The 72,089-nt window shown below is 36.0% G+C and overlaps 1 protein-coding gene across 1 annotated transcript; it reads left to right on the top strand.

The window, feature by feature from the left end:
• Window positions 1-35,291: 35,291 nt before the first annotated feature.
• Window positions 35,292-61,957, top strand: CANX (calnexin). Its single transcript, XM_051979104.1, has 15 exons — window positions 35,292-35,404; window positions 45,444-45,647; window positions 46,021-46,094; window positions 46,661-46,719; window positions 47,343-47,484; window positions 49,017-49,098; window positions 49,613-49,805; window positions 50,957-51,146; window positions 53,366-53,479; window positions 53,710-53,866; window positions 55,110-55,325; window positions 56,136-56,255; window positions 56,501-56,624; window positions 57,386-57,465; window positions 58,507-61,957. The coding sequence occupies exons 2-15, from the start codon at window positions 45,447-45,449 to the stop codon at window positions 58,558-58,560; spliced, it is 1,806 nt and encodes a 601-aa protein (XP_051835064.1). The 5' UTR covers window positions 35,292-35,404; window positions 45,444-45,446; the 3' UTR covers window positions 58,561-61,957.
• Window positions 61,958-72,089: the final 10,132 nt, after the last annotated feature.

The raw sequence follows: 72,089 nt of genomic DNA, 5'->3' as shown, positions 1-72,089 counted from the left end.
TTTTTTACATATAAAATGATTCCTATTTCAATTTTAGGAAATTTCCTACAATCATTTATTCTCAAGTGAAGTTTTTCTTTTTCCTCTTTTTCTTTATACTCTGGAATCCTGATTAGATGTTGGAACTCTTAATCTCTTATCCAAATCTACTACTTTATTTTTCTAATAGCTTTGATTTTTCAAACTACATGCAAAGATAGTTTTCAACATTCACTTCTTTTCTCCTGAGGCAATTGGGGTTAAGTGACTTGCCCAGGGTCCCCCAGCTAGGAGGTATTAAGAGTCTGAAGCACATTTGAACTCAGATCCTCCTGACTTCAAGGCTGGTACTCTCAACATTCACTCTTACAAAACCTTGTGCTCCATATTTCTCTCTTTTCCTCCTTACCTCTCCCCTCCCCTAAATAGCAAGTAATCCAATATAAGTTAAACATGTGCAATTCTTCTAAACACATTTACACATCTATCATACTGCACAAAAAAATCAGCAGATCTACTACTTTATCTTACATTGTTATTACATTAGTATTTTTTGAAATTTCTGTGACAATTCACACTTGCTATTTGATTTTATTCTCATTGACCATTGTTGATTTTAGCTCAACTATATTTATTCTACTTGTAGTTCTTCCATGGAGAGATCTTTTTAAAAATTCTTTATTGTTCTACATTTTTATAAATGATTTCTTTTTTTCCCTTTGCTTTTTCTGTTAAACTTGAATTTCCTTTTAATTTTTCTAATGTATAACCTGTGTGCCAAAACTGAAGCTCTTGATCTATATAAATTAGGAGCTTCTCACATATTTCTTTGATTCTTTTTCTCTGATTGTATCTGTTCTCTGGGCCTCCTTTTAAAGACCAAGGCCAATTTCTATGTGTAATAGGTATTGTAATCCTTGCCTTCAAAATGGGTTGCAGAAGGAAGGAAAGAATTTGGAACTGAAAATAAAAATGTTTTCCAAAAAAAATTTAATAAATAAATAAAGGCCAAGGCCAGTGGCCAAATAAAGTATATGAATTGGCCACAAACCAATCAGTCACCCTTAAATGGGCCTTTAAAAAATCAACAAGCATTTAGGAAAAGAAGAGATAACATATCTTATAGAAACATCATTAATAAAAGAAAAAAAGACAATGTAAGTTAACCTTGTCAAGGGAATCTCACAAGAGACCTTTGTTACTTTCTATAAATTTTGTTGTTATTTAATTGTATCTTTCTGATTCCAAGCCAAGGGCTCTGTGCCACCTAAACTGCCTGTATCTTTTATAAATATCAATAGCCAGATTATTTGATCTTTTTGTTTCCTTCACTTACTTCTTTTTCAATTTCAGCTGACAATTATGTTTCATTTTGTTGCTTGGCTTTTTTACATACAGAATATGTGGTGTTTTTGTTTTATTTTATTTTGTCATTATCTTTGTGCGAAGATCAGAAATTTCGTTGTTGCCAGGAATGTATAACAAAGGTAGGAATGTAGAATAAAAGAACCATGGTAGAGGTCACCAGTTCCTAGTCCATTCACCTAGCAACCAGGAGCATTAGGGAGACTGAAAAGAAGCTCATCATCGGGACTCCACATAGTTCCTTTGTAGTTTTGCTAAGTGGACTCCCTAGATTGTTTTATAGAGGTATAAATTGATGGGGATATGGCTGGGGTTGAAAGGAATTTTCTAGCCCCCAGTGAGTTCAGAAATTCATGCAATCATAGAGGAGAAGTCTAGACGAATTTAAAAGGCAGATTTAAAAATGCCTAAGAGCTTCTCTAGTAGGTCTGATCAGGGCAGATTACAGAATTTATTGCATCCTTATTTCTGAAAACTATGCATTTCTTGATGTAATCCCAAGATTACATTAGCATTTTGGTTGCTATATCAAGCTGTTGATGAGTGTTTGCTATCCAGTAGAATCCCCATATCACTTTCAGACAAATTGCCAAAAAATACTTCCCCATCTCTATTTTATAAAGACAATTTAATCAACCCAAGTATAACAGAAATTACCCTGGTCTCTACTGCTTGAAGATTAGATAGGTTACATTTCACATCTCCCCCAAGGTTCTCCAGCACTCTTAATAGTGTTTGGAATGTACACCAGGCTCTTTGCCATTGGTCATCACTGATTGCATTCTCCCAATTTTAGGAGTCCCTTGCATTCTAGTTCAACCACTTATATTAAGATCATCTTTACAAATGAATATTTACTTCAGAGTTATAACAATGTTTATTTCCCTCATCTCCCACAGCACCTGAAGTGGGACATAATTTCTCCCTCATACCACCTTGTGGGGTGAAGTGGGGGATTGATTAGTTTCACAATTTAATTCACTTCCTATATAGCATTGTCCCACTAATTTCCAAAAGTTGATCATCCATCACTCAGCAACATTAATTCCACATCCAACGCCCCTTCAGCTTCTGTCCTGGTTCCCTGGCTAAATTTTCAGGGTTTTCCTGATGGGCTGCAGCAACATCCAGTTTGGAATTCTGAATCCAATATTTCTGTGGCTCAAGCTTAAGTCGAGAGACCCTAATACCTGTACCTAGAACTGAAAAAAGGATAAATGAAACAGATCAAACCGCTACGGCCAATTCTCAGGCTCACGGGGCCCCAAAGGAGAAGGCAGCCTTTCTCCCCTTACCACCTCCCACTCCAGTTTATTTCATAGTGCACATGCCCTACTGGACACAGACACAGAGAGAGAGATTGTCCCAGTCTGGTGGTTTTAAAGACACAGCCTATTCCAGTGTAGCAAAAAGGCTGTTTTCACCCAGGGGGTGGGAAAGCAGCAGGATATCTCTTTCCAGCCTTTTTTAGGTTATCTGAGCATGCTCCTCAAGTCCCATTATAAAAGTATAAAACTATACATTTATCCTTATTAAATTTTGTCTTACATGAAATGATGCTGATTGCAGTGAGCAAAAACAAGAGAACAGTGTACACAGTAACTAGACTGTGATGAACAACTGTGATGGACTTCTCAACAGTACAATGATTCAAGAAAATTCCAATTGACTTGGGATGGAAAATGCCAAACATATCCAGAGAGAGAATTGTAGAGACTGAATGAGGATCATTTTCACCTCTTTTTTGTTATTATTTGTTTGCTTAGTTTTTTTCTCATGATTTTTTTCCCCTTTTGATCTAATTTTTCTTGCACAACATAATATGGAAATATGTTTTTTTTAAAAACTTGCACATATTTAACCTATATCAGATTGCTTGCTATTTGGGGGAAAGAGAGATAAGGAAGGAAAGGAGAAAAATTTGGAACACAAAGTTTTACAAAAATGAATTTTGAAAAATATCTTTGCATGTATTTAAGAAAATAATATTGGAAAAAATTTGTCTTATTCCACTTAACCCAATGTTTTAGTTTGTCAAATTCTTTTGGGATCCTGACTCCATTCATTGGTTTGTTAACTATCGCTTTTTTCTATCTTTGTGTCATTTGAACATTTGACAGATTTTCCATTAGTGACTTTATCCAAGTCACTGATTAAAAAGTGTTCTTTCCTTTTTTTGAAGATTGGAAAGTTTGTCCTTTTCTAGTATCTACCCTGTTTTCCACAGTCTTTCAAATATCACCCTGATTTCAGCATTCCCTTAGGTCATTTTTTTGTAACCCAAATTGTAATAATAACAGTTAATATTGAAATGGTATTTAACATTTCCAAAGTGCTTTACAAATATTTTATCATTTTATCTTCAAAACAATCCTGTGAAGTAGGTGTTTTTATTCCTATATTGCAGATGAGGATACCGAGATAGGCAGAGGGTAACTGGCCCTGCACCAAACCTCATCAAAGTGACTTGAATTATCAAGGATAGCTAAATGCTCTCTTACCTCTTCACTGATTTAGGGTGTTAACTCCTTATTAGCTTTTCTTTTTTTTTTTTTTTTCTTTTTCCTATTCCAAAATTCGTTCTCTTGACAGAAGAAAATTTAAAAAGTAAAATTAGAAATGAGCATCTTGGCCAACTCCTTGTGGTCACATATCATTGTCTGTATCCACTCTGGGCAGAAAACTTATCCTTCCTTTGATCCTCCCCTCTGCCCCAAAATAACATTATAAAAACACAGAACCACCTTCTTTTTTTTTTTTTTAACTGTCCTTCGGTTTTCTCACTAGGTTCAGTTCATCCTCCTAAACTATAAAACTAAAATTATTCTTTCAAGATTGGATCATGGTTTGTATTCAGACTCTACTTCCATCTCCTCCCCTCCCCCCCATCTTTTAAAAATCTGTGTGTTTGTGTGTGTGTGTGTGTGTGTGTGTGTGTGTGTGTGAATTCTCTACCTAGAAACATCATTCTCTTCAAAGATTCCCATTTTCCCTCCTTATTAGGATTTTCCCCATTGTGTAGCTGGTTCCCAGCCCTGCCCCCACCATGGCACAAGCCCAGATAGCCTTTCTGGCTTCCAGCTATGTATGTATGACTCATTGTTCTTTGGAGTCCCCATTCTTCCCCTCCTCCCTCGGTGGTCACTGAGCCATAAAAGCCTCCATAAGCAGTAGCAGCTTCTGACTGACAGTTCTCCTGAAGGCGGCATTCAAGAAGCCAAGAGGTCCAAGCATCTGTTCCTTCATTCCAAAGTGGGAGAAGAGTTAGTGGAGGGGTCAGTTTCAGAGCGACTCCCCTATGGTGAAGGCAACCAAGGCTGGAGCAGTAAACCCTGGCCACAAACCCTAAGTGCAAGTGCAGGACAGAATGCCTCACTAGCTTCAGCCTGTGGAATTTCATTCTTGAATTTCCATCTATATCTGACTTTCCTCATAAAATTCTTCTGAATCCCTTGAAATGTCTTCTCCCCAAACCAAGAAGGGATGCAGTAGGGTGCTGGAGTCAGTTCAGACTGGGTCACAAGAACCTACTGTTAAATTTTCAGGAATTTTGCAAGCCAGTTGTTAAACCCTGTTCCTAAATTTGATGCTTTAAAAGAATTGATTTCAGCCACAGCAAGGTATATTTTTAATGCATCACTGTCTACTTAAATGACTGTGGTTTTAATAATGACTATTGGAAGCAGGGGTGTTCTGGAAAGTGCTAGACAACCTGCATTCCAAAGGAGGGAATGTAGAAGGGACACACTTCTAATTTCAATTGTGCATTAAAACCATTTTCTCCTCTACTTTCTTACGCCTCAATAGTCAACAAAATAATAAATTGAGCCCAGATTTGTAGCGTTTGTTGATTTCTGAGGAATAAATGCTCACACTGAAAATTCTGATCTGAGCAAGCTAGCTTACTTTTGTTTAAAAGCTTAATTACTTTCTTTTTGTGGTGCTAAAAAGTGCAGGGAAGAAAATCTGCAATTAGCTATGAAATTATTAGAAAAGTTTCCTAAAAAAAAAAAAAAGTAGACACTGCATCAATTATCAATTGCAAAAATCATTTGATTTAATATTCAAAATAAAGCAAATTAATCATTTTAAAGTATTTCTGGATAAAACGCATTTTATTTATATCAAGGTAACAAAAATTAGATTGAGCTAGTATCAAATCAACCTACAAACCAGTTTGATTTGATACTAGCTTAGTATTTGAATTTGAAACCAAGATTAGTAAAAGATTATTAACAGAATTTGAAATTAAAATGATTAAAATTTATTTTGGTCAAATATGGATGATATGTATTTTATCAGCTGCTACTATTATAGAATGTACATAATGTACATTCTGTGCTATATATTCAGTTTTTTCCTGTTATTCTGATTTGGCAACAAGATTAACTAACATTCATTTCTTGCAAGACCTCATTTTAATGATTGATGTTTTTTCTTTTTTTCTTTTTGCTGAGGCAATTGGGATTAAGTGACTTGCCCAGGATCACACAGAATGATTGACATTCTTGAAGAATTTTCATTCCTTTCAAATGCATCAAACATACCATAAGAGCTTTGGAAAATTTAAAGATTGGTGCTAGAAAGAATGAATTGCTAGTTGAAGAGTTGATTAAATTTAATAAGTTTAAATATATTTCATGGAATAAAAATTATAAATCAACATATGAACTAGTATCTTTAATCAGAAATGATAAAAGCATTTTTAATTATTTTGATAGAACTACTGATTTAGCCTAACAGAAAACTAATCTCATTATAGATAGCTGGTGAAAAAAAAAAGTTTCTTTTAAGTGAAATTTTAAAACATGAAATTAATTTGGACAATTTTCAGGATTGGTAGGTAATAATGCAGGATCAAACAATATTCTAATTCTTCCAACTATATAAGAAATTAAAAAGATAATTAGCATGACTACCATCAGTAGTGCTGAAAATGAAATTTAATGAATAGAATCTATATGAAAGTGAGAAATAGTTTAACAGCCTATCTCACATCAGATTTAGTGAAAAAAAAAATTACATTTAGGGACAGCTAAGAGGCACTGCTCACACTATGGGCCTGAGTCAGAAAGATTTTTGCTCTCAGAGAGAGAGAGAGAGCCAGTAAGAGAAAGAGAAAGAGAGAGCGCGTGAGAGAGAGAGTGAGCAAAAATCAACAAAAGTATTCTTTAAGAATCAATGAGATGTGAGTTTTCATTCTCAAAAAAATAGGATCTTTGAGATACCTCTCTCATGCCCATCAACTTCAATAAATGTTTTTAAAAAAACATGAAAAAAAAAAAAAAAAAGAATCAATGAGATGGGGTGTTTAGGTGGTGCAGTGGATAGAGCACCAGCCCTTAAGTCAGGAGGATCTGAGTTCAAATTTGACCTCAGACACTTAAGACTTCCTAGCTGTGTGACCCTGGACAAATCACTTAACCCCAATTGCCTCGAGAAAAAAAAAAGTTCTTATCATTTATACCCCTAATTCTTCTCCTAAAAATGGAATTCTCCCTTTTTGATTAACCTTTTGAAAGACGAAATTATCATTGTCAAGTCAAGAAGTCATTTGTTCCTTTGTTTTTGTCATAGAGAAATAACTCAATAGATGTTTGGATAATTGAACACTATTGTATCATACCTCTGTTCCAGAATTGTGATCTGTATAATAGGCTCCTTATTATGGCATCTGTCTGTCCAGATCTATAATATATTCAGATGATAAAAGCATTTATTTTCATTGATTTTCATGGAAATACTGTCTACTATATTTCTCCTGACTGGTTCCTGGATTATTTTCACATGATTAGGACTTCTTTTTAAATTTTTCTTTTTTTTCATTATTACAAGTATGATAACAATAGTAGCATTTTCCTATACAAGAGAGCAGAAAAGAGCACTGCATGTCATTTCATGAATTTCTATTATGAACAGCAAGTTTCTTATCACATTTAGATTACAATATTTATATTACAACGATGTCAACCTTGTTTCTACTGTACCGTTTGGATTTCCTTCAACTTTTTTCTAATTTTTTTGGTAATATTTCATTAATTCATCTTTTTCTTCTTTTTCTTTTCTTTTTTTTTTGGGGGGGGGGCTGAGGGATGGGGGGAGGGAGTAGTACTATTACTATCACTACTCTCTCTCTCTCTCTTAATTTCTCCTGCAAAGGATGATTTCAGAAAGGCCTGAAGAGACTTACATGAACTGATGCTAAGTGAAATGAGCAGGATCAGATCATTATACACTTCAACAACAATACTATATGATGATCAATTCTGATGCACATGACTCAGTTCAACAATAAGATGAACCAAATCAGTTCCATTTGTTCAACTAGCAACACTCAGCGAAAGAACTCTGGGAAATGAGTGTGAACTACTATATAACATTTCCAATCCCTCTGTTTTTGTTCACTTGCATTTTTTATTTCCTTCTCAAATTATTTTTACCTTCTTTCTAAATCCAATTTTTCTTGTGCAGCAAAATAACTGTATGGATATGTATACATATATTGTATTTAACATATACTTTAACATATTTTTTAAAAATTTCTCCTGCAAATATCTTCTCCTATAGCAAATAAGTACAATCCGGCAAAATAAATCACAAATTGGCCACATCTGAAAATGCAAGAACGCCTCCAGTCCGTCACTTCTCTTCCAAAAAGTAAGAAATATAATTCATCTCCAGTCCCCTGATATCCAGATTAGTTTCTAGTAGGTCATACTTCTAAATCTTTTACAAGTGTCTCCTTTACAATGCTGTACAAATTGGTCTCCTGGTTTTGATCTTTCATTGTGTATCAGTTCATACAATTCCTCCCAGTTTTCTCTTAATTCATCACATTTTATCTGCATCCAATAGTGACATCATTGGATCAAAAGGTAAGTTGTGGGGAAAGATTTTAATTATTTATTAATGTTATTGATATTATCTGAGTTTAGATTTACATGGTTAATGTTTACATGGTTGTGTAATCCAAAGTTTACAGTAGAGGTCAGGCTGACCTCACAGACCTGTCCAGGGAAATCAGAGGTTTGTAGGGAATACTTAGATTCTTACTTAATCTATCCTTTTCTGGGAACTACCTACCATTCCTGTGCTGGTATTTTAGTCTGACCTCTGAATGATTTAAATGTCACAGAAGTTCAAGGGAGCCTTCTCTGCCAAATGACCAAATAAAATTTTTTCTAAAACTTTTAAGTTTTGAGATTTCTTTAGTGAATTTTGGGAAATAGTTTCAAATTGCTTTCCAGAATGGTTGGATCAATTTATAATTCCATTAGTAGTCCATTAGTGGTCATATTCTCCCATAACCCCTTATTTTGGCTATAGGATGGAAATTCAAGAGTTGTTTTAATTTGCATTTATCTTGTTATTAATTATTTGGGATATTTTTAAATGAATGTTGATAGCTTCCCTTTCTTCTTTTGGGAATTGTTTCTTTGTCGATCTTTGCTCATTTTGTCTATTGGGAATTGGTCATGTTTTTATATATTTAAATAAATTCCATTCATATCTTAGATAGTAGACTTTTATCAGAGAGATTTACTACCAAAAAAAAAAAAAAAACAACTTTCCTCCAGTTAATTATTTTTCTTTTAATTTCCACTGCATTGATCTTGTTTGTAGAAATTTTTCAATGTTACATAATCAAAACTGTCATATTATATCTTGCCAGCCCCTTGATTTCTTGCTTAATCTATAACTTTTCCATTATTCATAATTGTAAAAAGTATTTCTGACTGCTTTCCAAATTTGTTTATAATACATAATCATTTATATCTAGATCAGGGATCAGCTAATTCTGACCTGCCTATTTCTGTACAAGGGCAGCTAGGTGATGTATTGGATCGAGTACCTAGCCTGGACTCAATAAGACTTATCTTTCTGAGTCCAAAACTGGCCTCAGACACTTAACAGCTATGTGATCATGGGTAAATCAGGTAACCTTATTTGCCTGAGTTGCTCATCTCTAAAATGAGCTGGAGAAGGAAATGACAAATTATTCTAGTATCTTTGACAAGAAAACCCCAAATAGAGTCACAAGGAGTTGGAAATGAATAAACAACATTTTTATACAGCTTGCAGTATAAGAATGATTAAATGGTTAAATGGTTTAAAAAAAATCAAAAAGAAGAATAATATTTTATGATAATATCTGAAATTCAAATATCTGTATCCACAAATTAAGCTTTATTGGAATATAGTCATATTTATTTTATTTTTTAAAATAAATTTTCTCTGTCTGCTTTCATGTTACAACTGTCAAGCTGAGCAACTGTGACATAGACCATTCATATGTGGTACATTCCTGTTCTCCTTGCTCTGAATTGCTACTAAGCACACTAGAAACTGCATCAAAATAATAAGTCAAAAAGTATTTCAAGCACCATGATATGCCTCGTAAATATGCTTTTCACTTTAACATGATAATTTTTGGTTACCAATGAATACTCATAATGTCAAAACTTGAAGAAAGAAAATTTTATTACAATTTTTTTGAGCTTAGGGCCAAGATTGACCCTAAGAAGAATCATTTTTCTGAAGAAGAACCATTCAACACTGAATGACTTTGGAAATTAGTTTTGCTAAATTTTTTTTACTGAATTCAGACAAAAAATTGCAAGGCAAAACAGTGCTTCTATGTTAAACTTATATTATACTAATGTCAATTTGACAACAACTAACAGTTTGAATCACAAGTAACATCAAGTTATTTTTTATATTTCCTATGCTGCCAAAAGTTAAAAGAAGTCAAATCTCCATTGCCACACAAATTTGCAGCAAATATGCTTCCTGAGCTCAAATTATACTTTCCAGCAGCATTCTTTGTAACTCAGTGCAAGTGCAAAAGAAATGTGAGCATTTCATAAGCTATTTAACTGTGCAATTAAGGAGATTCCCCTAGTTTCAATTGGAAGTGATTGAACTGTGATGTAACAATGTGCTAAAAGGCAAATAGATAAGTTTAATAGAATTCTACAAATATCTTCCAAGAAATGAATATGCCTAATTAAGATAATATATGCTCCTGGATATTTTTTTAATATTTTATTTTATTTTATTTAATAATAAGTTTATATTGACAGAATCCATGCCAGGGTAATTTTTTTTACAACATTATCCCTTGCACTCATTTCTGTTCCGATTTTTCCCCTCCCTTCCTCCACCCCCTCCCCTAGATGGCAAGCAGTCCTATATATGTCAGATATGTTACAGTATATCCTAGATACAATATATGTTTGCAGAACTGAACAGTTCTCTTGTTGCACAAGGAAAATTGGATTCAGAAGGTAAAAATAACCCGGGAAGAAAAACAAAAATGCAGATAGTTCACATTCGTTTCCCAGTGTTCTTTCTTTGGGAGTAGCTGCTTCTGTCCATCATTTATCAATTGAAACTCAATTAGGTCTCTGTCAAAGAAATCTACTTCCATCAGAATACATCCTCATACAATATCGTTGTCAAAGTGTATAATGATCTCCTGGTTCTGCTCATTTCACTTAGCATCAGTTCATGTAAGTCTCGCCAGTCCTCTCTGTATTTATCCTGCTGGTTATTTCTTACAGAACAATAATATTCCATAACATTCATATACCACAATTTACCCAGCCATTCTCCAATTGATGGGCATCCATTCATTTTCCAGTTTCTAGCCACTACAAACAGGGCTGCCACAAACATTTTGGCACATACAGGTCCCTTTCCCTTCTTTAGTATTTCTTTGGGATATAAGCCCAATAGAAACACTGCTGGATCAAAGGGTATGCACAATTTGATAGCTTTTTGGTATGTTCCTGGATATTGTCAGTCAAGAACAAACCTCAAAATCTGAAAAAATTTTAGAATTTTATTGTCATTTGTCAGAGAGGAAAGCCAAAAAATGGTATTGTTTGCCTTCTCAAGTCTTTGTGAGGTTTAGATTATATAGAGTTCAAATGAGGTTACCAGCACACAAAGTTAGTTTGCTTGAATGCTTATCAGCAGATAAGATAATAATAAAACTAGGGCAAAACCAAAACACAAGCTATTGGATAAACCCAAGATTTGAATGGACCCAAACAAGTTCTCTGCCTTCCCTGAAGGGTCTCTGAGGATAATATGACATACAATTTCCAAACAAAAAAAAGCTAAGTTCAAACAATATTAAAAGACAATAAATAATATAGTATTTTCCCCTGAAACATTAGTATTTGGCAGTATATCTGTATGAAAAGATATTTTAAAGGACTGAATAAAAAAAATCTCATTATATATCAGTATTAACAGTTGAACATCTGCAATAAATTCTGATAAAAGGGAATACTTTGAACCCCAATTAAATAAAATATTGTAAAAAAAAAAAGGATTCAATTCATCTCATTAATAGATTAATATAGAAATCAATTATAGAATAGCTTAGTGGCTTAGAGTAGACAGAGTTCCATGCCTGGAGTCAGGAAGTCTAAACTGGAATATGACCTCAGACTCTAGTTGTTTCATCGTGGGCAAGTCATTTAACTCTGTTTGTCTTAGTTTACTTGCCTGTAAAAAGCACAAGAAAAGGAAATAGCAAACTACTCTAATATCTTTGCTAAGAAAAGTCCAAATGGGGTCACAAAGAGTCAGATATGATTGAAAAATGATTGAACAACAAATCAAAAACTTATATCAATTATTATCATATATTTTTAATTTCATTGATAAAAATTTTGTAGAAATTTGTTCTCTTTTGTAATGTAAGTACCTATATAATATCCTTGCTTTTACCTCTTGGCTTGCAAAGTTGGAAATATTTACTATCTGACCCTTTAGAAAAAAAGTCTGCTGACCTCTAATCTAAATTTTGTCAGATTGTCAATTTTTATCCCAGGAGTTGAAATCCTTAGATTTATTAAAGACTATACTACTGTAAGGGTGAAGGCCAACGAAATCAATCATCTGCCGTATTCCATTGAGTTTAATCAATATGAACAAGGCCTTGAATTAATCAATTAAAAGAATTTCAACAAATTATGCCCATCTAACCATTCTGCCAGGGGAAGCCTTCACATGTTTGGGGTGGATATCCTCCTCACTCACCAATGGGTTTGACAACCCTCAAACCTGGGTTAGCCTGTCTGCCAAGACAGGTGTGGCTGCTGGACGTACTACAATTTCTTGGAGCCACAGATGAGAGTTGGATGAAGGTAGACACCAAAGGTGGTTGAGCAGGAACCTGGAAATCTAGGTTCAGATCCAGCCTCAGATACTTACTAGCTGTGTAGCTCTAGGCAAGTCACTTAACCTCAATTTGCCTCAGTCTACTGGAGAAGGAAATAGCAAAACACTCTAGTATCTTTGCCAAGAAAATCTCATGGACAGTATTGGTTCACAGAGTCATGAAGAGTCAGACACAAACTGAATAATTGAAAAATGCATCTTTATAAAAATATTATATAATGTGAATTTTCCAAAGCCTGAATGAGGAGCTACACCTCCTCTCCAGCTTGCTCTCCTCTATGAAATAAGGATTATTTATTTATTTATTTATTTTTATTTAATGATTACTTTATATTGACAACATTATCCCTTGCACTCGTTTCTTTTCCGATTTTTTTTCCCCCTCCCCTAGATGGCAAGCAGTCCTTTATATGTTGGATATGTTGCAGTATATCTTACATACAATATATGTTTGCAGAACCGAACAGTTCTCTTGTTGCATAGGGAGAATTGGATTCAGAAGGTAAAAATAACCCGGGAAGAAAAACAAAAATGCAGATAGTTCACATTCGTTTCCCAGTGTTCGTTCTTTGGGTGTAGCTGCTTTTGTCCGTCATTTATCAATTGAAACTTAGTTAGGTCTCTTTGTCAAAGAAATCCACTTCCATCAAAATATGTCCTCATACAATATCGTTGTCGAAGTGTATAATGATCTCCTGATTCTGCTCATGAAATAAGGATTTTTTTTTAATTAAAGATTTTTTTAAATTTAAAATTTTTAACTTAATTTAAATTTTAAAAATTTAAGTTATTTTAAATTTTAAATTTTATTTTTAAGGTTATAAATGTACATTCTTTTTTACATATTTCCATATGACTCATATTGGGAGGGAAAAATCAGAACAAAAGGGGAAAACTATAAGAAAAGGGGGAAAAAAACCCAGAATCAAAAAAATGGTGGAAACAGTATGCTTTGATCTGCATCCAGTCTCTATAGTTCTCTCTGTGGATGGCATTTTCCATCCAAAATTTATTGGAATTTCCTTGGATCACTGAATTGCTGAAAAGAGCTAGATCAGAGTTGATTATCACAAATCTTGCTGTTACTGAGAACAATGTTTTCCTAGTTCTGCTTGCTCCAATCAGTATCAGTTCATGTAAGTCCAGGCTTTTCTGAAATCACCCTGTTTATCATTTCTTATAGAACAATAATATTCCATACTTATTAGCCATTCTCCAATTGATGGGCATCCACTCATTTTCCAATTCCCAAATGACCTTTTCAAAATTATTTCAGATTTGAGGGCTTATGTTCAAGAACAACAGATTATTCTCATCATCTGCTGACTTTGCTCCTACTCACATGCTGCTGAACAAGGCTGGAGAAATCACAAAACCATGCTGATAGGGTTCACTACAAATTGATATTATATAATCTCAGTTGGGCTCTCACTGTAGCAAGGAAATTCTTTTATGCTAAATCTAAATGATTCAGTATTCTACTAACTACAACAGTTTTTCCAAACTTTTTTATTCCTCCTCAAATATCTCCTTAACTCATACCTCATGTAAACTTGCCTCATATTTCACTGAAAAAAAAAAAAAAAAAAAACTTGAGCCAATTAACCACATGCCCCCTCCTCTCACCATCTCCTCATCCCTTTCCATTAATTATCTCTTCCTTCACTCCTGTCCCAAATGAAGAGCTGGCCCTTCTCCTTGCCAAAGCTAATTCCTCTACTTGCAAAGGTGATTCCTCTATCCTGCCTTCTCTAGCATAGTACTTCTATTTCCCCAAACTATCTCACTAATCTTTAATCTATCCCAATTTATTAGTTACTTCCCTACTGTCCCATACAAACACACCCATAACTCCCCCATCATCACAATATCCTCACTTGGTCTATCCTACTATGTACCAGGCACTGCACTAAGCATGGGATTCAAAGAAAAGACAGTCCCTACTTTCAAGGGTTCCAATAGGGGAAATATTCAGATAGCTATTTACAGAAAAGATTATATATAAGATAAATTACACATAAGCAAATTACACATAAAGAAGACAATGATATTAAACAGGATCCAGAAAGCTCTTGTGGAAGATGGGATTTTAAAAATGAAGACTTTAAAGGAAACCAATGATAAGGAAGAAAGTAATTCTAGGCAGACAAGATGGTCAATTAAAATGTTCAGAGTTAGGAGAATAAGGAAGTTGGTGTCATTGCATTATACGCTATATGGGAGAAGTTAGATTGGAGGGGAAAGGCTGAATTATGGAGAGCTTTAAAAAACAAAAGATTTTACATTTGAACCTGGACATAAAAGGCAGCTAATGGAGTTGATTGAATGGGGTGGGGTAAGTGTGTGAATAGGTCAGGACTGTGTTTTAAGAAGACCATTTTGACAATTGAGTAGAAGATGAATTGGAGTGGGCGGAAACTTGAAGCAAAGAAATCGACCAACTAAAAGGCTATTGCAATCGAGCAGGCATTAAATGATGCAGTAGGGTGATAGTAATCTCAGAGGAGGCACACTGGAGACCTTATGAAGGTGGAATCAATTAGATCTAGCAAGAGATTGGCTACGAGGGAGGAAAAAATGGGAAGAGTCCAGGACAACCCTTACACTGTCTATCTGGTGACTGAAAGGATGGCAGGCAATACCTTTGTGAACAGGAAATTTGAAAGAAGAGAGGGCCTGGTAGGAAAGATAATGAAATTAGTTTTTGACATGTTGAGTTTAAGATATATGAGATATCTGGTTCAAAATGTTTAATAAAAGTTTTATAAGAGGCTGATTTTAGAAAGGCCTAGAAAGACTTAGATGAACTGATACTGAACAAGGTGAGCAGAACCAGGAGAACATTGTACCCAGCAACAACAACATTGTGTGGTGACCAACTATGATAGAGTTAGTTAGCTCTTCTCAGCAACACAGTGATCCAGGCCAATTCCAATAGACTTGGGGTGGAAAATGCCGTCTGCATTCAGAGAAAGAAATATGGAGATTGAAAGTATATCAAAGCATACTATTTTCACTTTTTTTTCTAATTTTTTTCCCTTTTGTTCTGATTTTTCATTCACAACATGACTAACATGGAAATGTTTAAAATTTTTGTACATGTATAATCTAGATTTCCTTGCTCTCTGGGGGAGAAAGGAGGTGAGAGAGAAAAAACTCAAAATCTTACAAATTGAATATTGAAAACTGTCTTTATAGTATATTATTTTTTCTAATTATATATAAAGTAAAAAAAAAAGAAAACAATTTTTATAGCTTTTTATTTACAAGTTATACGCATGGGTAATTTTACAGCATTGATAATTGCCAAACCTTTTGTTCCAATTTTTCCCCTCCTTCGCCCCATCTTTTTCTCCCCCCCTTCCTCCCCCTCTCCCTCCCCCCCAACCCAGATGGCAGGTTGACTAATACATGGAAAACAATTTTTAAAATTAGTTTAATAGGCAGTTGGAGATGTGAGACTAGAGCAAGTGAGAACTTATGACTAGATAAGTGATCTGGAATTCATCAGCATAGATGTAATAAATTAATCCACTAGAAAATGACAGTCTAATGGGGAAACATGAAAATAGCTATTTACAGAAAAAAAAAAAAAAACATATACAAGATAAATTAGAGATAAATAACAGGAGGACATTAAACCAAGAAAATGACATAAAGGAAAAGAGAAGAGAATCTGAAACAGAGCTTTAGGGAACACTTACCAATGAAGGGCATGACCTGGATAAAAACTCAGCAAAAGAGGCTGAGGAAAGGTCAGACAGCTAGAAGGAGAACCAGGAGAGAGTAATGTCACAAAAACCTAGAGAGAAGAAAATATCAAAGAAAGTGACCCACAATTTTAAAGACTGCAAAGAGATCAAGAAGGATGAAGACTGTGAAAGGTCATTTTAGATCTGGTGATTAACAACTTTGGAGAGAGTAGTTTCAGTTGAATGATGAGATGATGACAGATTGTAGAGAGTTTTAAAAAGTGAGAGGAAATAATGGAAGCACCTATTGTAGCTGACCACCTCAAGGAGCCTAGCCAAATTGCGGTAAATTGCTGGTAAAGAGGCAGAAAGTAATGATAAATGGTACCTCATGGATTTTTCTCTATCAATCCTATCTGCTGAGGGCCGGTAACTTTGCTTTCTATTTCATGGAGAATATTGAGGCCATTTATTGAGAGCTCCCCTTTTTCCTCTCTTTCTCATCTCACATCAGTCAAAAGTCAGGATTAGCACCATCCAGATGCAACTCCGCTCTGGCAACAAGCATGACCCCCATCTATCTGAGAAATATGAGACAGGAGAGAAAATATCTTTCAGGTTTTTTTATATTAGTTCATAAGGCTGTGATAGGGAGAAAACACCCCTTTCTTGCTATTTCTTTTCCATGAGTGAAGAGATCTCAGGAGAGCAAAGAGGAGGGCCAGGAAATGTTTGGAAGTGACTGTTTCAACACTGGAAAGTGTTTGGTTTAGTGTCTTTTTACCCTATTCCATGTTTTATAAAACTCCCAAAGTTTTAGTTGTGTTCTTTTTGTTATTACTAAATGAGGTTTAGTGACGGCGTGAGTCCCCTGCAAAGGAATTTACAGGCCCAAAAACCTAGAGTGATAAAAGAGGTTTATTATGGGTTTTGGAAGTATAAAGTACAGTTAAGGAAATAGGTGAAGGTAGAGATAAGAAGGGCACCGGAAACAGGATTCCAGCAGACAGAGATCCCTGGCATGCCAGGCATAAGGCTGGCATGTTTGGAACCTCTGCAAAGAGAGGACTCCAGCTTCATTCTTTTATAATGAGAGATTCAGCTAAAGGGGCCTGTGGGTAGAGTTCCAAGTTGGCTCCTCAATGGATTTCGTGGGGGCTTGAGTTTGCTTGGTAGGGGTTGGGAAACCTGAGCAGAATGGGGGCTGGGACCCCCCAAGTTGGCTCAGATCCAGGTGGGGGCTGGGACAATCTTCTATTGAAATTCAAAGGGACCAGGATTTGTGAATCAAAGTCCTAGCTTCCTGGATTGATAATCATCAGCTAGAAGGGGTTGGGAATGAGAAGGAAAGGAATAAATCAATTCTTAAAGGGACCACAACCTGCATCATGTGCATGCAATAAGTTGTGAACTAAGACCTCAAAACCCAGCCAAAGGAGGGGCTGTAAATCAGGTACAGACAACAGATTTCACAATTTAATAGTTTGCATGCTAGATTTTATCCCCTAGTTTAATTTCATACCCAACTAGTGCATACCCGACATTAGTGGGAGCAACTGAGGCATGTGCAGGCTAAGCATCCTCTGACTGCTGAGCTGTGATACTGAATTGGAACACAGACTGCATACTTAGGAAAAGACTATCTAAACCCAGCTTAGAAGGCTGGGCTTTATGGACCAATTAGAACATCTGGTGGGAAAATGAAACATTGCATTCCATCAAAGAAAAAGTGACACTTTAGCTTTCTGTAAGTTTTAGGAAGACAATAGCTGAACCACACAACCAAGAGCCTGAGATTGGGGAATAGGGGTGCCTCTACCCATGACCTGGGAAAAAAGGCCATAGGTTCTACCAATCGCACTCTGTTCCTTTCTCACCTTCTGCCAGACATAGGCAGTAGCCAAAGGACTTATATCCATATCTAGCTTCTTTTCCAGGGCATCCATCAGCATATCCATGAGCAGTTCTTGCTGGAGCTTCAAATAGTTGTATTGTGTTGTACTTCCAAACCCCATAATAAACCTCTTTTATCAATCTAAGTTTTCGGGCCTGTAAATTCCTTTGCAGGGGACTCGCACTGCTTCTAGACCTCATTTAACTCCATAGCTTTGTGCCGAATCCAAAGGGGTTGCAGGGGAGCTCTATTTGACTCCCTGTACCCCAAACCTGCCACTAGACCTCAATTAAACCCTAATTTCATTTAGATACTCCATATCTAGACCTTATCATCTTCTCTGTCTCTCTCCCTCTCTTTCTCTGTCTCTTTCTCTCTCTCACACACATACACAGAAACAAATTAATAGTAAATAAAAATATAAAACAAGAGAGCAGGACTCAATGGCTTCTAAGTTCCTTCCACTCTAAATTTTTATGATCCTATAATCTCAGACTACCTTAAGTCTAGACCTAGAGCACAGTGTAGCCCTTGGGCTACGAAGGAATACCTTACTGACTTCTATCAAGGCTGATCTGGCTCCCTTAGTCCCATCCATATCCCTTTAGCTTCTTCTGCCAGTGGTACCATCATCAGCCTCTTGATCATTCCTTCTCTCACTAGTTCTGCTATAAAACATGATGCTGGGATTTGTAATATGTATAGAATGGTCTCAGGAAGTTATACTTTCAGACTGTCTAAAACTCAGGAATCATGTAGACTTGTCGTTTGGGGGATAGACCACTCCATGGAAAACCTAATGCTATAGTTGCTGCCAGGTCACCATAGAGATATAGATTCTCTCTAAGATATGATGGAAGAATGAGGCTGGGACTGAACTCTCAGTAAATGATGCTGATCTCACTTGATTATTAATACTTCTAGGGATATATTCTACTAAGCTACATTTATTTAAGGGAATCCTTCTTGTACTCAAGTTCACAAGACTATGGTTCTGCTGACATGACATCTTTCTCCAACCAACAGGCAGGATAAGATCAACGACACTCTGAGGTTTGAGCCATCTCCTCAGAAGAGAATGCCGATTTCTGATCCATCTCTACCCCTTGTAGCTCATCTATAATACTCAGCTTCAGCTTCTTTTATGGACCCCACACCCACAGCTCCCAGGTCAGTCAAGTTCTTGACCACCTCATATGAATCATAAGGACTGACCACTTACCTGGTTTTGTGGAGCCCACTACAACTGCAGATTAGTTCAGAGCCAGTTACACTGGGAAGTCCAAGCCTTTCTCCTTTCTCACATCCCAGGTGGTAACATCAGATCTCTTTACTCCTTTTAACTATAACTCTGAACTATTCTTTCCAAAGCATACTTCCATCCTGAAACCTTCTGCTCAACTCCTTCAAGATATGTTGAAAATTAAGTACTGAGATGGGGAAGAGGACCAAAAGAGAAGATGTAGCCTTGAAACTTCAATGGAGTTGGGAAAGGAAGGCTTATATGTAAAAAATAAAATATTTCTTTCAGGAAGCCTTTCCAACAACTTCAACTCACATGTTCTCTCATCTATTTGTAGAATTCAGGATTTCTCTCAGTCTATGTCTAATGGTATTATTATTAGAATCACAGATTTGGAACAGGAAACTTAGAACCTTAGTCATAATTTAGTTCCCAAATTCTTAAACTGTGGGTCACAACCCCATATGGAGTCTCATAACTGAATGTTTGATTTGTATACCTGTTTTACATATCTATATACTCAGTGTGACATAAAAATTTCTGGGGTGAAAAGGGGCAAAAAGTTTAAGAAGGCAACATCACCACACCATTAGAAGCCCAGATATGGGAAGAGACCTGTTCAAGATCACACACCAAGTGACAGAGTGGGGATAAGAAACCAGATATTCTGATTGGTGTCCTGGTCTCTCTATTATACTATGCTACCCATTTTCCAAAGTGTTTATAGGTGAGCAGCAAATATTGGACTAAGAATTTAAATCAGCCTGAAGCCTAAAATCAGTATGGGCTCCCAGAGCCTAACTGTGAGGGAGACCTTCATCCGGGGAATCCTGGTGTCAGCTTGTAAGAACCCATTGTTACATTTTCATTAGGAGCATTTCCATCTCAAAAATTGGCAGTGATTACAAATCAGATCTTGATTTATTATTTTGTTGATTGTCTAGCCTTAAGGAGTTGTTAATAATGCAGATTAACTTTAAAAGAATATGTATGCATATATGTGTATATATATTATATATATATATATAAAATATTTGTGTGTATATATATATATATATATATATACACACACACACACATCCAGTACATCCCAGAACATTCCGTAGTTATAAGCATTTCCCAGCACACCCCTACCTTCATTCCACTCAGTTCATCCTTAGATATAGTACCAGAGAAAATTTTATATTCTCCCCATTCATAAAAAACAGAGCAACCAATATTCTGGGTTTCTTGGAAGTCTGGGAAATGAGCAAAAAAAAGGACAGAAAAACAGGAAGCTAATTTTCTTTTTAACTCATCAGAACAGACTCAAGACACTGAAGGGACAGAATGGAAATTTGGTACAGCTTAGCCACCTTTGGCAGTATTGTAATATTCCTGACTGTTCAAACACTATATTGCCCCATCATAGCCTGAGCAGAACAGCTGGAAAACAGGGCAGCAATAAGAAATGGATCATATATCTAAAGTCAAAATAGCTTGCAATTTTTGTTAAAACATGGTTGGACTTCCCTTGATTCAACTCTGATTCACCCCTTAAAAAGAGATAGCACATCCTTGGTAGTAGAATAAGTGTTGCATGAGGTCTTTGAGAATCTGGTTTCAGATCTCAACCCTGTTATTTATTAGCTGTGTAAACCTAGATAAATCATTTGATCTCTCTGGACATCAGTTTCTTTATCTGTGAAATAAAAAGTTTGGACTGGATCAATGTTCTTCATTTTTTTTGTCATATACTCCTCCAGAAGGCTGGTGAAACCTATAAACCACTTCTTTTTTTTTAAATAACTTTTTATTGACAGAACCCATGCCTAAGTAATTTTTTACAACATTATCCCTTGCACTCACTTCTGTTCCGATTTTTCTCCTCCCTCCCTCCACCCCCTCCCCCAGATGGCAAGCAGTCCTTTACATGTTAAATGGGTTACAGTATATCCTAGATACAATATATGTTTGCAGAACCGAACAGTTCTCTTGTTGCACAGGGAGAATTGGATTCAGAAGGTAGAAATAACCCGGGAAGAAAAACCAAAATGCAAGCAGTTTATATTCATTTCCCAGTTAAACTACTTCTTAAAATATTTTTAAGTGCATAAAATAAAATACAGAAAATCACAAAAATAATTCTGTGGAAATAGTTATCAAAATATTTTTTCAAACCAAATTCAGGACACTCCAGGTTCAGGATTCCTGGATTCATTCTAATGGATGATTTTGAAATTTCTTTCCAAATCTAAAACTCAAGAATGCAGAAGATACAATTTTGGCCTGCAGCCTTCAGGGGTTCCTGAGGAGCTAGTTTAGAGTAGCTTTATAATAAAAGGGAAAGTGAATAATTAATTACATGTATTGACCTGATTTCACCGGGCATACAACATTTCCAGCTTAGCTCCTTGCTTTCTCTCAGGTGGTCATATGAGACAACACTCAGGAACTCCCCTGTCTGACAAGTAGAAATGAGCACAAATACAGTTCTCCTCTTTCTCTGCTTGGGAGCAGGGAGACCTGCAGAGTATTATGGTAGTATTGGACAGCTAGGTGATGCAGTGGATAGAGTGCTGGACCTAAAGTCAGAAAGACCCACTATCTTAAATTCAAATCTGACCTCAGACACCTACTAGTTGTGTGACTCTGGGCAAGTCACAATCCTGTGTACCTCAGTTTTCTCATCTGTAAAATGAGCTGAAGACAGAAATGACAAACCACTCTAGTATCTTTGCCCACAAAACCCCAAGTGGGGTCATAAAGAGTTGGACACTACTAGACAATGGTAGTGTTACTTGTAAAAAATGCTTGCCTGTAAATGTCACTTCATATAGAGTTGCATGTGTGCCCAAAGTTAAGAGATTTTCTTAAAAGTTCATCCTCAAAAACCTTCATTAAATATTTGTTTAGTCAGCCCAGAAGAGTACTATCCACCTGCTTTACGATATCTTGAATTAATAGTTGGAAAGGGGTGGTTAAGTTGTATTCCCAAATCTTTTTCTTTGTGGTCAACAAGGAGGTTGAGCTTTCTAGAAGTCATTTCCAAAATAGAAACAAAATCACAAAACCACTATGAAGTTTTCTCCTCCATATACTGAGCTCCTCAAATGAAAGACCCATTTTCAAAGTTCTGCCCTTCATTTTCTGTTCTTCCTCTCCTTCACTTATTTTCCTTATTAATCCATTAACATAGGGATCTGACTGGTATCCTCAGCCAATGAGGATGAGGGTCAGTGGTGGCAGGGGATATTTGCCCAGAAGGTGCTTCCTCCCTTCAATCGTCTACTCGAAGGGTAGGACGCCCTTCTCCGGAGAATGTATAATAAACTTTGCTTTGCTTCTAGAGATCTCTCCAGCTTTTTTTATTAAATGGTGACCCCTCACCATTTCTGAACCACACAGTGTGAATCACAGAAATCTCTCATCAATGAAGCATACCTTGTCAGATTCCTGGGATAAGAGTCTCAGGACTACCCCAGAGAGATCCCACTGGTTTTACCCTCCCCATTATATTCTCAGCTCCATACTAACCTACGCTGGTCATTTATGGGGCTGATGGAACTGGGGGGAGGCTCCATGGTCACTTGATGAGGAATGTGGTTGCTTCACTTTGTGGAGTCAATGCAGTCAAAATAGGGTTAATGTGACTTGTGGAATGGTCATCTCAGTAGGATATTTAAAGTTAGTGAAGTTGGTGAAATCAATGGGCTGCTACTATTTTAATCACTAAAAACTAATTTAAATCATTAGACGCATAACCTTACCTTACGCTATACCAGGAAACTACCCATTCTGCATTATTCTGATTCTAGATTTCTTATCAAAAGGCTCTATGGTATTCAGCAGGGTTGGAGAGTAAGCCCAGGACAAACTGCCCCTGCCCATTGCTTCCCCAGTTGCAAACTAGTCCAGGAGTAGCATTACAAACAATGTTCTTTTATAGTGAGGGAATAATCTTTTATTTAGTGATGCTCATGAGAAGCAGGTATCCTCATGGATGTGACACCAGGGATACTAAAGCAGGAACAAGCTTTATATTGTTAGTTTGGTTTCTTACCCCTTCCCCTCCTTTCAAGGTTCAGATTGGTTGGATTTACTGTCAGTTACCACTGGTCAGATTTACAATCAGAGTTAGTATCAACTGGTCAATGAATTACAATTGGTTGGATTTACGATCCGAATTACAATTAAATTGGATTTACAATCAGATTTACAGTTGGTCGGGTTTACAATCCTTTTTATTCACCCATTCCTTATGTCAAAAGACATGTACTCTGTCATTGACCCTAGACCCTAGGTTTGGGCCTAAGCTTGGGCCCTTTTGTCTGGAATTTTGTTGTTAAACCAATTCCCTTGATTCACACAGTGAGATATGTTAATATGATATTTCACCTCTCCTTTCATCCTGTTTTTGACAATATCTGTGGAAACCCAACTTCTTATACTCCTCACATCTCAAAGAACAGGAACACAGTCTTCAATATCAATAATATACAAAACCAGAGACAAAATGGATAGTAGGTGTGGTGATCAGATCAATTCTGGCCACTGAGAAAGGAAACAATACACTTAATTGCAAAGTAATCTCCATTCCCATGGACAACAGACTAAGTGGTTCTAATAATTCACTGCTGTTTCATACTCAGGAGGATATGTAGGGAGCTATAATATCTTTTAAATGCACTAATCTTTACTTGGTCAAGCCCAAACCACCAGAATTCTCAGTAATGCTGATAACTATCTCCAATATACACTTTCTCTGATTATACTACCAACTTAGGTAGATAGGTTTCTTTGCTATTTGCTATATGTGTGTTCTTTGGAACTAATATTGGTGAGAAAGAGATCATTGCAGATACAGAGTTTGGTTCCTATTCCTTCTTCATTAATAAATAGTGAACAGAAGTTTAGTTTGAGGCTGAAAATCACCCTAAACTAATAATATTTAAGGGAACAAATAGATACCATTCTAGCCAGTTGCCCTGTCTCCCTGAGTAGAGCAAAGTGGCCAAGCTTTTGGCCCCAACTTCTTCCTTCCCTTGGAGATATTCATTCTGCTTCCCTGTAAACCACACAATGATACCCTATGCTACCTACATGCAGGAGATAATCCTCACTTATGTAAAATTAGGGGGTTTGGATTCGATAATCTCTAAGGTTTTAACTTTCAATTCTAAATCTATGACTTCATCAATCATGAGTAAGCCAGATAAGGATACACACAGGGCTAAGTAAATTTATACTTGTCCATAAAATTAGGGGTTGAACTCTGATTTTGTGGTGGAAAAAGAATTCTTCATCTTTACCTAAAATCTACCTTGCTTCACCATTTATTTTATTATGTTTCTGTATGCTGGTCATAAACGCACAAAAAATGCACATAAATAGTTCTTGTGTTTAAAACAAGGAAAGCATTGTTTGATCTGTTTTATACCAAAGAAAATAAAATCTATGGTTTCCTCAGATAAGCACCATTGGTTATTGGTTATGAGTGCCCATAAATATAATCTTCCAAGAGATGGGACCCTAGCTCCTAGATATGAGTCACTTTATTTCTTAAGCTCACTGATGTCTTTATCTCAATTAGGGAGCTGTATTATATTATAATTTCATCCCAAAGCCCTCTCTTTGCCTTAATTTTCAAGTCTGTGCATCCTGAGAGTACAGTCAAATGTATCTTTGAGATTTCTTTCCTCACTGTTTCTCAAATCAATTTTTGTGCGATTCAGCCCAATTGTCCCCAACCTCACATAGGACAGTCTACAGATTTAGGACCTGGGTTAGTAAAAACTTGAATATTAATTACTAATTTGGAATTTTACTTGAGTTCCCTGGTGGCACAGCTGGGAAAAATAAACTGAACAACCTGCCTACTATCTAAAATGTGGTCTTGTGTGAATTTCATTGCAATTCCCTTCAAACTGGGAATTAGGATCTTATATTGTCAGGAGCTTCCTTTGGACATTCATCAATCATTCTGAGGTTTTCCCTCTGTGTGCTTCCTCCTTCTTCTATAGAACTGATGTAGGCTGGTGAGACCACTTCACACACCCTCTATTAAATCCTATAAAAAGTCTGTTCAGTAATTTTTCTTTGTGACCCTCTTCAGGGTTTTTTGGCAAAGATACTGGAATGATTTGCCATTTCCTTTTTTAGGTGAGGAAATTAAGGCAAAATTAAGTTATTTTCTCAGTCATACACAGTCTGAGGCCAGATTTGAATAAGGGAAGATAAGTCTTCCTGACTATATCCCCACACTCTATCCACTATGCTACCTACTTCCCTCTCTCTAGGGTTGTCTTTCCCTATTTCGGAGTAGGTACTGTCATGTTTCTGTGCAAATATCCAAATTATTTTTTTTTTAGTAGAACTTAGAAATTCATCAGTGTAAGTAACTCCCCATAAGAAAACTCCTGCTTACAGTGCAGATCAGCAATTGTTCTGAAAAGAATAATTTCAGAGAGTTTTCTGGGACACCATGAGATTCATTGACTAAAGTCCAGGATTTCTTGATCCTGAAGTTAACTCTCCATCCAGTATTCTATGATGCCTCTTCCTTGTTGAAATGGATTAAATGCCACATTTCTGTGTTTCTAATCTGACCTGATCCAAGTCAACAAATATATATGTGTAATTATCATATGAAAAATACCTTGCTAACATATCTAACATATAGGACTGCTTGCCATCTTGGGGAGGGGGTGGAGGGAGGGAGAGGAAAAATCTAAACATAAGCGAGTGCAAGGGATAATGTTGTAAAAAATTACCCTGGCATGGATTCTGTCAATATAAAGTTATTATTAAATAAAATAAAATTTAAAAAAAAAAAGAAAAATAACTTGCTAGACACTAAGGCTACAAAGACAAAATAGAATCCTATCTTCAAAAAAACTTACATTCTACTGAGGGAAATACAATATTTAAATCTATCAATATTTATCATTTGAGGAGGAAATAAGCACTTATAGTTAGGAAGATTAGGAAAGGCTTCCTGTAGGAAGGGGCACCTGAACTGAGCCTTGAAAAAAAATAGGGATGCTAAGAGTCAGAAGTGGGGAGGGAGCAAATTTCAGGCACAGAGAACCACTTGGAGATTCTAGGAGTTAAGTTCCATTGTTCCAGAACCTAGCACAATTTCTGGCACATAGGAGACACTTATAAATGCTTACTGGATGATTGATTAACAAGTAAAAGCTCATATTCAAATCAGACAGGTTATCTAGGTGTCCGAGGGAAGAACTCAGAGTGGGAACTAAGTCTCTTGGATCACATTCCAGGAGAGGAAATGCCAAGTTCAGGGAAGAGTCAGTAGGTCTGATGTATGTTTCTTAATATATGCTCCCATAAACTATTATAATCAGCAGTAACAAGTTTCTGGCTGGTGCTATTCTCTGGCAATTCAAGAAATCAAAGATCCCACCAGTGACCAAATTCATTAGAAATAATTTTTATTGGTACCAACAAGTGAACTGCAGAATAATAGAGTATTTCTATTTTGAGATTATGCCAATTGTTGCTCATAAATCTTGCACACAAAAATTAAGTCAATATATAACAAAATTGTTTCTGTGAAGTCTCCAAAGAAATTAAACTCAAAGTTGGGAATCTAGTACTGCCAGATAGATGATTCCAAACAACATATGGTGTCTCCCTCTTGGGCAGTACTGGCCCCCTGCACTGAAAAGAAATCCTTTATATAAACAAATTTGCAGCAGAAAACTCTCCAATTTAGCATTATCATTATTATTTCTTAATGAATCTATAGCTAAGCAGTCCATAAAAAATTTGTTAAGCACTTAATATGTGCCAGATACCATGCTAAGTGTTAAAGATAAAAAAGAGGCAAAGACAGGGTCTGCCCTCAAGGAGGTCACAATCTAATGGGAAGGTTGGAGCTGAGGAGTTAAAGGGAGAGAGGAACAAACCAAGCTAACAAATATGCACAAAGAAGCTCTATAGAGGCTAAACAGAAAATCATTAAGAGAGTTATAGAACTGAGCATATCAACTAGCCAGTGGGACTAAAGAACTTGAATAATTGTTCGTTTGTCCACATGTAGTAAACATTATTTGAAGGGCTTTAAAAAAAAAAATGGATTTATATTTTCTTTGGCATGGGAAGCTCCTATGACTAATGCAGATGCTACTATGGTATAACCAATTAATATAATATAAGCATTATAACCAGAGTTCACTGATAAGTAGTTAAATGATTTGCTCAATGTCACACAGCCAGAATATATCGATGGAGCGACCTGAAATCACATCTCACTGTCTCTGAGGCCTGTTCTCTATTATGCCACATTTCTAGAATGTCAGGGAGTAGGGCAGTCAACAGGTATTTATTAAGCACTTAACATGTGCCAGGAACTATGCCAAAGGGGATCCAAAGAAAAGCAAAAATGTCATCTCCCCCTTAGAGAACTCCTCTTATACAAAAACTTCTTGAGAGTAGGGAGTTTCACTCTTTGCATTTGTAACTCCAAGCTTAGTACGATGCCTGGCACATAATAGATACTTATAAAAGCTCATATTAATATCAGTAATTATTATTAATAATAATAATTATATGTCTAAAGGGTGAAAGAAAAGTAGGAATCAAGTCTCTTGGATCAATAAACCCAAAATTATGTGTCCCCTAAAGGGACACCTTTAGTGAACTTTGATAGATGTGTTCCATGTTCCAAATGTATGATCTTAAAACTCCAGATAAAGTTAGGAATAATAGCAGATTCCTCTGTTGCCTTCTTAGACTTTCTGTGCTTGGCACATTTAGTTTAGTAGAATAAATGACTACCAATACTGGTTATCATTCAAGGTTTCTTTTTTTTTTTTTTTTTTTTTTTTGCTCATGGTGGGAAGAAGGGTAAAATACTGAATGAAGTAGGAAGAAATGGGAAATCAATTTACAATAATATTTCATTATTCATATATCATAATTAATTGAGTTAAGACAACTCTGAGATACCACTACACACCTCTCAGATTGGCTAAGATGACCAAAAAAAGATAATGGTGAATGTTGGAGGGGATGTGGGAAAACTGGGACACTGATACATTGTGAGTAGAGTTGTGAAATGATCCAACCATTCTGGAGAGCAGTTTGGAACTATGCTCAAAAAGTTATCAAACTGTGCACACCCTTTGATCCAGCAGTGTTTCTACTAGATTTGTATCTCAAAGATATCATAAAAAAAGGGGAAAGAACCCACATGTGCAAAAATGTTTACAGCAACCTTTTTTGGAAATTAAATTGGATGCCTATCACTTGAAGAATGGCTGAATAAGTTATGATATGTAAATATAATGGAATATTATTGTTCTATAAGAAACGACTAGCAGAATGATTTCAAAAAGACCTGGAAAAATGATCTGATACATCATGAACTGATACTGAGTTTAGTGAGTAGAACCAAGAAAATCATACATAGCAACCACAAGATTATGTGATGAACAACACTGGAGGACTTGGCTCTTTTCAACAATGAGGTGATTCAGGCCAATTCTAATAGACTTGTGATGGAGAAAGCCATCTTTATCTAGAAAGAGGACCAGGAGTACTGAATATGGATCACAACATAGTATTTTTACCTTTTTTGTTGTTTGCTGTTTTTTTTTTTCTTTCTCATATTTTTCCCTTTTTGATTTGATTTTTCTAGTGCAGCATGATTAGAAAAAGGAGAGAGGAAAATCAAATTATTAGTCTTAAAAATGAAAAGGGAGAACTTTCCACCAATGAAGAGGAAATTAGAGAAATAATAAAGAGTTACTTTGCTCAACTTTATACCAATAAATTTGATAACTTAAGTGAAATGGATGACAACCTCCAAAAACAAAGGCTTCCCAGATTAACAGAGGAAGAAGTAAATTGCTTAAATAGTCCCATTTCAGAAAAAAGAAATAGAACAAGTTATTAATCAACTCCCTAAGAAAAAATCCTCAAGACCAGATGGAGTTACATGTGAATTCTACAAACATTTAAAGAACAATTAGTCCCAATTCTATATAAATTATTTGAAAAAATAGGAAATGAAGGAGTCCTACCAAATTCCTTTTATGACACAGACATGGAACTGATACCTAAACCAGGTAGATTGAAAACAGAGAAAGAAAATTATAGACCAATCTCCCTAATGAATATTAATGCTAAAATCTTAAAATAAGATATTAACAAGAAAAACATAGGACAGTTTACCTCTCCGACCTGTGGAGGAGGAAGGAATTTGTGACCAAAGAAAAACTAGAGATCATTATTGATCACAAAATAGAAAATTTTGATTATATCAAGTTAAAAAGTTTTTGTACAAACAAAACTAATGCAGATAAGATTAGAAGGGAAGCAATAAACTGGGAAAACATTTTTACAGTCAAAGGTTCTGATAAAAGCCTCATTTCCAAAATATATAGAGAATTGATTCAAATTTATAAGAAAACAAGCCATTCTCCATTTGATAAATGGTCAAAGGATATGAACAATTTTCAGATGAAGAAACTGAAACTATTTCTACTCATATGAAAAGGTGTTTCAAATCATTATTGATCAGAGAAAGGCAAATTAAGACAACTCTGAGATACCAACATACACCTCTCAGATTGGCTAAGGTGAGAAAAAAAGATGATGATGAATGTTGAAGGGTAGGAAAATTGGGACACTGATACATTGTTGATATAGTTGTGAACAGATCCAACCATTCTGGAGAGCAATTTGGAATGCTCAAGAAGTTATCAAGCTGTACATACTCTTTGATCCAGCAGCAGATCTTAAAGAAGGGAAAGGGACCCATATATGCAAAAATATTTGTGGCAGATCTTTTTGTAGTGGCTACAAACTGGAAATTGAATGGATGCCCATCAATTGGAGAATGGTTGAATAAATTGTGATATATGAATGTTATGGAATATTATTGTTCTGTAAGAAATGACCAACAGGATGATTTCAGCGAGGTTTGGGGAGACTTACATGAACTGATGCTAAGTGAAATGAGCAGAACCAGATCATTGTACATGGTAACAACAAGACTATACAATAATCAACAACATAGCATTTCCATCTTTCTGTTATTGTTTGCTTGCATTTTTGTTTTCCTTCTCAGGTATTTTTTTTCTTTCTTTCTAAATCCGATTTTTCTTGTGTAGCAAGATAACTATATAAATATGTATATATATATTGGATTTAACATATACTTTAACATATTTAACATGTATGGGACGACCTGCCATCTTGGGAAGGGGGTGGGGGGAGAAAAAGGGGAAAAGTTGGAACAGAAGGTTTTGCAAGGGTCAATGTTAAAAAATTACCCATGCATATGTTTTGTAAATAAAAAGCTATAATAAAAAAAAAGAAAAAAGAAAAAAATTACCTCTTTAATTCCTTTGACCTTTTACCAACTAGGGACTGGCTTTCCTTCTTCTAAATTTGAACTAATTCTTTATTCATTTTGGAAATGAGGCCTTTATCAGAGAAATATGCCACAGACTTTTTTTTTCCTCAGTTAAAGTCAGTGGCAATGGAGTTATTTGGGCAAAAACTTTTCAATTTTATGTGATCAAAATTGTCCATTTTATTTTTATGATCTTTTTTTAATCTCTTTTTAGGTTATGAACTCTTCTATCCATCATTATATTAATTTCTTTCTTGTTCTTCTCATGTTTTATATCTAGATGGTTTATATATTTGGAACTTTTCTTGATATATAGTTATTTTTTTTTAAACTTTAAAATGTCATATTTTTATTTCCTTTTGAAGAGTTAGCTGTTTTTTTTTTTTTTTTTATTTAATAATTACTTTATATTGACAGAATCCATGCCAGGGTAATTTTTTTACAACATTATCCCTTGCACTCATTTCTGTTCCGATTTTTCCCCTTCTTCCCTCCACCCCCTCCCCTAGATGGCAAGCAGTCCTATATATGTTGGATATGTTGCAGTATATCCTAGATACAATATATGTTTGCAGAACCGAACAGTTCTCTTGTTGCACAGGGAGAACTGGATTCAGAAGGTATAAATAACCCGGGAAGAAAAACAAAAATGCAGATAGTTCACATTCTTTTCCCAGTGTTCTTTCTTTGGGTGTAGCTGCTTCTGTCCGTCATTTATCAATTGAAACTCAATTAGGTCTCTTTGTCAAAGAAATCCACTTCCATCAAAATATGTCCTCATACAATATCGTTGTCGAAGTGTATAATGATCTCCTGGTTCTGCTCATTTCACTTAGCATCAGTTCATGTAAGTCTCGCCAGTCCTCTCGTATTCATCCTGTTGGTCATTTCTTACAGAACAATAATATTCCATAACATTCATATACCACAATTTACCCAGCCATTCTCCAATTGATGGGCATCCATTCATTTTCCAGTTTCTAGCAACTACAAACAGGGCTGCCACAAACATTTTGGCACATACAGGTCCCTTTCCCTGCTTTAGTATTTCTTTGGGATATAAGCCCAATAGAAATACTGCTGGATCAAAGGGTATGCACAATTTGATAACTTTTTGGGCATAATTCCAGATTGCTCTCCAGAATGGTTGGATTCGTTCACAACTCCACCAACGATGCATCAGTGTCCCAGTTTTCCCGCATCCCCTCCAACATTCATCATTATTTTTTCCTGTCATCTTAGCCAATCTGACAGGTGTGTAGTGGTATCTCAGAGTTGTCTTAATTTGCATTTCTCTGATCAATAATGATTTGTCTTGATATATAGTTAGAAGGTGAATTAAAACTAATTTTTTCAGACATTTGCAGTTTTTCTCAAATAGTGAGTCCTTTCCCTACTAACTGGAATCTTTGGGTTTACTTTGGGTTTAGGTTATTAAGCAAATTATGATAGTTATTTTATATTCTTCAGAGACTGTTGTATTCTCAGATAGGCAGATTTTTTCTTAATTTGGGCAGGAAGAAATGATATAAGCTATCACAGTCAGTGACCTAAGTGGTCCTAAGATGGTCATCTGCTCCTATTGGACAAGTGCTCCAGAGGTACAAAAATATTTTGGGGGACTTGCCATGGAGTTGTGATCTCTGCCAAGCTAGGCTTGATCACTGTCACAAGGCAAAACAAGGGTGGAGGACCTTTAGCTAACTTCTACAGTTAAGCAATTGAACTTAGAATCTTCAGCTCACAACTCTGGGGCCTTATGTAGAATGCTGATATAATTCTATAAAATTGATTAATACTGATTGGAATCTTATATCAACACAAGTAGAATGATAATATTTAAAAGAGAGGTCTTTGCTTTCGTGATAATCTTAGGTCATTAAAAAAGCTTTGCAATTTTCAGAAGGCAAACCAGTGTTTTCGTCTGCTCAACTGTAGGCTCAAATCACTGTCCATCTGTATTATTTGAGATAGATATACATACTTATCGACAAATATACATATTTAGTTCTATAGGTGTCCATTCAAATTTATATTTTATCTGGGGTAAAAGACATTCTTCATCCACTTGGCTTTTCTGGTATGGATAGTCAAGCAAAACTCCTTTGACTAATCATTGAGTTAGCTATTGGAATTCTGCCTTAACACATTCTGGTTATGTAACCATAGGCAAGTTACTTTACCTCAATGTTTCTGATTACAGAAATTACAGATGAGTTACTTCAGTATAGGCAGTTGTCACAGGAGAGTGACTGATGAAATCATAGGTCAAAAAAAATCTCCCCTAAATTTTCTGTTTTGTAGTCTAAATATACATAATTCCTTCAACTTTCATTTTAAACTTTTTTTACCATCCTACTTTCCAGACTTTATTTCAGTTTGTTAATGGGGTTCCTAAAATATAGCACAGAATTGGACACAATACTTAAGATGTCATCATACCAGTGTAAGTACTGCCAACTCCCTCATTCTATTAATGCAAGCCAATTCTGTACTGTTTTGGCTGCTATGTCATACTGTTGATTTAGCCACATGATCAGGGCTGTGCATTAGGGAAATTGCTTTAGAAGAGTACACAAGTGTGCAGAATGGATTGAAGAGAAATCTGAGGCATGGAGAGCAATTAGAAGGCTCTGAAACAGCCAAGAATATGGTGAGGTAGCAGAAATGGAGACTTAACAGATGTAAAATATTTACCCAAATAGAAGGGAGGGGGAGGATAAAAGAAGGTCAAAGGTAACAACATGGGTTTCAATCCTGGATAGAGTGAAAGGCCATGCCATTGACATAAACTAAGATGTCAAAACAGTCAGTTTTTAGGGGAAAGGTGACAAGTTCCAATTTAAACATATTAAATTTGGAACACAGATCTAAGTAGAGGCATTTTGCAGACATTTAGATATGTACTAATTTTAAAAAGGTGCACCAAGTGAAAGGCAGAATAATTGGGAAACATCTCTCTTTCCTTTCTAACTCCATCAACAATAGACATCAAATAATAAGAGTAGCTCTTTTCCAAAGCAGAGAGGAATCTTGGGTAATCCAGTGTGTTTACTTCAACTAGAGAAAGAAAGCAGGAGAGAACCAAGATGTAGTCTTATTGCTTATTATAACATAATCCAATAAAGGATAGGATTTCAAGGGAAAATATCTCAACCTTAAATGTTTAATTTGCTATATTTTTAAATTTAAATTACTATATAAAACTGAACTGAGAACACTGATTGAAAATTTTTTTTAAAGTTCCATATTCAAGTTTTGCTTCTATAAAGTATTTGTCAAATTGTAAAGTAAAGTTCTACGATTCCATAGAATAGCCTAAAAGCTACCATGAAACTGAAGTGACCTAAAGTTGTGGGGAAGTTTCTCCAAATCCACTCTTAATCCCAAAATATTATGGGAGATCTAGGTACCACAAGAACAAAAGAAATGGGATTAGCCAATGTATCCATGGATCTAACAGTTTTGTCCAGTTATATGTATACAAATAAATCCAATTCATCGTTTGTTAAATACTTCTAATGCCAGAAGGGCTTCCCGCAGAAGGTAGCATGTGCTCTGAAGGAAAATAGGAATCAAAAGGCTGATAGCAAAGAGTGCATTACAAACATGGGATAGAAACCACCTGCCCAAAGGTGGTCGGCCTAATATTGAACTCTGAAAACCTCCTTATTGGACGCAAATCACTTAATCGCTATCAAATCTTTTGCCTCCTTAAACCTGTTTGCTCATTTGTAAAAAGTGTTAACCTATATCACAAGGAGGTGGATTCTGAAACCATAAAAGTGATATCAATACAGGTACCAAGAATGCCATGCTGGGCCAGTGCTCCTCCACGCCAGTTTTCTAATCTACATAATGGGAGAGTAGGGAGAAAGTGCCAGGCCTCAGAGCCCTCAAAGAAAAGAAATGAATGACCTGGGGGAGGCTGAGTAAAGCTGGCGGGAGCTCCGGGAAGAGGTCTAGGGGAGTTTATTTCTTACTCTCTGCCAGACCAGGAAACAGCACTGGATAGCCTTTCTCGACCCCGGGCCAATCATGAACGCGGACGCGCGCGCGCGCGCGGGAAATCAAAAGGGAGGAGTAGAGAAAGAGTGGGGGAAGGGGAAACTAAAATCCTGGGGAATTTGCACTCGCGCCAGGCAGAGGACAGGACAACCGAACACCTACTAATCTCCCAATCCGAGGCCTCCTGAGGCCGACGGGTGGAGTCCAATGTTACATTTCAAAGGCAGTCACCGCCCAGTCTAGTCTATTCCGGGCCAACTGTCAGTCAGGAGGGTCTTCCCTCTTTGCTCTTGTCTCCCCTCCCCCACTAGCGGTCTTCAGGCCAATCATCAGGCACTTCCTGTCCTCACTTCTAACCAATCCGCATCCTCCACGAAGAGTAGCCCTAGGAGGCGTGTGGAAAGGTATCTGGAGCGATGGTCATACCAACCAACGGAGCACTAGCACGAGAAGAAAGAGGCGGGGTTAAGATCAAGCATTGTCCAGTCATCATCTAGGGGTGGATCCCGGGCAGGGCGCCGCGCGCGGTGGGGCTCGCTCGGCGTCCTCCTAGTCCTGAGGCACGTGACGTTCGCTTCGGGCCGATCCGCTGCAGCATCCGCGGTGCTGGGCGTGGGGCGAGGGGGTGGGAAGTGGCGCCGGCGCCGGCCGCGAAGCACGAGGTGAGACAGACGCAGCTGTCCTAGTCCTGGGGACAGGGACAGCCGGGGCCTGTTAGGTCGGCTTCAAGTCAGGGGCGAAGGAAAGATAGCCTAGGCTGACCAGGTTGAGCGGTGGGGGAAGAGGCCTGAGGCCTGGGTACGAGTGGGAGTGATGCGGCCTGGGAGCCGGGGTGCGGGGCTGCCTAACGGAGAGCGGGATAGACTTGGGAGCCGGGTCGGTGCCGACATTCATGGGAGCTAGGCGGCTTGTGGAGGGTGGTGGGAGGTCAGTGGGGCTGAAGCTCGAAGGGGGGCGTGACCTCCGCGACAGGCTCGTCGCTGCGGGCGGTGGCCCAGGCGCCCCGGAGGTCCGCGTGCCTCTTTTCCGCTCGTTCTCTGGCGGGCGGTGCGCGGTCTGGCTCAACCCGAGTAAGAAGGCCTCTGGGGAGAAACATAGGCCTGGGGAGGCTCGGAGGAGAGAGAAGCCATCTTCTTATTCTGGGCAGGAACCCGGGAACGTACAGGACGAAGAAGCCAAATCTTCCCGGGCACGAGGTGGCTGGGGTTTTGGGAAACCAACGATCTCGAAACGGGAGGAGGGTGGGAAAAGAGATCCTCTCATCGTGAGGTTAGGTAACCTGTTGGGAAAAGAAACTGCTAGAAGACAGGCCGAAAAACTTGTTCGTAGGGTTATGAATATATACAAATATCTATTAATCAGAATTCGTTTATCTTTAGAGAACCTTAAGTATGCCACAGAGTTTGAAAAATTAACTCTGGAAGGGCACCTTTCAAGGTCCATTTCCCGTTTTAGTGCCCCAGAGAAGGGAAGCAACTTGCCCAAGGTCACACAGCCAGGTAATTGTCAAAGCTGGAAATGGAACTAATTGTTCTAACTCTTTTATTAAGTGCTCTTTAAGCCCACATCATTCTCCAGGTCCCTTAGCTCTGACAAAATACTAGAAGTAATATTCTCCCAGTTTCAGACCTTACATTTCTCTTTCTCCATTCAGTCCCACTATGATATGGGGTATTCCCCATGGGACTTTCTGTACTTAGACTTCCTTTCTACAAGTTCTCCCTTGGCAATTGCCACTTTCCAAGCTTCTGACACTGTGCAGATAATTACTAAATTTATAGCTCCGGACACAACTCCAAATCCTTAAGGAATATTTTCACCTGTATATCCTGCAAATACCTAGAATTTTATGTATCCATAAGCAAATTATATTTTTGTCTAAACAACCTCCAGACCACTGTTTTGTATTATCACTATTTTCCTAGTCTGCCCTGTTTGTAATTTTAAAAGTTCCCTGAGGGCAGAAGCCCTTTTGTACTGGCAGGTGTTTTAATTAATGTTTGTTGAATTGATTCAAGTTTTTGAGTCAATCAGTGACTAGGTTCTCTAGAATCCATTCTTGAGCTCTTAACCCTTTTTGATTCTTCATTCCAATTCCAAAATGAACTTTGAAAATGGATCTATATGGTCATACCACACTTGTAACCAAAGCTATTTTTAAGTGGCTCCCCATTGCCTACTGAGTAAACTTAAACAAATCTTTCTGGTATTTAAGATTCCAATCCTGGAATCATTCTCTTAACATGTTCTGATCCAGCCAAGCTGGGCAACTTTGTGTTCCTGAGCACAATGCTCCCAACTTTGTGCCTTTATTAAAGTTGTCCCTCTTTCTTCCTAGACACCTTTAGAAATCCTATTGATCTTTTAAAAACCCAATTTAAATGTTACCTCTTCCTGGAAGGAAACCTTGCTTGATAAACACATTTTCCTCAGACTTCAGGTGGCATTTTGTTTTCTAATTCTTCAAGGTATTTAGATGATACTGTATTGTATTTAAGCCGTGTTGGTGTTGTATTTCTGTAGATTTTGAGAGTTTAGATACTATCACACCCCATTGCTATTAATTAGTTGGTGCTTAATGTTTGGGGAAGGGAACAAGCGTTTATTGAGCTCCTGCTATGGAGCACCATGCTAAGTATTTTGCAAATAACTCATTTGAAATGTTGGGGAGAAAGGATGGATAGAAATTGAGTTGTTTACCTAAGCAAAGGCATTTTTGCTGATGAAGGAAAAATAAATTTGGAATTGGTGTGAATCTTACTTTGCCACTAAGGGACAGTTTGAAGGAAACTTCATGTGTTTACAATGTGGGAAAAGAATTACGCAGAAAGGGAAACTCCAAATTTCTTTAGCTTTTAATTAGATTTTTGTGTGATTTTTGAATAGTGCTTTGGAATCAAGTTTGTTGGGGTTTTTTATTAAAAAGTGGGACAATATTGTGATGATCTATTAGCAAATATAAAATGGATCTTTCTTCAGCTTTGAATTGAAGCAGTTTTTTCTTTGGCTTTAATCAGGGCTTAAAAGTAATGGTAGGGACAGCTAGATTGCCCAGTAGATAGAACATCAGTCCTGGAGTCAGGAGGACCTGAGTTGACATTCAGCCTCAGACAAGTGACTCTGGGCAAGTCATTTAATCTCAATTGCTGCAAACCCCAACCTGGCTTCCCACTCTCCCCAGAATAATTGTAAATTTCATGGTCATTACACAACCTAATGTAAGTAAATCGATTTTGGTTTTAAAAAAAAAAGTTCTAAAAGTTCAATTAAAGTGAGTTGTATGGCTCATTTGCACTTAATGAGTTAACTTTGAGACTTGTAGACAGGATTTCCCCCCCTTTTTAAAGATGTGGGGAATCTTAAGTATTTTATAGATAAGGAAATTGAGGTCCAGAGTTAAGTGAACTTGCCCATGACCACATTTGTCAGGCAGAGAACCATTACCTGAACAAAATTGCTCTTTTTTTTTTTTTAAACCAGTGATGTTTCTTAAGAGGCAGATAATGAAATGTCTTGCAAGCATTGAACTAGTAATGTATAGTGAACTATAATTAACATTCCTGCAAATATATTTGTTATTTTAGACTTCAAGCTTCCAGAGGACAGTGATTCTCTTTTGATTGAGTATCTAATTATGTTTGATTAGTCAATAGTAGGGGGGAAATCTTGCTACTGGTGGAGAAGACTTTGTTGTATCTAATCTACCTCAGATTTTTCACTGTGTTTAAAGCAGTGATGTCAAACTCAAATAGAAGCACACCTACTTAAGATTTATGGAGGCCACAGATTGACTTAGAAAAACCGCATTAACTTTATGTTCTATTTTTATTTTGTTAACTATTTCCCTATTGCATTCTGATCCCTGAGTGCATTTTGAAGTGATATGGGGACTTTGTATTTGACATTTCTGGTTTAGAGGACCCAAGATTTTTTTTTTAAATCAGTTTATTGATAGCTTAACATTTTTAAAAAGTCACCTTTACTAGATCAGTAAATCATCTCTGAGCTTCCAAAATACTTTCTGGGAATATATTGGGGGTGAGGGATTCGTTAGCCACATAAATTATATTAGTTTTTGTAAGAACTTGGCTTTTTCCCCCCTAAGGAAAAGATTGGTAGGTGGGTCATCAGTGCTATATGAAATGTCTTTGACATTATTGTCTAGGCTTGAACATTTCCTTTAAAGATATCACCATCAAGCAAATTGCTTATCTAAATCTGGTGCTAAGTGGACAATTTCCTATATTTGAGGTGTAAGAAAGGTTTCTATGAGATAAAGTAATTTATAGTTTTAGAATTAAAATACCCAGGTACCACCCTCATATATCCACACTCAGCCATCTTTTATCCGTAACTCTAACCAATCTAGAATTTTTATGTTGTAGTTTATTATGGCTTGGGATATAAGCTATATTTTTTCCATATCTTGATATCTTTCTCTCATTCAGTTATCTTGTATATTGGTTCCTCAGTTTAACTGTTTCTGGCACAGAGTCACTTTTTATACATTTGGTTCAATCTGGTTACTTTCCCAGTTCTGTTATTTTTATATTTTTATACTGCCATTTTTAATGCTATTTCTCTCTAGCCCAGAACAGTTATATTAGGGGCAATAAATGAAACAATTTGTTATAATGTCTTTTGCAATTCTTTACTATTTTTCTTCCATATCCAATCCCTGAATGTCCTTGGGTGTCTTGCCAAGCTTTCTTTAAATCTCAAATGCTTCTATGCTTCTCTGCTTTATGAAGACAACCCTGCTCATAATCTATAATCATTTGTAAGATTAAATTCAAGGGTCTCTCTTAACTATAAGGATCAAATATAAAGTCCTGCTAGGCATTGTAAGGCCTTAAACCTACTTCCTTTTACAACTTTATTGAATCTTTCTCACCCATACCATGTAGTCTAGCCACACTGCTGCTTTGCTGTTTTATAAGACACTACCTCACCTACCTCTCTCTGCACTAATTGTCCTCCGTGAACACACATGATGCACTTTTTTATTCTAACTTTATCAGCCATCTTTCTCTATTTGGCATGTTGTCAGATGTTTGCTGACTAAGGCACTTTCTGGGCTATTTTGGTGTTCTTGTGGCCGTTAAATTTTTTTATTAAAAACGTTTACAGTCAATATCATTTTTGTTATTTTTTAAATTTTTTATTTTTATTTACTTTTTTTAATGGTTCAAGGTTAAATTGACTTGCATGCCTTCCTTTTTTCCCATCCCCTTTTTCCCCATTTGTCTTGTTTGTTTTTTGCTTTTAATTCTGATTTTAGCTCTGACTAAGACAGTGGACTGACTGTACATAGCTGCCTTAAGAAATAACTCCCACATAATTATCAAGTCATCCTATCTGTTAATATATAATCTATTTTGTTCTTTGTGGTGTTATTTGGTGCTCACTATGTCCAGTGCTTACCAATTATCTTCTTGAAAATAATATATACAAACCTGAGGCTTTGGTACAAGTTTTCAGTATCTTCTTTTTCCTGAACTATGCTTTCCCAGTAAGAGCAGAAATTTCTTGTTTTGGTTCTAAATTCCCTAAGAACATTTTTATCCTCTGTCTTTTCCTATAGACCCATTCCCTCTCACCTTAAATAGGTGTTTAGTAAATAAATATTTGTTTAATGAAAACTGTTAAAGAGAAGTTCAGCCAAAATTAGTAGGCAACCCTTAGTGAAGGTTTTCTAATTACTTGGAAATTTGTCTTCATTTATTAATTAGGCTATATTCTTGGTTGGGCTGCTGGCTGTATCAGGATGAATTAAGGAATGTTTTGAAATCATTGATAAATTAGTATTCAGTTCAACCAAATCAATTTTATTGGTTTTGTTTTGCTTAATCAACAATATCATAGCATTAATACTTTCTTTTCATTTCATTATGAACTAAATAAATACGTTTTTGTGTGCTGACCCAGGAAACGTAATCACCCAATATATTTCCTTTTTGAAAAATACATACTAGATTTTTATGAAAATGTTTTGCCTAACTTCACACGTACTGAGGGATAGGGAAGAAAGGGAGAGAATCTGGAACTCAAGTTTTAAAAACAAATGTAAAAAAAATTGATTTCACATGTAATTGGGGAAAATAAAAATATTTGCACAACATGCAAAAAGTACATACTGGGTTACAATTGACAAAAGTTTTTGAATGTTGCATGACTGACTACAATAAACTTCATAAAGCAGGTGTGACTAGCCATAGTAATTATTTTGACCATGTAGACAGTGGTAAAATATTCCTAGTGAATGAATGTAGACTTCACTAATTAATAGTTCATGGTAGTCTAAAACAGTGGAAAATAGCAGGGTGTTTGTGGAAGGAATGTTGGGCTTGGAATCAGATGAAACTTCAGTCCAAATTCTGCCTTTATGGAACAGAGGGACGCCCTCTTGGTGACTTATCTATAAAATGGGGGGGTATTACCTGTAGGACAAAGGATTAAGTGGTTGGCTATTTTTATAATTATATTTAAACTGTCTTTTTAAAAAGTGTTTCATTTGTATAAAATTCTTGGAAATCATGGGGATGTAAAGATGTTAACTGCTTACCATAATGGGCTTACAGCTTTAAATTTGAAATTGGAAGATCAGCTACTCTTAACTTATTCTGGGAACCCAAGGTAGCTTAATAAAAGTGCATCCAACTTAAATCGACTTTATGTAAATATGTAATCAGGAAGCAGAATTTTACTCACTTTAAAGAAAATACCTAACTCTTTAGGGCAATCTTTTGAATTCATCAACTTACCATAATATGTATGGAATAATCTGATTTACACAATCTAAAATCCCAAACCTCCCCCAAGCTGTGAGAATGAATGAAAAAGAAATGTTAGTACTGTCAGTGGAATGAGCACAAGATTTTGGCAGGTTAAATATGAGCCTAACAGTGGACATTATGCTATACAGAGACTGACCTAGCTAAGTACAGAGGCTTATCAGCAGAGGGTTAGGCCATAGAAATATATCAAATTTGACTGCTTAATTATAAAAAAGCAATAGGGGAGAGAGTACCCAAATTTTTTAAACATGGATCTTTTGAATTATCTAAAATTTACACAAACTTTTTAATGACCCATTTATAAAATAAAATACTAAGTGCATTTTAGATAGATTTTAGATATAGTATGAGTCAAAACCCTGTGCTCATAAAACAGTAATAAATTCCTTTTAGTTATCTTCCAGATAAAGATCAATAGGAGTGTTTATTCTATCTGTGATTGCAACCTCCTTGAGAAGTTATGGTTTTTTAAGATTTGCCATGCCAAAAAAATTAAATCTCAATTAACTTGGTAATAAGGTTGGTAACAAAACTCTTCCAATTTGTACCTGTCAGAACTGATGTTGGCCTACCTTTCAAGAATCTAGATCACCTTAGAGTGGTGAACTTAAAAGTAGTAGAGTTAAACTAAACTGGAGACTTCTGTGCTGGTTTAACATTTTTTTTTTTCCCAACTTTTGTATTACCTTTCTTTGCATGTATACCATTAGTAGTTAGAATGGAGGACTGTCTGGAAAACTAGAAAAATGTGCTGAGCCATGGAAACCACAATTTAAGTGGCCAGGGTTAATTGACTTGATTGCTTTTTAATATTGTAGCTATTGAAAAAGGCATTGTAAGCCAAAGTTCAGAGATTCTTCCATAACACCATTGGATTAGTCTTTAAATCTAAACAAACATAAGAGGTGATGCACAGCTAGCTATTGCTTTTAAGGACTTGAATCTAAGCCCCATTTTTTGAATCATACTTCTCGTCAGTGGGACTCATGTTTCTCATACCAGATTGATTTATCAAAACCCTACTCAAAAACTCCTCTAGGGCATTGTATCTGATAAGGTATATTTCTGATGTTATAAACAGGTTGGTCTGTTTTTAACTTAGAGATGAAACTTATCCTGAAAGAAAACCATTTCCAGTGTTCTCTTGAAATTAAGATGTTTGACCATCATTATGACTACATCAAAATACAATTTCATTAAGTTCTTTGAAAGCTAATATGGAAATGAATTTTTAGTAAATGGTGCTTTTAACAAGACTTTGGATATGAAGCTTATGAACTAAATTGGACCTTATAGAGCTGGGGAAACTTTATTTTCATTCAGATGTTTGTCTTTTAAAACAATTTATGTAGTGGGAACTAGATTGTTTTACCCAAGGAAATTTGTAATTTTAAAAAACTCCATGGGACAGTTAAAAGTGTTTTGTTGTGCTAGAACTTTATTGTATCCAAAAAATTAATTATTTTTGTAAATGAGAAATTAATCTGTTGAATAACTTACTTAAGGAAAAACAAAAAAAAATAATAACCTCCCCAAAATGAGCAATTCATTTTTAACTGTTAAGGAAACCAACTAGTTCAGGGTGGGACCCTTTTAGCACTTTGAAGAATTTATTTTTGGCTCTTTGGCATATACTTAAACAGCCTTTCCCTTTTTAGCTTTTGGGGTAGTGTGGAGTGAATGGAATGAAGCTCTTTGTTGTCTGCCAGAGTCTGGCCTAGACAGGGCCTCTATGGTGTTTGAAGCCTTCAGTTTTCAGAAATTGGATTATTGTTTATTGCCTGTAGTAAGTTCATTCAACAAACATTTGTGCCATCTACAATATATATAAAGCACACATAGGATTCTGAAGCCATCAGACCATTCTTACCTTAGAAGTTTATGTGCTAACAGAGATGATACCAGTATAAAATACTTGAAATGTTTTCCCGTTGGAAAGAGATTAAGAAAGAGAAATTGTATTAGAACTGGGATTGAGGTAATGAGAAAACTATATAAAGGAAGGGCATTTAGCAGTGCCACACCTTAAATTGTATTATAAGCAATAATCATCAAAATAGTACTGTCTAAGTAGAAAGATTGATCAGTGGAATAGGGTAGATGGTCAATACCCAGTAACAAAATGATTATAAGTAGTCTTGTGTTGAAAAATTCATTGGTTAAAAAAAAAATTGTTGGAAAGTAATTTGACAAAAATTAATTGTGGACTGATGTTTTTACACCATTTACCAAGGTAAAGTAAAAATGGATATGTGACTTGGACATAAATGAGAAATCATAAATAAATTAGAACAAAGTGAAATATATTTCTTACCACATATATGGATAGGAGCAGTTTTTAAATAAACAAAAGTAGAGAGCATTGTGAGATGTAAAGTGAATAATTTTGATTGTGTATCTAAGATTAGAAAAAGTTTTTATAGTTTCTCATTTGTTAAATATACAGGAATTTTATCAGATTTTAAGATTTTATCCCCATTTGATAGGTGCTCAAAGGAGATGATGAAGCAGTTTTTGAAAGAAGAAATCAAAGCTTACATATAGTCATATATGGAAAAAATGCCCTAAATCATTATTGATACTTTGAGGTACTGTCTCCATCTATCAGATTGCAAAAATGATATATGATGGAAAGGAGGTAGAAAAAGTGGGATACTGACACACTGCTGGAGTTGTGGACTGAATCACTTGTTTTAGAGAACAGTGTAGAATAATGTCCTGAGAGTTGTAAAGCTGTATACTCTTTGGCCCAGAAAAAGTATTTCCTAGTGTGATTGAGGAAAAAAGGAAAAGAAGCCTGTATGTATTTTAAAAATATTTATAGCAGCTCTCTTTGTGGAATAACAAGGAGTTGAAAATTGAAGGGGAATGCCCATCATTTGGGGAATGGTTGAATAAATTGTATATGATTCTATTTTGTGAGAAATGATGAGCAGGTTGACTTTAGGAAAACATGGAAAGACTTGCATGAAATATGAAGAGTGAAATAAGCAGAACCAATGAGCAGAACAATATTGACATTGTAAACAACATCAATATTGTTCAAAGAGTAAGTGTGAATAACTAAACTTTTCTAAATTGTGTGAATATTCAGAAGTACAAAGGAAGATGCTTTCCACCTCCAGAGAGAGGATTAATATCGGTTTTTATTCTTTCACATATGTCTGTGTCAAATGTTGGCTTTCTCTAGTGTGGAATTTGGCTTAGAATAGCTTAGAATTAAAAAAAAAAAAAAACAACAAAAAAGTGAAATTTTGCAAATGCTATTAAAAAAAAAAGGAATGGATTTATCAGATTTTTCAAGTTAACAGGGAGGTAGGAATGATATTATTGTGCCAAGAGACAGTTTTAATAAAAATACATAAAAAGCCAAAAACCTCTTTAAAAAATCTTCTGGAGAGTATAAGCTAGCCAAAACTTAATGGAGTTTTCTCCTGGTTTTTTATGTGATTTTATGTGAACTGCAGACTTAGCATGATTTTGGTGTGACTAATTTTGTCAATTAAGAAAACTAAATGCTTTCCCATGGGGGGGAGAGGGAAATGGTGATTATGATCTTAGAAAATGACTGGTTAGCTATGGGTTAAATTATGGTGGAAATCTTATAAAAGGCTATTTTTTTCTCCCAGAAATAGACTTTGATTATTTCCCAAGTTTTTGCGGCCTATTTTTTTGATGTGTATATGTGTGGTATGTATGCAAAATTGTTTCATGTGTTTGCTTACTGCATTTTCTACCTAGCTTTGTATGACTGTAACCTTAGACAACTAATTTTTTTCATGATACTCTGCTATCTCCTGTATCATAAAGGAGTTTACTTAGATGATCCCTAAAATTTAGTATGAAAATAAAATGGAAGAGAGGTTTAAAGTCATATTCTTCGCTCTCCCATTTGCCTCTACAGACCATGGAACCAAAATGGTGGTTATTTATGGTTTTGCTGCTCCTTGGAACAGTGGTTCAGGCACATGATGGACACGATGATGAGGATGAGGATGATGATGACGATGATGTGATTGATGTAGAAGAAGATCTGGAAGATGGCATTGAGGAAGTAGAAGACTCAAAGCCAGGAGATGGTGCCTCTCTTCCACCTCCATCACCAAAGGTTGGGACATCTTTTAACAATAAACATTTTTCTTTTGTTGTAATTAGTACATTAAGATAAGCTGGGATCTTTGTATTTCAAAGTCAAGAATATGTATTGAGCATCTATAAGAATTGTCTTCAAGAAAGCAAGCTTAGATTTAAAAAAAAAAAAAACACCTTTGTTTTTGTTTTTGTTGTTGTTTTATTTTTCAAAAAGAAAATCTGGCCAGTTTTGACAGAGATTAGAGACCTTTTTTTAAAATAACCAATATTCTTTTAAAATAGAGAAAGTTTTGAGTTTTCTTGAAAACAAGCAAAGAAAGTACCAGTTGCCACCCAAATAGATCATTGAGGATTTAGTATTGATTTTTATTTGTTATTGTTAAATTCAGGTTACCTACAAAGCCCCAGTTCCAAAAGGGGATGTTTACTTTGTTGATGCCTTCGACAAGGGAATGCTGGTCGGGTAAGCATGATGGAGGGAGGGGAGTTTAAATATACATACATACATACATATATATATATGTAATATTGAAGTTTGGATCTTTTGTATGTCCAGAATTTTGCAAAATAACCTGAAATTAAGATTCTCTTCAATTTCTTTTATTTTGAAATGACTTATTTATCCTAGGACTTTGTTAATATTGTGTTAGTACACAGATAGTGAACTCTACTGATAAGGATATGTGATCATTTTATACTTTTTTAAATTTAGAATTGTGTGGTTGGGAAAATAGAGGTTTTTATTTATAGTGTATAAGATATTTTCTCCTTTCCCAAATATAACAAAAGGGTGGGGAGTGAAGTTAGTAAAAACCAGTGTGTCAATTGACTCTGATAGCACTGTATGTTAATATTCCACATGCTTAGTTAGCCCTCTGCCCCTTCAGTAAAGGAAGGGTGATACTTGTCTCCCCCTCCCCCCCAAAAAAAAATTCTTTGAAGCTAGGATTAGTTGGTTCAGATTTTCTTTCCATTAAGTTGTTGTGATTGATGGTGATTTTTGTTTGTTTGGATTTGTTTTTACTGCAGATGGGTTTTATCCAAAGCCAAGAAGGATGATACTGATGATGAGATTGCCAAATACGATGGTGAGAATTCCTTCTAACTTAATACATTGAAAATTTGTGACTTAGTAAAAATAATTCTTTGTCATTGCTTTACTGTCAATTGTAAGGCAAGTGGTATGAGCAGAGAAGTTGATCTCTTAGGCATTAGTTTAATCTTTACTGTATTTTTGTCTTCCTTATGTAGTAGAATGAGCCTTTGCTAGTTTAAAAGCATAAAACTCAAAGCTTGTTTGTAGCATGTGATATCAAAAATCTTATGATCTCTTAATAGAATGTACTACCACCCCATTTGTAAAATGAGAAAGTTCAAAGGATTTAGAGTTTAAAAGGGATCTTAGAAGGCATTCAGTCCAGTTGTCTATTTTACAGATAAGCAAACTGAGTCAGGCCATATGGCTTGTCTATCACTGACAAGTAGCTGAAGAGACATTTGAACCCACATCCCTTTCCCTCCTTCCCCCTTCTTCTCCTCCTTTGCCCTACTTTAAAGCCGGTCCTCTTTGCATTTCATCATGCCTATCTCCTAAATTAGATTAGGCTAGGTGTACTCCAAAATGTCCTTGCAGTTTAGATTCTGTTATTCAGAAGAAATAACATGACTAGGAAGTCCTTAAATTCAAGGAAATACATGTTTTGTCTTGCAGGTAAATGGGAAGTGGAAGAAATGAAAGAATCTAAACTTCCAGGCGATAAAGGGCTTGTGTTGCTGTCACGGGCCAAACATCATGCCATCTCCGTGAGGCTGAACAAGCCTTTTATATTTGACACTAAGCCCCTCATCGTACAGTAAGTGAAAACTAACTTGATTGAAGTTGGAGGTGCAGGTTGGAGAGGGAGATACTTTAAAATTTGTACTTAAAAGTTGTACATTTTTAGAAATGCCCGTTTTATTCTTATGGGTTTTCACATTTTAACTCTTAATTGGCCTTTCCTACTCTTCCCAAAAATAGGATTAAAAAGTCTGATATAGAGCACTAAAATAAGTGTTTGAGGGGTATAAAAATAAAATTAATTCATGGAATAGTAAAGGATTTTTATTTTATTTTTTTACTTTTGGAGGGGTAGTCTATTAGTGTAGAAAATCCTCTCTACTGGTATAAATGAGCATATGTTCTCTGGCTTAATTTTGGATTCCTGGAGCACTGAGCATTTAAGCAACTGGATATAATCAGACTAGATTTGAACCTCCAAGGCTTGATTATACTACAGCTGACCCTCTATCTTCCTCTCCCTGCCCCCCATTTGTTAAGATTTTTTAAAAAAAAATTAATAATAGCTTTTAATCTTCAAAATGCATGCAAAGATAGTTTCTAGCATTTGCTCCTGCAAAACCCTATGTTCGAATTTTTTCTCCCTTCTTCCCACCCTCCTCTTTGTAGTAAGCAATCCAATACATGTCAAATGTATAATTTTTCTATACATATTTCTACAATTATGCTGTACAAGAAAAATCAGATCAAAATTTTTTTAAAAAAATAAGAAAAAAGCGAGCAAACAACAAAAAAGATGAATACTACGTTGTGATCCACATTCAGTTCCCACAGTGCTCTCTTCATCACAAGTCTATTGGAATTGACCTAAATCATTTCATTGTTGAAAAGAGCCAAGTCCTTCAGAATTGATCATCACATACTCTTCTCGTTGGTGTGTACAATGATCTCCTGGGTCTGCTTATTTCACTTAGTATGTAGGCTTCTCCAGGCCTTTCTGTAATCATCCTATTGGTCGTTTCTTACAGGACAACAATATTCTATAACATTCATATACCATAACTTATTCAGCCATTCTTCAACTGATGGGCATCCACTCAGTTTCCAATTCCTTGCCAATACAAAAAGGGCTGCCACAAACATTTTTGCACATGTGGGTCCCTTTCCCTCCTTTAAGATCTCTTTGGGATATAAGCCCAGGAGAAACACTGCTGGGTCAAAGAGTATACAGAGTTTGATGGCGCTTTGTGACCCTCTGTCTTCCATGTCACAATGCCTCTCCAAAATTGTGTTATTAGTATTCAAGTTAGAGTGCTTTTTTTGTCTGTTCCTGTGAGACTGATGAATTTGTGAACTTTGAGACTTTCTCCTCCGTACGTATAAATATGAGGTTGTGTTGTTAAACATCATCCTATAATTAGCAGCATATATTTGTGAGATGATTTGTTTTAGATTCACTTGTTGCCAGTAAAAGGAACAATTTTTTTTCCAGACTGCTAATACTAGAGAGGAAGAAGAATCTAATTTCAAAATTACCTCCTTTTCTCTATCAAAAAAAAAAAAGAAAGAAATGTTTATGTAGTCTTCTGGTTTTCTGTTTTAAATCAGGTATGAGGTAAATTTTCAAAATGGAATAGAATGTGGTGGTGCCTATGTGAAATTGCTTTCAAGAACCCCAGAATTGAATCTGGTAGGTATTTTTCATTTCCTATAACTTGATGGAGAAGTTTTTTGTTGGTTTTTTCCCCTTCCAGAATTTCTAGGGTTAGGAAATAGACATGAGAATGCTAACTTCATAAGTATTTTTAAAAACAATTTACGACTTCCCTCTTTGAGTGAAACGAATGTTTTAAGCATTAGGAGGAAAGAAATGGTGATCTCTCTGCTAATATGGATGCCTAAGGTTTTTTCTGTGTTTCTTTCCAGTTAGAATGGCTTGATAACATTTTGTTGCATACATTTGCTTGTGTAATCATTGCTGATTGCTTTGCATCTTCAGGTTGGAAGTGACTTTGGAAATTTGTTAAAGACTCGCCCACTAACTCTTTGGTCTTGTCCTCCATTTTCTTTACTTTGATTGCATCTTTGACAACACAAATTGAGGTTTAAAGAACTGAATAGTAAATTGGATAAAGGGAATAAGGGAGGGCAGGCACTTAAATTATAATATAATCTTCATAATTAATTTGCTTTTGTCTCTAAAGGATCAGTTCCATGACAAGACCCCTTACACGATTATGTTTGGTCCTGATAAATGTGGAGAGGATTATAAACTGCACTTCATCTTCCGGCATAAAAATCCAAAGACAGGCATCTTTGAAGAGAAACATGCTAAGAGACCAGACACAGATCTAAAGGCCTACTTTACTGATAAGAAAACACATCTGTATACATTAGGTAATAGCCATGAGACTGAGTCTAGTATGAGTATCAGAAATTTTCTTATATGAGAGCTGCCTAACAAGGATGTAAGAAGTATATATTTACACTGCTGCTGTTGTTTTCCTTTAATTAAGTTTATTTGATTAAATCAAGTGGTCAGTAGCTTGAGGGGAGAAATCATGGTATGTTTGCTATTTTTTAAGAGATAAAACAATAGTTGTCTTAGCACTGAAAATTCAGAATATGAAGTACAGGTTAGATTTTAAGCTTTTGAAGAACAAACTTCTTGTCCCAAAATGAATGTTTCCAAGAGAGCACTGGGTGACCTGTCTTATTCTTTTGTTGTTCATTTGATTTTTCAGTAATGTCCAAATCTTTTGTAACCTTGTTTGGGATTTTCTTGGCAAAGATGCTAGAGTGCTTTGCTATGTCAGATGAGGAAACTGAGACAGACAAGGTTAAGTGACTTGCCCAGAGCTAAGTAATATGAATTACATTTTCTTGTAATATGTATGTACATGAATACATATTCATGTTCACAGCTAAGCTATGTCTGAGGCCAAATATGACCTCAGGAAGATGAGTCTTGACTTACATTTTGCCACTTGAACTTCCACATCTTAATTCTTAATTGACTTTAATTCCTTAGACTTCACCTTAATTTCTCTTAGATTTTGTTGTTGGTCTTCAGATGTTATGGCAAATTGAATGTGGTTACTTAAGTGGTAGAATTATACAAGAGCAGAGCATTTTACCCACTGTTTTAAAACAGGTTTTTTTTTTTTCATTACTTAATTTAACATTAAGAAGATGAGTGATGCAGTCAAAACTTGGATACCTTTTCCCTTTAAAGCTATATTGACTTAAAAATTCCCCCCTCTTGCCTTGGAGAGTAAGTTTGTGCTATGTTGGTGGTGTGAGTGAGGTAAAATATAAGCCATCCTCCATTCTTTAGATTATCTGTTGGATAAACACTTGTACAAATTTTGTATTGATCAGGCTTTGCATGGTATATAAATGTTTAATAGATGCTTCAGTGATAAAGTCCTGTTGTTTAAGAGGGAAGCAGTAGCAATAAAGACTATTATATTTTGAGCAGTGGTTGGGAGTGTTAGAAAAGGCAAAATTCCTCTAACATAACATTTTTCTATAATTTTTCTTCATAGTCTTGAATCCAGATAATAGCTTTGAAATATTAGTTGATCAAACAGTTGTGAATAGCGGGAACCTACTGAATGATATGACTCCTCCTGTGAATCCTCCCCGGGAAATCGAGGACCCAAATGACCAGAAACCCGAGGACTGGGATGAAAGGCCCAAGATACCAGATCCTGATGCTGTCAAACCAGATGACTGGTGAGTGAGGGCTTTGTGACTTGAAACTTTTTTTTTACTCCTAAGATAATTAGTTTTGATTATAATAAATACTTGAATATAAAATGGCTACTTTTGTTGTGTAAATTCATGATTAAAAAAAATAATTCTGTGATTTGGATTTCTTTTTTTCCCCATTTGATTGTATTTTTTTCCTAATCTTTTCCCAATTACATGTAAAAATAATTTTTAACATTCATTTTTATAAAAATAGTAAATTTTTGGCCCTCCCTAAGACAGCAAGTAATCTCATATAGGTTATACTTGTACAATTAGGTTAAACATATTTCTCTCTTAATCATGTTGTGAAAGAAGAATCAGAACAAAAGAGAACAGCCTTGAGAAAGAAGGGAAAAAGTGAAAATAGTATGGTTCAATCTGTATTCACTCCCTGATACTTTCTCTGGATGTAGTCAACATTTTCCATCAGTTTTTTGGAATTGTTTTGGATCACTAAATTGCTGAGAAGAGAATCTCATTCTTGACTATCATACTTGATTATCACATAATGTTGCTATTACTGTGTACAATGTTCTCCTGGTTCTGCTCACTTCACTCAGTATCAGTTCATGTAATTCTTTCTAGGTTTTTCAGAGATCAGCCTGCTCATCATTTCTTAAAAAACAATAGTATTCCATTACATTTATATGCCATAACTTGTTGAGCCATTCTCCAATTAATGGACATCCCCACATTTTCCAATTCTTTGCTACCACAAAAATTGCTGCTACAAATATTTTTAAGAACTCTTTGAACACCTCCATCTTGCACATTGGGAAACTGGCTCCCCAAAAGATGGGAGTTGTTGAAGGTCACTTAGCTAATTCAGTAGCAAAGTAGGAATAAGGTGGCTACAATCATTTATATTTTACTGGCTTTGGAATTATATTTTAGAGAAACTAAGCAAAGCTAGATTATATCAATAAAGCATTTTTATCTGTTCTGAGTAGCTTTATATAAAGAACATGAGTATTTAGGTCACTTAACAAATATTTATGATTTTCAGGGTAGTCTTCTAGATGCAAAAAAAAAAAAAAGTTATTCTCTATAAGAGTATATGCTAGGGGCAGCTAGGTGGCACAGTGCACCAGCCCTGAAGTCAGGAGGACCTGAGTTCAAATTTAGTCTCAGACACTTAACACTTCCTAAGTGTATGACCCTGGGCAATCACTTAACCCCAACTGCCTTAGCGCAAAAAAAAAAAAGAGTATATTCTTAGGAAGGAGGGTGATATGAAGCATTTATAAAAGATTTCTATGTAGCAACATGTGTATACCAAGAATACAAACAAAGCTGATAATGAGGAGGGTACTTGAATTTGGCAGGATAGGAAAGGTTCCATGTAGAAGGGAATACTTTGGTTAAATCTTGAAGAAAGTGTTAGGTATTATATGAGGACAAAGAACTTTTAGAAGCATGAGGAATTAGCATAATGTGAACAGATAGAAAGGCAGTTTGGTTAGACTCAGGTGGGTTGCATTGAGCTGAATATATAATGAGACCTGAAAAGATATATTGGATCCATACTGTGAAGGGCTTTAAACGACCAGATAGAAGTAATAGGGAGCAGGTAGAATTGTTGTTAGTGACATGGTCAGCTATATACTTTAGGAAAGTCATTTTTAGGGGATATATGAAGGATTGGATTAAGAAAAGATTGGAGTCAGGGAAATCAAGAAGGAAACTATTGAAATAGACCATACAAGATGAGATGAAGAACTACAAAGATGGAGGCTCTGTATACAAATAAGAATTATATAAATGGATTGTGAGGAGGTCAGGATAAAGTGTTCTTAAGAAAATTTGAGTAAGCTAGGATAGGTCAGGGCAGAAAAGCTCACACAGAACACACTTGATTCTCCCTTATTGTATTCTTTCCTTGAATAGAGCTTTAAAAAAAATTACTTGGTGTCCTAGAAGGAATGCTCAATTTAGAATCTGGAGAGCTGGAATAAAATCCTGTCCTTGATAACTTAATTTAACTGTATAAATTTAACTTCCCCGTGCCTGAGCTTCCTTATCTTTAAATTGAGTATAATTTTGTACTGTTTTATTTACAGGGGATTTCGAGGAAAATGCTTTGCAAAAAATGGTATCAGTAGATTTGGGTAGAGCATGATACTATCTTAAGTAATCTTATATCTGTTTCTCCTTCTACCTCACTCCTCCCTCCTCCCTCCCCGCCCTCCTCCCCCTTTAAGGGATGAGTCTGCTCCTGCTAAGATTCCAGATGAGGATGCTACAAAACCTGAAGGCTGGTTGGATGATGAGCCTGAATATGTATCTGACCCAGATGCAGAGAAACCAGAGGACTGGTAGGTCTAAACTACTATTCCCTACTCCTTTGTTTTTTTCTTTTATTTTTTAAAGTAATTCTTAAATTTCACTGGGATTGAGAATCTGTCATTAGAAGAGTATGTTTAAACTCTTGAAGCAAAGCACTATAAAGAAATTTAGGTTATTTTTTAAACAATGTTTTGTGCAAAAGCTTTGAGTGTTCCACATGAGGCAGAATATATTTAAAATTCTAAAATTTTATCTCTAGGGATGAAGATATGGATGGAGAGTGGGAAGCTCCCCAAATTGCAAACCCAAAATGTGAGTCAGCCCCTGGTTGTGGTGTCTGGCAAAGACCTACCATCGACAATCCCAATTACAAAGGCAAATGGAAAGCTCCTATGATTGACAATCCTAACTACCAGGTTGGTCTCATGTTGGTTTTATCTCTTTTGTCTTAGGGACTTGGAAGATGGTTATTTTGTTGAGAAATAGCTGTGCGGTGTCTTTCATTGATTCTGAGAGTATTCAAAGTTCAAGATGAAACAATTTCATGTTAATGCGGAGAGATGGTTGAGGTTTTAAATCTTATCCACTTAGAATGTGACATATCACTTTATAATTTACAACTACTGAACAATTTGTCCCCTTCTTCCTTTGAAACCATACTGTTTATTTAAGAATGCTACCACCAGATGGCAGTGATGCCTCAACCTTGTAGCTTAGTTCTGGACTAGAAATCAGGAGGTCTGGATTCTTATTCAGACCTGGGCAAGTCATGTCACCTCTTCTGGCCGTTATTTTCCTTTTCTACTTAAAAATCAGGGAGATTTCTACTAGGGCGTACATTATAGAGTCAATATGAAGATCAAATGAGACTATGTATAAAATTATTTTAAATTCTCATTTTAAAGCTACCTTCTTAAACTGAATTTAAACATTATCAAATAATAGATTTAAAAGAGATATATACTTGCTGAGCAGCTTTTAGACAAATAAAATATATTCTGATTCATTCTCATATAGTAGTATTTTGTTCATTTGAACAACGTTTGATTATTTGGCCTAAAAGTTTTTCAGAATTCTAAAACTATATATGTTCATAATACAAGGGAGTTTGTCTTGAGAAAAGTTTTCCTTTCATTACCAGAAAAAAAATGGTTTTATTAAAGAGATAAAAGTAAGATTATTTGAGAAGATAGAAATGTTTGAGTAAGGAAAATAAAAATTTCAATACCTTTAAGGGTTGTTTAGATTTAATGAATAGGATCTGAAATTAAAGAGTAAAACCATGACTTCTTTGGAGCATAGACCTTAGGTACAACTTTGTTTCATTTAAACCACATAATGAAGGCATTTCCCCTTGAGCGTTTATATATAAAGTATAAGATGTTAAACTTTTGTATTCTTTTTCTGTTGTATATTTCTAGTGATTGAATCAAATTGGGTAGATTTTTAAAAATACACTGAAAATTTATTAGCTCCTAATTTACTGGTTATTGTTCTAATAATCTTATAAAGTTGTTTGCTCCTTTTTTGGGAATACTTAAAATTTTTATTTTCATGATGAAGGTTTTCCATTTATATGTGTTTACCTTGATTGTTTTACAAGGAGTATAAAGAGAGGTTCTAATTTTAAATTTAATTTCCTTGTGTTCTTTATTATAGGGAATCTGGAAACCCAGGAAGATTCCAAATCCAGATTTCTTTGAAGATCTAGAACCTTTCAAAATGACACCTTTCAGTGCTGTGGGTCTGGAACTGTGGTCCATGACCTCTGACATCTTTTTTGACAACTTTATTATTTGCGCAGACCGAGGAGTTGCAGATGATTGGGCCAATGATGGGTGGGGTCTGAAGAAAGCTGCTGATGGGGCTGCAGAGGTTTGTGATGTGTTTTTTAGAAGACATAAGTTCACAAGTGTTTTTAGTTCACTCACCAAAATATTCAAAGGGATTAGAATATTTGAGTGTGTCTATCCCATGCAGAAAAGCAGATGTTCCAAAAGAGGGGAAATGGAGGCAAATTCAATTGGACCTTCGAGACATTAAAGCTCAATTTTTGAACTTACATCAACTAAATTGATTTGTGAAAGTCAAAAGCTCAAGTTGAATACTGGTTTCCTTTAACATAAGACTTACCATTTAATACTGTAGACATTGTAGGATTCAAGCAGAATTGAGTGAACTTCTCAATCAAGAAGCATTTAAGAATCTCTAGTGTGCTGTTCTTATTAGCACCTGGGATACAAAGCCCTGCTCTTTAGGACATTATTTTGAGAAACAAGCACATTTTTTAAAAATGCAAAATATATACAAGTTAATTTGTGAAAGGGTAGAGAAGACATATGCAGTTGGGGATCAAAAGAGTCTTTATATAGAAGGTAGTGCTTGAACTGAGTTTTGGAAGACCAAATGAGTGCTGTGAGGTAGAAGTGAGGACAGTTTAATCCAAGAGGGAGACAAGCTAGTTAAATTATAGGGTATGGGAGGCAGCTAGATAACACAGTGACTAGAGCATCGGCCCTGAAGTCTGGAGGATGCAAGTTCAAATCTGACCTCAGACACTTAATGCTTCCTAGTTGTGTGGCCCTAGATAAGTCACTTGATGCCAATTGCCTCAGCAAAAATAAATGAATTATAGAGTATGGTGATAGCCAATTTTAAATTGAATGCCATCTACTTCTATTTCAGCCTGGTGTCATGGGACAAATGCTTGAAGCAGCTGAGGAACGTCCATGGCTTTGGGTGGTTTATATTCTCACTGTGGCACTGCCATTGTTCCTTGTGATCCTCTTCTGCTGTTCTGGAAAGGTATGGGATTTCCTTAGAGGAAATTGTTTGGAAAAAATTTTAAATTGGTGACTTAGCTAAAGATAAAAGAGGGTTCTCCTAGACAACTTAAGAGGAGAAATAATAAAGCTAAAAGGACTGTATAGTTTCTTCCCTAATCTGGCTCAACAATTTCATAAGTACTTTTATAATTTAAATGATTTTGTCCTAGTAATGTGGGAATGTGTAAGCCTTAAGTCAGTATTATGAAGATTTTATTGTTTCAGAAACAGCCCAGTGCTGCAGAGTATAAGAAGACTGATGCTCCTCAACCTGATGTAAAAGAAGAGGAAGAGGAGAAAGAAGAGGAAAAGGAGAAGAGAGATGAAGAAGAAACTGAAGAGAAAATTGGTGAGAACACATTTCATACTAGTACCACTAAATAGTTTAAGTTGAAATGGAATTCAAAAGCTAATAAAATGCCATATTTTGATTTTTCCAAAAGTTTTTTGCTCATAATTCCATGTGGTTTTGCTTCTAAACCTATTCTTGCTTTTGCTATTCGTCTGTGGCAATAATATTCATTTTTACAGAATTTGATACCCAGATTCTTTTTTCCACTTCTTCCCTTCCCTTGAAAAGATAAGCAGTGTGAAGTCATACAAACATTTCCATATTAGCCGTCCTGCAAAAGAAAACACATTTTTTTTAAAAAACTCCCAAGAAAAAGTTTTTAGTCTTTTTCTTTTCTGTCCTTAAAACTGCTACTAGATTTATTTCCTGCTCTCAAAAAAATGTTTCATGGTTGCCTGTTATCTGCCAAATAACATTTTTATTCTTGTTCATTCTGATACCACTCCTTTTTTGTCCTCTTCTCATTGCTCACTCCATGCTTTTGCTATATTCTCCCTCCCTGCTGAATTCTTGTTCTTGACATCTCTTTTCCCCACTCCCCTTTATTCTACAATTTCGCTAATGCATTTGCCATGTAATGTTATTGTATTGTTTTATTTCAACCTTCTCCTGAACTATAAGCTCCATGAAGGCAGCAGGAACTGTATCTGAGTTGAACAACTTATATCTTTTAAAGTCTGGGCACAGAACAGAGGCTCGTAGCAGAGCATTGATGGTGTTTACTGAATTTGTTTCAATTTCTTTAATTTCTCTCCCAGAAGAGAAGCAAAAAAGTGATGCTGAAGAAGATGCAGGTACTGTAAGTCAAGAGGATGAAGATAGAAAACCTAAAGCAGAGGTAAGTAAAAGCCAGTTTGGAGGTAACAGCAATTTTCATTTCTTTAAATTAATATTTAAACACTTATAGTTATTTTATAAGTTGCATTTAGAGCCTGTTGAATTCTGCAGATAATATATGTAGTAGACTAGTCATGGAAGGGATCCAATTTTACTTGTTTTGAGATTGTACAATTATAGTACAAATACCAAAATCAATTTTTGCAATAATTGATATGAAAAATAGTCTTTAGTTTTCTTAAGATTTTAAAGATTGGTCCCAGTCTAAATGAAAAAGTTGAGTTCCTTTCATTATATTTTTTTACATTTAAACTTCTTAGTCCTGAATTCTGGCCAATGTCATTCTAGTACAGCCTTTTACCACTGCCCAACAGATAAATCAATCTTTTAAGTGCTTCATTGTCCCCTTAGTGTCCCATAAATGACTCTTGCCCTTACAACTTTGTTCATACTAATACCTTCTTGATTTTGACTAAATCCTGGCCTTACATCCAAATCTAGCTGAAGTCTCATTTTTTTCTGTGAAGCCCTCACTAATGACCCTAGTCAACAGTAATTTTTACCTTTAAAAAATTACCTCTTCTGCACCTGGCATACAAAGTCCAAAGCCCTTGTATTGCTTATTTCTTTGTGTGTTTGTTTCATTGGTCCCAGATGCTCCCTTAAGTGTTAAATGACAGACAAGTACAATTGAACATAGAATCTAGCTGTCTGGAAAGGTTTTGTTCAAGCATGGACCCAGTGGACTCCTAGTATTTCTAGCATAAAGCATCCATAAATACAAATATTCATTGTTAAAATTGGTCATTGACTCAATGACGGAAGTCTTTCAGGTGACAATTCTTCACTTCTCAGACTTTGGAGAAAATAATGTGTATGTGTTCAGATTAATAGGATATGACCTCTCTTCTTAGTTAGATTGAATGACCCTTAAAGGTAGATTAGACTTTAATCATTTAGGCACTTAAGCACTCTAGCAAGCATTTCACTGTTTTGTTGATGATAATGATGGATTTCTTACGAAATTCTTTTCAACCAACAGGAAGATGAAGTTTTGAACAGATCACCCAGAAACAGAAAGCCACGAAGAGATTGAAAGAATTTAAGAACTTGATCTGTGATTCCCTTTTTCCCCTTATCCTCGATGTGATCCTAGGAGAGGACCTGGGATACACCTTATATGTTGAAACCCAGAAAAACCTCAAGACTTCACTATCAACAGATTCCAGTCAAATACTATCCAATGAAATTTTGAGCATCTAGCAGTAATTAATTGCAATTGTGATAAAAAACCAAACAAACAAACCCACCATTCCTGTAGAAAGAAAGCATTTATTGTATGGGCTATGGATTCTGGATGTGTAACATGAAGCAACTAACCTGTTGGGGTTTTTTTTGTTTTTTTTGTTTTTTTGGTTTTTTTTTGGTTTTTTGGTTTTTGGTTTTAAAACACTTTAAAAAATTAGAATGTTAGAATATTGCCAATCTTCAAGAACCTTGGCTTAATTTAATGTATTAATCTATTCATGGAAAAATAACAGCAAAGTTTAGGAAATATGCTAGGTGATGAAATGCAGTTTTTATAACGTAGGGTTTTTTTTTTATAAACTTCGATATTCTAAAACATTGAAGTGTCTATGTCCCTTAAAATTGATAATCATGTTTAAAGTGAAGTCATTTGTGTGGATAACATTGATTACTCTCTCCCACTCTTTCATTCTACATCTTCTGGAGATTTGAGATTGGGGGAGAATTCCAAACCATAATAGATGCTGTTTTGATTAAGCTGTATTAAAAACAGAGCTACAAAAAAGGCCCTTCTTTTTCCACTCTGTTGGAAAGGAGCATGATTAGGCCACAATATGTGTGTGTTGTGTTGCCTTTGGTTACTGCTAAGTTCCCAATGTTCCATAGTTGGCACCAAGAATAAATAGGTGGGAAGACTTCCCATTGGTACTTAGGCATTCAGGCTTCCCAGGCTGGTTGTCTGGGCTCAAACCTTATGTGATTTCTCTAGACTGAGCACTACTCATTGGGGCTGTCAGGGGGTGTGTGTGTGTTATGTGTGGGGTTTTAATAATTTCTTTATCCATTCTGTTGATAGTTTACCCCATCCCAGGCTTTTCCCTGCTGCTATGCAGTTTCTTCAGAGTGCAGCTTGCCCTCCGTTGCTGGAAATGATTTTATGCTCAGCACAGTGTTAAACTCGAGTGGTTTATATATATAGTGGGTTTTTTTTTTTTAAAGACCCAATATCATCAGTGTCCAAATACAGAGTAGAGCATAGTCAGTCCCACATTTTTCCATTTATGTCTTTAGAGATTTATAATGGTCAGAACAAACATGCCGATTCAGATTTGATTTCAAAATGAATGCAGTTGTTCAAAGTATTTGGCTGACAGTGGGTTGTCTGGGGCTTATAGCATGAGCTACCAGCAAGTCTCTCTGTTCTTGATGTAACAATTGCATTTTTTTTTTAAGTACACTGAATGTAGGGAAATCCAATTTTAAAAAAAAATTGCTAAATGGCTTAGTGTATTACTGGTCTTAGAGGGAGGGGGAATTAAAATTCAGTGAAGTTTATCTGAGCATTTACTCCAATGAGTTAGTGCTTTGTAATGACATCATATTCTACTGAAATATATTGGGAGCTAGATGTTGATATTTTAGCTCTACTTGTTTAGAATAGCTTGAAATGTACTGATTCACTGTCCTTGCACTGAATATGTAAACACTCCAGTGTTCTTATTGGGAACAGCAGTGGGCAATATTAGAAATTTTCAAAAGGAATTGTGGTGTTAGTTTATTTTGTAGACTCCTGCTCCATGACTTTAAAAAGTTTGAGAGATAACTTTAAAAGTTGAGAGGTAACTAATGGAAGAGTAGACAATATTTTTTCTGCCTATTCACTTCTATCTCCTTTCATGTTATCTTGCTAGGTCAAAGTGGCCATAAATGTAGCAATGAAGTCCAGTGCAAATAAACCTTTGTTTAGTAAGGGCCTGAAAGCATGTTTACAGGTATCTACTTGAAGCAAAAGTATGGGACCATTGCACTTCCAACTGTATTTTCAGAACATACTATGTGCCTCTGGTTGAGTTTTGGTAATTTTCTTCCACCTGGGCTATTGAAACTTAAGTTGACCCTGCATTATTTTGATTCTTTAAAAGAGACATCTTTGTGCACCTACATGACCAGGAAGTTTTCAGGACTTGTCCCACTACTCCATATTATTTAACAAGTGTTTTTGCAAATAGTGGCTCTTCCTGGTTTTTCTCTCTACTCTCCCAGTGTAAGGTGAGGCCTGCTACTTCAGTATCTGACAGCTGGATGACCAGCAGCACTTTGCACAGCAGCTCAACAAGAGGCAACAATATTTAGTTATTTTACACTCCAGTGTCTGATTCATTAATGTGCAAATTTCTGTCCTCCAACAGATGTGCTCCTCAGTTTCTCCCATTCACAGAAAAAGTGCTATTTTCCATTTGTCAAGCTACTAAATGGTGTTGCATTAAAGCTACATGTTAATCTCTTCTGCTTTTGACTAAGCTTCTTTACCTTCATTGTGCATGTTTTCTCCTTTAGTGTGCACTACTTTGAGGGGGAAAGGGTGTTTTAAAGTCAGTCTTCCCCTTAATTTCCAAAACACACTGGGAAAGTTAATATAGCTCTCAACTCAACAGGAAGTATTAGGAACTGTCTTAAAGTTTTTATTTTTATGTAGCTAGAATTTGGGTTCAGGAAAGGAAGCTTGGGAGCCTGAACAGCAAAACAAAGAAAAAAACATGCTTGTTTAGTCTTGTTGGTTAGATCATAGAATTCAAAATATTTTCCAATTGTTAATTTGTAGGTTGTAGGATTTAGGGGGCCAGTTATGACTTTTTTTTCCCAAAAAGTAACCATTGTTAATTCAAACCAGATATTAGACTCCAGTTTTAGTTTCTGATACTAGGAGTACAAAACTATGCCAAAAGGAAACTTTCTATGAATGGAGGGGTTTTTTATGTTGCTGTACTAAGGGGAGGGGGGAATGCATATAGATGCAGTAAAAATGATTTTCATTACTGGCTCTCATTTGGTTTTATCTTTAAATCAAGGAAATGGAGACCATTTCCAGCAAATTAATAGGAACTCTGCCCTGAGATGTATCTTGACCTTAGAAAGATTGGAGAACAAGGATGGTGTTATTGACAAAGGTGGTGGTCATTGCAATGTATGTTCTTTCTTATGCCTCTACTTAGGGCAGTAAATAGGGTGCTCTTAGCCAGTGACTTTATTTTATTTGACTTGATTTGGGCCCACACAATCTCAAGCCAGTATTGCCTCCATGAATCCTTGAGAGCAGTTTCCTTGTATTGCTAAACAGGAACTGTTCTCTCAGCAACCACTCCCATGTCTGTTGTGGAAGGATAATTATAGATGCAATATGCATATATAACTATATTGGATAAGTTATAATGTAAGTTTACTCTAATAAAGAAAATTTAAATCAATTCAGCTTTTCCCTTTTTATTTCGAATCGGCACCATACCTGAGCAATAGGGGTGTGCCTAATATCCCAAAGGAGGCAAAGAAACAAGTTTTTAGTTTTACAGAAATAAATTTTCTCCCAATTTAATGAAGTAATCGTATACCCCTAAGCTTTCGTTTCTGCACAGAAGCAGCAGATGTCTTCTGCTTTAATTCATCTCTTGTCTGCTCTTATAGAGAGAAACGGTGTAGGCCTCTTCACAATCTCCCCTTTCTGGATGCAATTTGGGGTTTTGAAAGACAGAAAAGTCTCCATTGTCTACATATTCATTTAGAAAGAAATAATGCAAACTTAACAGTATTTGTAAGTTGATTCTTGAAGTCGAGCATTTCTAGGCGAAGTAGATTGTCACTTAAAACTACTAAAGGTTTCCATAAATTCCAGGGGAGTTAAATGGACTTCCTGCTCTCATTCTTCCGTTAGTATTTGCCCTCAGCTATATAAGACATGTTTTTCCTTGCATGGGGTTGATGGATACTTAACAATGGTGTTTTCCAGTCTCGGGAAAATCGCGGAAAGAAGAAAACCCCCCTATTTGGAAATGGATCGTACACCAGGTTCAAAGTGGACCCTTGGAAATTGGCATTACTTTATGCCAGAGTGACGAGCCGCAAAAGGCCAGCTTTTGCACGCGCCTTCAGATTATAAATCCCACCAAATCGACTATAAGGAAGACGCCTTTGGAAACTGATAAGGGAAAAGGTTGCTCTCGCTCGCTGCCAACCATGTCAATCATTTCCTAACTCAACCAGTCCCCTCCCATCTCAACCCTTAATTAGTTCCAGACTCTCATCGTCTTATTGGCTGCCTTCCTTTTCCTATTCTTTTCAGTTCCTTTTAAACACTATTTCCGTCTCAAGCCTTTTCCTTCTCATTGGTTGCCTTCCTTTCCCTTCTTTTCAGTTCCTTTTAAACGCTATTTCCGTTCCAGACCTTCGTCTTCTCATTGGTTGCCTTCTTTTTCCTTCCCTCCAGTTCCTTTTAAATGCTATTTTTCCTAGCCTACATCCCGCCCCGTACACATAGTTCCAGGTGCGTAGTTGTTCTGATCCTCTTGGGTTGGTTAAAGACCTGTCTATCAAGTCATGACGCCGAACGTAGGCTCAGTCGCCGCCGGCGGAGGGCCCGCCCCCTCCCGAAAGCGTCCCGAACAATTTCAAGATGGCGGTGGCGGAGGCGGCGCGGAAAACAATGGAAATTGGGCCGTGGGGGTCGGCCAGGCCCTGAAGCGGGGGATTGCGGCCTCCGCCGGGGAGACGCTCAGCTCCCGAGCCTGCTGGGCCGCCGCTTCGTCCTTCGTGCGCGGCGCCGGCCTCGGGGTTATGGCCCGACTGTAAGGACAGCTGCTGCCGCCACCACCGCCGCCGGGGAAGGGAAAGGAAAGGGAAGGAAGCAACCACAGGGGCCCGACCCGGCTCGGGCCGCTCGGGTGGGACAGCAGAGGAGGCGGCGCGGTCCGGCGCCCGCGGCGGCCCATGGTGCTGCTGCCGCCCCCCTGCCCCATGGCGGAGTTCGCGATCCCGCGGCACAGCGCGGTCATGGAGCGCCTCCGCCGCCGCATCGAGCTGTGCCGGCGGCACCACAGCACCTGCGAGGCCCGCTACGAGGCCGTGTCGCCCGAGCGCCTGGAGCTGGAGCGGCAGCACACGTTTGCCCTGCACCAGCGTTGCTTGCAGGCCAAGGCTAAACGCGCCGGTAAGCACCGGCAGCCCGCCCCGCCCGCCCCAGCCCCGACCGCCGCGCCGCCTGCCCCGGCCCCGGCCCCCGTGGCAGCCGTCGAGGGCTCGGACAGCAGCGCCGCGGAACAGAGCCGCACCAGCAGCGCCCTCATCGCGGTGAGTGAGCGAGCCGGGACGGGGGCGGTAGGAGGGTGGACCGGGCTTCACTGGGGGGCACTTCCCGGCTGCGTTCCTCGGGCGCTTTTCGTCGTCCCTATTCGCGGAAGGCTGCGAGGGAAACGCCGCTGCTTTGTGCGTCCTGGGGATAGCGGAGTGCAGCAGGGCGGGTGCAGGGTCCCGAGTGAACCGCCGGGACTCAGGGAAAGTGACGAAACTGATTCTGATTTGAGAAGTGGGAGGCTGCCCTTGCCTGATGTATGGGTGTGAAGTCCTGCGGGGCTGGAAGGAAGTCGGACCCCGGTAAGGAGAGAGGCGCCGTGCTCTGACCGGACGTGTCGGGAGGCGCTCCCCGGAATGCTTTGTCCAAGTGTACGACTCTCCAGACTGTTTCTACAGCGTAGGTCGCGATTTCGTAACTAATCCTCGAATATATGGAAGGTGGTCTTAGCTGTTTCATTCCCCCGGAGAGGGAAATTGTATTGATTAATGTGTTATTCCATACTTGTTTTTTACAAGGTAATGTTTCACATTGATACTCCCTTTAAGAGGTTGTAAGAATACCTTCTTTACAATAACCCCAATTGAGGTAGTAAAAGTTATCTCCGTTTTACCAAGAAAAAAACTGAGTCCGAGAAACACTGTTCTTGTTCGAGGTCAGACTTTTAGGAAATAGGGACTGAAACCAAAGAAAATCCTTTGAGAACTTTTTTTAACCTACATTTTACCTACGTTTTCCCATAGATATTGAAATGAACTTGGTGTCACTGAACAGTTCTGTGAATAGTTTTCTTTTAATGTAAAGATTGCCCACAACATAAGTAATTCCTACATTGTATGAACTGAATTGTAGAACAATTTCAGAACCTAAACAGTACTAGTTGAGTCAAGGAGGCTTGTAGGAAAAATATGAACTATTTTGAAAGTAAGTTACTTGAATGTAATTTTATTGCAGCATCACAGAAAACTAGGATACTTAGTATTATGCTAAAGTTCCTAATAGCATAATTCCCCTTTTTACAATCAATGTCAATTTCAAGCTTTGCGTGGAATATAATTTCCCACTATGATTCAGTAGTGACAATGTAACATTTATAGGTACAGTTAGAATCCCTAGTGTGAAAGATAATTTGTAGTCACATTTATAACCCAGTGTTCAAAGAGAATTTATAGTCATATCCTTTGGGATAACAGCATATATTGGTAAACTTTGTTGATGTAGGATTTTTTTTTCTTCCTAGGAAAAAATAAAATAAGATTTCTTGGTTATTTTGCTTTTTGTTTTTTAAATGATTTAGTAATTGCAAAGAAGAAACATGGAAATATAACCAGTAGTTGTAATATAAATTTAATTCGTTTTGTTAATATTTAAAATTAAGTTCACTATTTATAAAATGAGGAATTCTTGACCAAATTTAGCATTTGTTCACCCTCATTCAATTAACAGTTCTGGATCAAAACATCATCGTGTCTGGCACTTATTAGGCACTTAGTAAAGTTGATTGATGAATTGCTTACTCATTCTCCCACCTGGTATTTCTCCCTTCACATTCCAGCTGTACACTAAAGCCAGAATAATCTTCATAAACTACCTATTTCATCAGAAAACTTGCTGACATGATAATGTTCAAAATCTTTAGTCTGCAAGACTTAAGTGTAATCTGACCTCGATCTTTTCTTTCCAATCTTAGTTTTCATTACTTGTCTGTCTGTCCACTTCTAGCCATCCTGAAATACTTTGTTCCTTCCCCATTATGCCTTACCTATTTCCCACATCAATCTTGGCCCATTATTCCCTTTCATTTTTGCTTCTCCAACTCCTACTCTGCTACAAAGCTCAGCTCACTTCCTATCCCAATTTTGGAGTCCACACTGATTTTTTCCTCCTTCCTTCTATTCCCGTAGCTATCATTTACTCTACTCTACTCTATTCCACTGTACTCTACTTTACTCTAATCATTTACATCAATCTTGTAACTGTTTTGTCTTTTGAATTAGATTGTAAGCATTTTGAGGGCAGAAGGTAATGTGCATCCTTTAATATAGTGGTTCTCAAAGTATGATCTAGAGAATCTTGGGGATCTCTGAAATCTTTTAGAGAGTCTACAAATTCAAAAATAGTTTTTATTTCCAATATGGTAAATGTCTATAAACATAATCCAGATAAACAAAAACGCTTCGGAGATATCCTCAATAATTTTTAATAGGATAAAGATACTGAAAATAAAAATTTGAGAACCACTGCAATACCCTTCTTATAATGCAACCATCTCATAACTCTTTGTTGCTGTTAAGGATTTTCCTTTTATCCAAGAATTATACTCAATGAACAAATGCTCTCTACTAACCTCTGAAAATGATTTTTCTCAGTAAGTAGCACTTGTGTTTAATAATAGATCACAATATATACTATGATGTGTGTTCTTTTATAATGCTACTCTTCAGACAAATACTTGTAAAACAACATGGCACCTAGAAGGAGACTTGCATGGGAATTTTGACAGACAAATACCAGCAGTGTGATTTGGGGCAAGTTATTTAACCTCAAAATGGAGATGATAATAATACCTCCACTACCATACAATGTTATTAGGAACGACCTGTAGCAAACTTAAAGTGCTATTATTAAAAACTTATTAACATTTATCTCTAATTAGAAGCAGATGGTTATAGCCTTGAATGCATTTTAGACAGTTTGAACAATAATCACATTTAGTAGATTTGATAGATTCTTAAATTTAGCTGATTTAGTAGATTCTGAAAGACAGCATTCTTTGTTAAAGTTATTGTCTGAATTGAGCCTCTACAAAATTTTCAATCAGAAGTTGTTCCAGAAATTGATGAGTGTTTTTTTTAAGACAACCAGAAATTATTTATTAAGCTCCTGTAATGACAGGCATTGCGCTAAGAAAATATACAAATCTACAAACAGCTTACATTGTAAGGGATATAGGAATGCAAAAAGAATATGTATATGTATGTGTCATATTAAGTGAATAAATAGAAATATCTACAAAGTAGTTACATACAAGATAACTGTGGGAGGGAATAGTGTTGGGAGAATCAGAAAAGGTTTTGGGTAGAAGACTGTATCTTAAAGGAGGAGAGAAGGACCTTCAGGGGTGGGTTCAAGGATGAGGAGCCAGGGTGTTCCAGGCAGTATAAAGGCACTAAGAAAGGAGACATGGAATGTAATGAGTGAAGAACTTAAAGAAGATCTGGTTGACTGGATCCAAAGAGGAATGTTCAGTGAAATTGGAAAGATAGGTAAATGGGTACTAAGTGGCAATTAGTTTTAAAAGTTAAAGAAAATTTATATTTTATCCTAGAGATAATAGAGAACCACTGCAGTTTATTCAGTGAGGAGAATTATATGATCTGATCAATACTTAAGGAAAATTATTTTGGCTGAAGTGGACTGGAGTAGAGAGGTCTTTGAAAGATTGGGAGATAGTTGCAATAAATCTAGGTGAAAGATGATGAGAGCTCAAACTAAGATAATGAAGAGAAGAGGTCTCTGGTAAGTAGAAACAAGATCTGGTAATTTAATTTCATATATTGGCTATGAAAAGAGTAAGCAGTTAAGAAGAATGCTAAAGTTAAAATATAGGAGACTGAAAAAGTGCTTTCCACAAAACTAAGAAAATTTAGAAGAAGGAAGTTTTGAAAGGAAAGATAATGAGATCTATTCTGGACATGTTTGAGATATTAGGACATGCAGTTTGAAATGCCCAATAGCTAATTGGTGGATAAGGCTTAAGAAAGTATTAGGGGGAGAGGGGGAGAAGGTGTGTCTGTATGTCTGTGTCTTTGTGTGTGTGTGATTGTTAAACCCTTGGGAGCTTTAAAAGCAAAAAAAGATATGTGATTGTATGTAGTTGGTTTTTTGGAGGTGGGGATTGAATTCAGTTGAATTATGAGTTTGTAGAACTGTATTAAATATTATTTTGTCATCCCTGTAATGAGCTATCTTATGTTGTATTAACTATTTCATCTCACTGGATTAAAAGCTATGTATTCTGGGTAAGAACCTTTCTGATGCTACCCTAAGTATATCTGTGATCAGAAGTTGAATTAATTAATGGATATCAGTAAGGAGCACTGGAACTGGGATTCGCTTAATTTCCTTTAATCTTCATTTTCCTCATGCAAAATCGGGAATACTACATATCTTACTAGAGTGTTGTAAAGAACAATGTGAGCTATTGTTAGTAATAGAGTGTGGCAGAGATGTTTCTGGTTTTCAGAAATTTATTTAAATGTAGTTAGCACTTAGAACCTATTTCTGATCCTTGAGACTGAAAACTGAAGCTATCTTTTGATTCCTTTTTTTTAAAGCAACTTCATGTATGAATTTGATCATATTGCCTTTCTTTTTAATAAGACCTCACTGTTTGTTTGTTTTTTAACCTATTACCTCAGCTCTAGCCTTAACAAGCAAATCATTTTACACAACAAAAAAAGGGCATAGCTTTTGAAAAACTCCTTCCTGTAGAGCCTTTAACTTAAAATGAGGAGGTAGAGACTACTTAATGATTGCTTAATTTACTAGCAAGTCCTGAGTCAGTAACAGATTTTAGTTTAAGTTTTTTTTGTTTTAAAATGCTTGTAGTGTATGTGTATATTTCCCTTTTTTAACAAAAAGCCAGAGAAGCTCACTGAGAGTTAAGGTTTAGTTGTTTACAATGGATCTAGTAGATTGTGGAATTTTGCCCTGGAATGTTCACCAACCTTCACTCTATAAACAAAAAATAATAATTCAAAATATCTTAAGCACTTCCTTTTAGTAAAGTGTTACAAAAGTCTAGAAATGGTCTCTTCAACAACTCTTACTTCAATTCTGAAGATGTGGGATTTACATAAATTTCCTTAGGAAGATAGTGTTGTCATTTCTTAGTTTTCAGTTCACAAAATTTTGATACTGATTCTGTAAAGAAGAAACATTTAATTATTTTAATTTAATTTTTTCAATTAACAAAAATTTGTCTCCTGCCCATCTACCTTCCCCTTTCCATTGAAAAAGAAAAAGAGAAACAAAAACCTTATAATAAATATGCATAGTAAAGGAAAATAAATTCTAGCATTCACCATACATATACAAATACATGTCTCATTCCACTTTGAGTCCATTACAGGAAGAAACATTTTAAATAAATAATTTGCAAATAAACTCACAATTTCTCCAATGGGGAGAACTTTTCTAAACTGTTCCACACCTACTGAGTCTTCTTTATGTAAAATAGTAAAAAGAGTAAGGTTGTAGAATTACAGAAGTGTTTATTAAGGATTAGCAGTCATTTAAGGAACTATAAGTATTGGGGGAAGAAGAGGCTTTTCACAGAATTTGACCCCTAGTTAACAGCAATTCATAAAACCATGGACTAAGAAAGTTTTGAATGAATTATAAACTATTAAGTTGAACATCAAGGCTTTTTGCTGTTTATTTCTGGAAACTGGATTTTAATAAAAAGAACCACAATGGATAATGCTGTTCTTAATTTGGTGGTGGTGGTGGTTGGGGAAATTCTATTTTACAATAATAGCTTAGAAAATACATTTTGAAAAGGGTTATGTCAAGAGAAAACTTATAGTTCTGCATTAAGTACAAGATAGAAAAAATACACAGTTTTCTTTTCCATAAAAATCTCTTCTACTACATTAAAAGTCGAATGAATCAGGTTCTGTTATGACCTTTCTTCTTTAAAAGAAATAGTTTTAATAGTTCCGGCCTTCAAAAGCTTCAGAGTATTTACCTTTGTACAGTGACAACCTGATTTCAGTAGTTTGACTTTGATCTTTAAAAAAAAAAAATCATATAAATCAACTTAGATAACCACATGATCCCTTCTGGAGAAAACATTGAAAGGAAAGGAAACATTGCAGGAGGTGTGCAAAAATGAAACTTTATTAGCAGGAAAAAAGGAACCCTAAAGTTAAATAGAAAGAATTTTGAAATTTAAATGATAAATACTTATATATAATGATAAATATAACTACTGAGTATTAATCTCCTCTTTGTGAATGAACTAGAGTAGAGGGAATTTCTAAAGCTGTTCCTGTCAAAAACTTGTGATAGTCATAGAAATTAGAGCTTAGAGTGTTTCAAAATTAAGTGCTTGAGGATCATTTTACAAACTGAAGCTTACAGTCATTTGATCAGTGCCATATAGTGAGCTAGTAATAACACCAGAACTAGAATGAAGGTCTTCTGACTCTTCAGAAAGCCCAGGGTTTTTCCAACTATACCATAGGCTTTTAATTTTCCAGTGCAAAGTACCTTAATATTTATTCTGAAATGAACTGCCTGTATATCCCTAATTTCCATAATACTTTTGCCCAATCTTGAACATGTGATATCCTAGGAGTTAAGTGAAAATGGAGAAGTCTAAGAAACTTCAAAAATATACATATCACCATTAGTTAGAATTCATTTCCAGGTACCTTCAAAAATATATATATATAACCAAAAATTCTGGATTCCATATTAGTCTAAATAAAAACTAGACTCCTCCCCTCCTTTTGCCCCCCAAAATCTGTCTTCTATAAAACCTGAGGACAAACTAATAATTTAGTTTATGCTTGCCATATAATTTTCCTTTTGAAGGTATCACAGGGTGGTCTGTATTTGAAATAAAGGATACTAATTGTAAAGAAACTCCTAAAGAGATTCATGAACTGTTCCTAGAAAGGGCAGAGGATTCAGTAGATTCAAAAGGCTGAAAGATTGCCTATGGGTTATATTCGTAATGAAGAATACCAGCAGATCTGTGATATTCAAAAATCTGTGAGAAGTAAAATGATGTTTGGCAATAAAGGATGTAAATGGTAGGAATTAGTCAACACACAAATGTATGCATCTTGATCAAGTCACACAGGATGTTAGCTGGATATGAAGTTGCCCAGGTTCTGATTCCTCTTGGTCTCTACGAATTTAGACCAATGATACACAAATAATGAATACATGGCCACATAAAACATTAATTTACAATTCTGAATACAATATGTTCTATTATTACACATACTTTCTTGAAATGGAAATTTATTATCACATATTTTGAATCCTCTGTTCAGTACATGTCAATTTTTTCCTTTTTTTAATTTTGTATTTTAAGTTTTAAATAAATGCATTAAAACATAAATTTAAAATTTTACATTAAACAAAGATTTTTAAAGATTTTTTCTGTTTCTTTTCTTTTGAACAAGATGTCCAACAGTAGAGATCAATGGTTTTTATTCATTTCTCTTTCCCTTTTTCAACCATAAACTGCAACTTTTTAAGTCAGGTCATCATGAATTCTCAGTTTTGTCTCCATTAATGGATACATCCTAATGAAGTGGAAATGAGAATTGAAATCTGAGAATCCCTGTCCAAATCCCAGCTCTGCTCCTTGTTCTGCAGGGTATCCCAGGCATAGCTCTTAACTTCTCTGAATTTAAGTTTCCTCTTCTATAAAATTAGGGTGTTATATGTATGATTTGAAGTCCTTTCCAATTTTCTATGAACTTATGGTTCTTTCCTCTTAACTTAAATATTTTTGTATCCTAATTCCTAAATTCTTTCTAGTCTGCACTGTTTTTTGATGGAGAACAAGCACCAGAGATTTTCAAGTCCAATTTTTTGCATTTTTTAAATATGAAAAAATTTTACTACCATTTGAACTGCTTTAAAGTAGACAGTTATTTGCTAGGTAACATATTGCTCCATCTGAGTTTGTCCATTTTTTCCCATACTTTGATAGTTTGTTTCTATGATAATCATGGTAGCAATTAGAACCAACAAAAGGCAACTTTTTCATACTTTACTCCAAAGATCTATGGATCATTGGATACTTCCTGTACAATTGCAGATCAGAACCACTCTATATCCCTAGTAGATTGTTTTCACAAGTTACTATAACAAAAATAAGGAATTACCACTTTGTGGGAATAAATGTTTCTATTTTTAAGATTAGTTCTCAGATGTTAGATCTGCCAATTTGTACTCTTATGGAATAAGCTTTGAGAACAAGAAAGCATCACAATGGAGGATTTTATGCCTTATTCACTGTTTAATCATTAACTTTATTGGGAAAAGTAATGTCACTCCAAATAAACAAATTATTTTCTATATCCAATTTCTGTATATTTGGCTAACACCTATTCTGCACATTTTTCGGTGGCATATCTGCATTGATTGAGTTAAACAAAGTTGTTTCCTCACTGGAAAAGGTTAGAAGTTTTCAGCGTTTAGAAATCAACTAGTTAGTGTCTGGGCTTGGT

Source organism: Antechinus flavipes, chromosome 2 (genome assembly GCF_016432865.1).
Source record: "Antechinus flavipes isolate AdamAnt ecotype Samford, QLD, Australia chromosome 2, AdamAnt_v2, whole genome shotgun sequence".
NCBI lineage: Eukaryota > Metazoa > Chordata > Mammalia > Dasyuromorphia > Dasyuridae > Antechinus > Antechinus flavipes.
The sequence above is the reverse complement of the archived record's forward strand: the minus strand, read 5'-3'. Positions and strand labels throughout refer to the sequence as shown.

What these genes read in the sequence shown, in the direction of transcription:
- CANX (XM_051979104.1), top strand. Translation starts at nt 45,447, where the DNA reads ATGGAACCAAAATGGTGGTTATTTATGGTTTTGCTGCTCCTTGGAACA. An exon ending in GACAAGGGAATGCTGGTCGG is followed by an intron (nt 46,095 to 46,660) that starts GTAAGCATGATG and finishes TTTTTACTGCAG; the next exon opens with ATGGGTTTTATCCAAAGCCA. An exon ending in TTGACAATCCTAACTACCAG is followed by an intron (nt 53,867 to 55,109) that starts GTTGGTCTCATG and finishes TCTTTATTATAG; the next exon opens with GGAATCTGGAAACCCAGGAA.